We start from the raw sequence: 70,755 nt of genomic DNA on the forward strand, positions 1-70,755 counted from the left end.
AGCAGGTCAAAAGCTAATAGAGTTTTGCCAAGCGAACACGCTGATCATAGCAAACACTCTTTTCCAACAGCACAAGAGGTGACTCTACACATGGACATCACCAGATGGTCAATATCGAAATCAGATTGATTATGTCCTTTGCAGCCAAAGATGGAGAAGCTCCATACAGTCAGTAAAAACAAGACCTGGAGCTGACTGTGGCTCAGATCATGAGCTCCTTCTTGCAAAATTTCGTCTTAAATTGAAGAACGTCGGGAAAACCACTAAACCGTTCAGGTATGACCTAAATCATATCCCTGATGAATATACAGTGAAGGTGAGGAATAGATTTCAGGGATTAGACCTGATAGACAGAGTGCCTGAGGAACTATGGACGGAGGTCCGTAACATTGTTCAGGAGGCAGCAACGAAATCCATCCCAAAGAAAAAGAAATGCAAGAAAGCAAAGTGGCTGTCTGATGAGGCTTTACAAGTAGCTGAGGAAAGAAGGGAAGCGAAAAGCAAGGGAGAAAGGGGAAGATATACCCAACTGAATGCAGAGTTCCAGAGAATAGCAAGGAGAGACAAGAAGGCCTTCTTAAGTGAACAATGCAAAGAAATCGAGGAAAACAACAGAATGGGAAAGACTAGAGATCTCTTCAAGAAAATTGGAGATCTCAAGGGAACGTTTTGTGCAAAGATGGGCATGATAAAGGACAAAGAAGGCAGGGACCTAACAGAAGCAGATGAGATTAAGAAGAGGTGGCAAGAATACACAGAAGAACTATACAGGAAAGATCTGAATGTCCCTGATAGCCATGATAGTGCGGTCACTGAACTTGAGCCGGACATCCTAGAGAGTGAAGTCAAGTGGGCCTATGGAAGCATTAGTAACAACAAAGCTAGCGGAGATGACAGTATTCCAGCCGAACTATTTAAAATCCTAAAAGATGATGCTGTTAAAGTGCTGCATTCAATATGTCAACAAATCTGGAACACTCAACAGTGGCCACAAGACTGGAAAAGGTCAGTTTACATTCCAATTCCAAAGAAGGGCAACGCCAAAGAGTGTTCAAACTACCGCACCATTGCGCTCATTTCACATGCCAGCAAGGTGATGCTCAAAATCCTACAAGCTAGGCTTCAGCAGTATGCGAACCGAGAACTACCGGAAGTACAAGCTGGGTTTCGAAGAGGCAGAGGAACTAGAGATCAAATCGCCAACATTCGCTGCATCATGGAGAAAGCAAGAGAATTCCAGAAAAACGTCTATTTCTGCTTCATTGACTACGCTAAAGCCTTTGATTGTGTGGATCACAACAAACTGTGGCAAATTCTTAAAGTGATGGGAGTACCAGACCACCTTACCTGTCTCCTGAGAAACCTGTACGAGGGTCAAGAAGCAACAGTAAGAACCAGACATGGAACAACCAAGTGGTTCAAAATTGGGAAAGGAGTATGACAAGGCTGCATATTGTCACCCTGCTTATTTAACTTATATGCAGAGTACATCATGAGAAATGCCGGGTTGGATGAATCAGAGGTCGGAATTAAGATTGCTGGGGGAATGATCAACAACCTCCGATATGCAGACAATACCACCCTAATGGCAGAAAGCGAAGAGGATCTCAAGAGCCTCTTGTTGAGGGTGAAAGAGGAGAGTGCAAAAGCTGGTTTGAAACTCAACATTAAAAAAACGAAGATCATGGCATCTGGCCCCATCACTTCCTGGCATATAGAAGGGGAAGAAATGGAAGCAGTGACAGATTTTACTTTCTTGGGCTCCAAGATCACCGCAGATGGTGACTGTAGCCATGAAATTAAAAGACGCTTGCTCCTTGGGAGGAAAGCTATGGCCAACCTAGACAGCATAGTAAGAAGCAGAGACATCACCTTGCCGACAAAGGTCCGTCTAATCAAAGCTATGGTTTTCCCAGTAGTAATGTATGGATGTGAGAGCTGGACTATAAGGAAGGCTGAGCGCCGAAGAATTGATGCTTTCGAACTGTGGTGCTGGAGAAGACTCCTACGACTGCCCTGGACTGCAAGGAGGTCAAATCAGTCCATCCTAAAGGAAATCAACCCTGAGTGCTCATTGGAAGGACAGATAATGAAGGTGAAGCTCCAATATTTTGGCCACCTAATGCGAAGAGAAAACTCCCTGGAAAAGACCCTGATGCTGGGAAAGACTGAAGGCAAAAGAAGGGGACGGCAGAGGATGAGATGGCTAGATAGCATCACGGATGCAATGAATATGAACTTGAGCACGCTCCGGGAGAGAGCGCAGGACAGGAAGGCCTGGCGTGCTATGGTCCATGGGGTCACGAAGAGTCGGACACGACTGAACGACTGAACAACAACAACAACAACAACTGAATTGTAATATTGGCAATGGTATAATCTTTTAAGTAGAGTGATACTTGAAGTTTATGCATAATATGTAACTTTCCCCTTTTTTCTTTTCTCTTAATACTTTTTCTTGTTTCCTTTATTTTCCTGTTCTTTCATCTTTTGCCTTCTCTTTCCTTTTCTATATTTCCTTTTTTGCTTTTCTGGTTGTTGCTGCGTCCTCAAGAATACTGTAATGTTGGAAACTGTAGATGGTGATTATGTTGTTGGTATTCTTTATTTCATTTATAAAGATAAAAAGTAGAATAAAAATTAAGTTAAAAAAATTCTAGTGAACCAGTCACAGGTATAAACTTAAAGAGATTATAAGATTCCATATTACATTGTAAGCATGCATACCCCCTTGTTTTGTGTTTTTTCTCTATGTACATTCAATTCACAGTTGTGATCTAAATCTAATAGGACCTTACAATCAGCACTGAGGACATTCTGTCGATATAGAGAAAATGTGTTTATAAGCAAAAATCATAGAAAATAAAATAAAATTGAATTCATTTATTTCAGAACAGTATACAAGGGGTGGGTGGGATCCGGCTCTGGAAATGTCTGCCAGTTCCAGAGGCATAGCCTTGTTAGTCTGTTACAAAAACAACAAAGACTCTTGTGCTCCCTTAAAGACTAACACATTTATTACGACACAAGTTTTTGTGGGCTGGAGTCCAGCTCACATCATCACATGACACGTTTGATGCTTTTAAACATAAAGTGAACAATGTGGTCAAAAACAATGGCCTAACCGCTCCACTATGGCCTAACCGCTCCACTATTTGCTCTCTGTAATGAGAGAGTAGTTATATACGAAGAGTATTAATGGGAAAGAGAAGTGTATGTGGGTGTGGGGCACCGTAACAAGTTAGCTTGTTCCTCTTTCGATATATTTAGCAACCATGAAAAACAGGCACATACTGCTTTGTTTTCCTTTCTTGTTCTGCATTTGCTGCTTGAAAGTAACTAGAAGGTAGGTTGCAGAACTCATCCTGTGAAACCTTCAGTGATTCCACACTCTCTTCAAACCATGTTCAGAAATTATGAAAGGGGAAAAGGATCTGTTTGTCTTACAAAGCTATTTTTACAAGATATAAAGGTTGTGTCTGATTACTCAGAACTGGGGTTAATCATTAAACGAAATATTGAATAGGACAAAGCCTTAACCAGACTGGGCTTCTTTCCAGCATTTATTATCCAAATTTTCTGATGCCTATCCATTCCTAGGAGTGGTTTTATGAAGCTTAGAATGAGGGAAGTGGGCCGGTTGTGTGTTCACAGTCCTGGGGAAATGTAAAATGGAGTGAGCCAAGCTGTATTTTCTAGTGACCAAAAAGCCAATGTTAAGTTTTAGCCAATACTTCTAAAAATCCCCCAGGCTTCAGAAAACATAGAGGTTTCTATACTAGGCGTTAGTATGGTTCAGCAAGTCTCAGTATTCTGCCTTATCAGCATTTGATGCTTTACCAGACCTGGGTTGTGTCGCTGAGACTTTGCACTCAATAATATATTACATAATAGCAGTGTGTTGTCTTATGATGGCTTCAATTTGCCACTTTCACTAAGTGTACCTTGGGCATATTTTGAAACTCTAGGACAAGATAAGTTTCTCACATCCATTTGTTATTTCAGATGATTTTACACTGTGCGTTTTATTAGTCTCTTCTCCCTACCGCAAACAGCTATACTATTTCCATCTGTTAATTTATGTAAGATTTATGCATCTCTTTTTGCCCTCTTTTATCTTGTTTGAACCCCAATCTAATCTACACACAGAAGTCTATGAAATATGTTCTCTAACTAATTGTGTACCTATAAGTTGTAACCCAGGCCTCCTTGTACAGCTACAAGCAAAAAATCTCAACTGAATTGCCCACACATGTATCCTTAAGATAAAACTAGACCCACCTAAATGGAATGCTTAATCCAGAACTAATTTGTACGCCTTAGTTTCTTCTACGATCACCGTATATACTGTATTCTATACTGTCCAACAGCTGATGCTATCTGGGCATTTCACAATTAACAATTAAAACCATAAAATATTACATAAGATACATTATAAAAGTTTAAAACTACAGTATATAATAAAAGTAAAAACCAAGATAATACCTACCATCAATGCAAAGATTTAAAATACAGTGACAGATTTAAAGCAACAGAGCTAAAGGACTAAAATGCCTGGGAAAATAAAAAGGTATTCACCTGGCACTGGAAAGACCACAACGAAGGTGCCCGGTGAGCCTCTCTGGTAAGCTCATTCCACAACTTGGGTGCCACAGAAGAAAAGGCCCTCCTCTGAGTAGCCACCCACCTCACTTCCTTTGGCAGGGGCTCTCGGAGGACTGCCAAGGATAATCCTAGGGACTGGGCAGGCACATATAGGAAGAGACGATCCTTCAAATAACCTGGCCCCAAGGTGTTCAGGGCTTCGAATGTTAATAGCAGCATTTTGGATCGGGCCCAGAAATGGACTGGCAGCTAGTGCAGATGGAAAAATACTGGAAAAAGTATAATATGATCATGTTGGCCAGCCCCAGTTAACAGGCCAGTCCCAGTTAACAGTCTCACTGCCCTGTTTTGGACCAGCTGAAGTTTCTGGACCACTTTCAAAGGCAGCACCACATATAATGCATTGCAATAATCCAGACGATAGGTTATTGGAGCATATATAACTGTAGCTAGCCCATCTCTATGCAGATAAGGACATAGTTGGTACTATCAGCCTGAGCTGATAAAAGGTGCTCCATGATGCCGAGTCCACCTGTGCCTCGAGTGACAGTTCTGGATCCAAGAGCAGCCCCAAACTACAAACCTGATCCTTGAGGGGGGAGCGCAACCCCTCCAAAACAGCTTGAACATCATCTAACCAGGCAGAACATCTAACCACCCACTAACAGTACCTCCATCTTGTCTGGACTGAGTCTGTTTATTGGCCCTCATTCATTTCATTACTGTGCCCAGGCACTGATTCAGAACAGCCACTACCTCACCTGGATTTGATGAAAAGGATAGAGCCGGTGTCATCCACATATGGATGACATCTCAGCCCACACCTCTAGATAACTTCCCCCAGCAGATTCATGTAGATATTGAACAGCTTGGGGAATAGAATAGAGCCCTGTGGAACCCCATAGCATAGCTGCCAAGGCATAGATCAATAATCCCTCAGCACCATCTTCTGGAATCAGCCATCCAAGTAGGATCGGAACCACTGCAGCGCAGTTCCGACTCCCAGTCAGCCAACTTATCCAGAAGGATACCATGGTTGATGGTATCAAAAGGCACTGAGAGGTCCAAGAGAATTAAAGGGGTCGTACTCCCCCTGTCCCTCTCTTGGCAAAGGTCATCCCACAAGACAACTGAGGCAGTTTCCATTCCAAAACCAGGCTTGATGGTGAAGTCTAATGTTTACTGTACTTTCACATAAATCAGGGATGGGGAACTTGTGCCTGGATGTTGGACCACAACTTCCATCATCCCTCACCATTGGTGGTTTCAGTTATTACTCATAGGAGCGTCAGCTGGAGGACCTCAAATTCCACACCACTGACTTACATGCTCAACAGATTTACTCTGATGAATTGCCCATTGATTTCAGTGGGACTTTCATCCATGTCATCCTTGTCCCATGTGGCTTGTAGTGCCCTTGGATATATTCTGCTGCAGCATACAACCAGATGTGTGAAAAATATCCTAGGAAAGGGAATGCCTCTGTCAGTTCCAGCCTAAACGGATAGGAAGCCAGCCATTTGGCTTGCAATGCACAGCCAATCCTTAGTATCTTTAGTTAAAAGGGTGAGGTAGCAGGCGATATGAAAGATCCGTCTTCAGATCCTAGAAATGTTCCTGTCGGAGTAGACTGTACTGCTCAATACAACCATGGTCTGACTCAATATAAGGCAGCTTCATATGTTCACAGGTCCCAGGCTCAGCTGGAGCAAGAGTATGGGAACATTGTGCTGACACCAGTGTGCTCTCCTCCTCCGCGTTGACTGCAGTTTGCTTTGTAGACAATGTACACTGCAAGGCCAGGTGACAAACCTTTTTTGGTTAGACCAGCCACCCTCAATCTGGTGCCCTCCAGATGTTTTGGACTAGAACTCCCATCATTCCTGATCATTGGCTATGCTGGCTTGGGCTGATGGGAGTTGAAGTCCAAAACATCTGGGGGGCATCAGGCTGGGAAAGACTGGGTTTGACTGTGGAAGAATTTACCTCCTCACCTCCATTACACATATATTTTGTTCTTCATATTTTTGAGATCTGGGTTTAAGTCCCATCACTGCCACTGTGTAGCCTTGAGCAAGTTAGTATCTTTAACCTCAGTTCCCAATATCCAAAACAATTATCTACTTTATAGGGCAAATACACTCAAGACTGTAAAGCACTTTAAATATCCAATATGCTCTATAACTCTGTATTTGCCAGTTCTTTTCTGTTCCTCTCCCAAATGTGCCAGAGAGAAAATGCTGGCTTCTGCAAGGGGGGCAAAGTGTATGAGACATACTTGTCATGGGACCTAGATGAGTTGATGTGAAAAAAAAAAAAGATGGTGAGAACCCTTGACTGGTGGCTTGGGACAAGATGGCAAGAATGGGAAAGAAAAATGCTGTAGTGGCCTGCATGGTCTTGTCTGGTCCACTCACTGGTTCTTCCTGCCCAGCTGCAATGGGGTTAGAACAATCCAACCTGACATAACCAAGAAGAGGAAGCCAGGGAGGCTTCCTTTCTCTCCTCCATCACCTCCTTATCATCATCTCTTCATTCAGCTGCCTGGCTTGAAGAACCTTGAAGATCACAGTGGCAGCAGCCTAATGAGGCCTCTAGGGCTGCATCATCTTGATCTATATGAAACTGGTCTAGACACACTAAACTAGTTTCTCTAGGTGTCCAGCAAGCTCTTCAAGTTAACAATGGACAAAGAGGACAATTGGCAGTGATACTACACAGTGGTTAGTAAAGGGGATGGTGGGCTGTAACAGGCACGAGAAATGTCATGGATATATTATTACATTATAAGTGCAGGAGAAAGACAATGAATAAAAGGTGACTGCACCAACTTATGGTCACTAACATGAAAAAGTTTATTTTTTTATGAGTGCAAATAATTAAAAACAAAACCCCTACCACTGTGTACACTGTACACATTTGAATGACACTTACAAGAATGAAGTTTTATACAATATACATTTTAGGATCGCAAGTGTACTGATGGGAGGAAGGAGAAAGGCAAATGAATCAACTCTGTAACTGTTTTTGCTTGTGGGACTGGAGTTCCCAAACTCCAGAACATAGTTGCACTGGCAATAAAGCATTTGAATTAGGGGCCATACTATTTCAATACATAGCAGATCAAAAGCGAAGTGGGGAGAATAGTCAAAAGAGAAACTATTGGATGAATTTTTGTATTGGCTTGACAGAACTCCTCACTCTTCAGTTGCCATCTTCATCAAATACTCCTTGTCTATTTTGAAGAGTCTCCATCCTTCCTCAGATGACAGGTCAGAAGCTCCCCGTCTCTTGTAGAACCTGATGGAAGGTTCATTCCATTCTGCCACTAAGAAGTGCATACTGCTGCAACGACACCTGACAGCCATCTAAGGAAAGTGCACAGGAAATGAAGAATGGAGGTGATATTTTTGTGTCCTGGGACATGGCATTGGTTATTATTTTGTAAGTGATCTAGGCAGGCAATTCCCAGATTCAGCAGCCGTAATGTTGCTTCACTGAATCCCTACTTGAACTATCCTCTGTGCTGCCCAGTTGCATTCTTCTAGGAATCTCTCAAGAATTAAAGATTCCAAGACAGTTTCAAAAAACATTTCCAGTGTGCTTCTTGACCTCTTTGTAACCCCCAAAGTGAAGGCCATTTAAATGATAACATCAGTAGACAACTGGGGAAAAATTACCACAGCAGAACACAAACTATCTGAAAGGCCTGGTGGACAACACAAAGTATGAATAGTCACAAATTCCAATACACTGGTGCACTATAGCTATAGAACATTTCAATGAAATAAGTTGCATGGTACTCAGGACTGAGTCACATTAATTTGGGGCATGTGACTTATTGCTTATATGGCGTTTGAAAGGACGTTTCCTTGGCAAGTGGGTAATCTCAACACTCCATCATCAGAACTATGATTCATTGTGCTACCATAATGAACTCCGCTGTGGGCTGCTTTGTGAGCATGTTGCTTATGTCACACAATCAAAGGCAGTACCAGAAATCCAAGGCACAAAGAGAGATATTGTAAGTACAGCATAATGAGAGATATCCCAATAGCTTCAGGAAATGGGCTAGTGTGCACAAACAGCCCACCCTGGCTTAAGCCACAGTAAGCTGTGGCATGTGCCACCTGCCAATTTGAATATTCAAGCCACAGCTGCAGCTTGTTGTATTGTCTGAACTCAGGGACCGAGGGTTATGTGAGGGTTAAACAACCCTTGCATGACCCAACAACAGGCCATCTGTTAGGCAAGGGTTCTTCAGCCCTCTCATAACCCACTGTCTGTGTTAAGTGTGACTTTGGTTAATTGGCCATTTAGAAAATAGAACTTGCTGTCTGACAGAAAACCAGAATCAGCTACTTACCTTACTCAGATTCTTTAGAATTTCTGAACCAATGCCCAAGCCTAAAAAAAGAAAAAAAGAGCAATTTTATTAGTGATGCTTTTAGAAGACTTGCATATGACATAGTTCTAAGATATTCTTTAAATCCGAAATCAGATTGATTATGTCCTTTGCAGCCAAAGATGGAGAAGCTCCATACAGTCAGTAAAAACAAGACCTGGAGCTGACTGTGGCTCAGATCATGAGCTCCTTCTTGCAAAATTTCGTCTTAAATTGAAGAACGTCGGGAAAACCACTAAACCGTTCAGGTATGACCTAAATCATATCCCTGATGAATATACAGTGGAGGTGAGGAATAGATTTCAGGGATTAGACCTGATAGACAGAGTGCCTGAGGAACTATGGACGGAGGTCCGTAACACTGTTCAGGAGGCAGCAACGAAATCCATCCCAAAGAAAAAGAAATGCAAGAAAGCCAAGTGGCTGTCTGATGAGGCTTTACAAGTAGCTGAGGAAAGAAGGGAAGCGAAAAGCAAGGGAGAAAGGGGAAGATATACCCAACTGAACGCAGAGTTCCAGAGAATAGCAAGGAGAGACAAGAAGGCCTTCTTAAGTGAACAATGCAAAGAAATCGAGGAAAACAACAGAATGGGAAAGACTAGAGATCTCTTCAAGAAAATTGGAGATCTCAAGGGAACGTTTTGTGCAAAGACGGGCATGATAAAGGACAAAGAAGGCAGGGACCTAACAGAAGCAGATGAGATTAAGAAGAGGTGGCAAGAATACACAGAAGAACTATACAGGAAAGAGCTGAATGTCCCTGATAGCCATGATAGTGCGGTCATTGAACTTGAGCCGGACATCCTAGAGAGTGAAGTCAAGTGGGCCTTAGGAAGCATTAGTAACAACAAAGCTAGCGGAGATGACAGTATTCCAGCCGAACTATTTAAAATCCTAAAAGATGATGCTGTTAAAGTGCTGCATTCAATATGTCAACAAATCTGGAACACTCAACAGTGGCCACAAGACTGGAAAAGGTCAGTTTACATTCCAATTCCAAAGAAGGGCAACGCCAAAGAGTGTTCAAACTACCGCACCATTGCGCTCATTTCACATGCCAGCAAGGTGATGCTCAAAATCCTACAAGCTAGGCTTCAGCAGTATGCGAACCGAGAACTACCGGAAGTACAAGCTGGGTTTCGAAGAGGCAGAGGAACTAGAGATCAAATCGCCAACATTCGCTGCATCATGGAGAAAGCAAGAGAATTCCAGAAAAACGTCTATTTCTGCTTCATTGACTACGCTAAAGCCTTTGATTGTGTGGATCACAACAAACTGTGGCAAATTCTTAAAGTGATGGGAGTACCAGACCACCTTACCTGTCTCCTGAGAAACCTGTACGAGGGTCAAGAAGCAACAGTAAGAAACAGACATGGAACAACCGATTGGTTCAAAATTGGGAAAAGAGTACGACAAGGCTGCATATTGTCACCCTGCTTATTTAACTTATATGCAGAGTACATCATGAGAAATGCCGGGTTGGATGAATCAGAGGTCGGAATTAAGATTGCTGGGAGAATTATCAACAACCTCCGATATGCAGACGATACCACCCTAATGGCAGAAAGCGAAGAGGATCTCAAGAGCCTCTTGTTGAGGGTGAAAGAGGAGAGTGCAAAAGCTGGTTTGAAACTCAACATTAAAAAAACGAAGATCATGGCATCTGGCCCCATCACTTCCTGGCATATAGAAGGGGAAGAAATGGAAGCAGTGACAGATTTTACTTTCTTGGGCTCCAAGATCACCGCAGACGGTGACTGTAGCCATGAAATTAAAAGACGCTTGCTCCTTGGGAGGAAAGCTATGGCCAACCTAGACAGCATAGTAAGAAGCAGAGACATCACCTTGCCGACAAAGGTCTGTCTAATCAAAGCTATGGTTTTCCCAGTAGTAATGTATGGCTGTGAGAGCTGGACTATAAGGAAGGCTGAGCGCCGAAGAATTGATGCTTTCGAACTGTGGTGCTGGAGAAGACTCTTACGAGACCCCTGGACTGCAAGGAGGTCAAATCAGTCCATCCTAAATCAACCCTGAGTGCTCATTGGAAGGACAGATACTGAAGCTGAAGCTCCAATATTTTGGCCACCTAATGCGAAGAGAAAACTCCCTGGAAAAGACCCTGATGCTGGGAAAGACTGAAGGCAAAAGGAGAAGGGGACGGCAGAGGATGAGATGGCTAGATAGCATCACGGATGCAATGAATATGAACTTGAGCATGCTCCGGGAGAGAGCGCAGGACAGGAAGGCCTGGCGTGCTATGGTCCATGGGGTCACGAAGAGTCGGACACGACTGAACAACAACAACAAATTCTTTAAATGGTACCTCTGAACTCATTCATCACAAAAAAGTCTTCAAGATACAGCAGTTTTCCAATCCATGGGTCATATGTAAAGTAATACATGGCAAAGCCCACAATACCATATCCTGTAACAAAAAAAACTATATTTAGTTTACACACACAGAAAGCATATCTTTTAAAAGAAACATGTTAGTATAGTTCACGTCTTACATGCATATGTCAAAGCAGACATTCTGAACATGCAAAATTAAACTGTTAATGTTGCAACAGGTAAAGTTGGGTTATAATTCAATCTGTGCCATAAGGAACAGCAGTCCAGGTAGAGAAGGGAATCCTATCAAGTAAAGACTGTCTTAGAATGCTCAAAGCCAGCATAACATTTACTGGGCCTAGTTACCTGAATGTTGCTCCTGCACATGTCCAGGTGCTGAACTGCAACATATGGCAAGCTGATTATATTGTCATTACACAACAATTACAGCTTGCTGCTAGAGATACTCTTTGCATACCCTATTGATACCACCACTTTGAAATACAATTCAGACGTCTACAATTTTACACGGCAGATCAGAACAGTCTGGCAATTATCTCTACAACAAACTCCCAAAGCAAAAGCCCCTGAAGTTTGTTTTCCAAGTTTGTGTCCATTTGCTCACAATGCAACCACTCTTTAAAAGAGACTACAGCATTGTGTCATCTGCGACAGTCAAGGTTAAAACAGCAGCTATATTCTTCGATCTGGACACAAGTTATTAGCAATTGCATTCAAGTGCTTTCTTTTATTGTTAATACTTGCACTTGTAATGGGAAGAACTGCTCACTGCAGCTTGGTAATCCTTTTCCAAGTACATCCCCATCAATATTAAAACAATATTTAGAACTCCAATCTGATTTTATGTTCATACAATGCTTTAGATATGTTCCTAGGAACAGAATTACATATAGGATTTCTGATCTACCGAGTGTTTCGCATATGCTTTGTTCTTTTTCTTTCTGAGGTAAATGTTTGGGAATAGTATTTGTCCCTGGAGACCTTACCTCATATATCATGATCATCTACTTTATTGTGTAACGGATCTTTTAGTTACCTCCCCGCCCATCCATGTACACGGAAGGGCCATGTACATGGCGAAGCTAGAGACTGTAACCTGAAGATTGGGGACAAATTAAAGAAAACATGTGATTCAATAGGATTACATTGTGATAAGTTAGGGTCAAACAAGAATAACCATGTAACGAAGTGGAATTACAGTATTATTTTTTTTACTATTATACCTGGTTCTCCAAGGTCTTCAGGATAACTGAACAATTCAGAAAAAAGACACCAGGCTGGATTCAGAGTTTGCTCCCACCAGCAGGAGCACTGCCTGAGCAGAGTGCTCAGTACAGTCCAGCCAGCAGGAAAGGTGGGGGAGGTGATTTTTGCAGATTCCACCTTCCCCCCTGCAGCCCCCACACTGTTCCAGAGGGTCTCCCCAACCTTCCAGATCAGATTTTGGGGTGCACAGGAGGCTTCAGGGGTAGGGGGAATTGAAAAAAAATTACCTCCTTCCCAGTCCTCCAGTGGAAATACTCTGCTGCATCAAAACCCTTCCGCAGACGGAAGGATCCCTTCCATTCATAGAAGGCAAAGTCTGGATCCAAGCTACTATTTTCATATTTCAATAAGGTTAAACATTTACCCATAGCATGAGGTATAGCTAGAACCTTATGTATAATCGCAGCATTATTAAGTGTTGTTGTTTATATCCTGTTTTTTTCTAAAAGAAAGAAAGAAAATAAAAACAGTTCAAGTTTCACCTTCAGGTGTCCAATGTTCTTTTGGTACTTCTGCAACGAGGCAGTGGTAGAAAGGGTGTTCGCCAAAGCCATCCTCAAGTAGATCTACAGGATGACAGTAAATGGTTTATCTAAACATCATTTTCCCATCCCCTGGTTGAATTGTCACAAAATTGTCCCGACAGGCTAGCATACATTACCTTTTTCAGTCAGTACTACTTGATCCTCCATATCTTCATATTTAGCAAGCTCCTGCCCAAAACAAAGTACATTATGTTTGATAGCTTTATTGGACCAATGTCTATTGGTATATTTTTATTTCTTGTTCCATGGGCATACAAAAAGAGTAAATCTATTTATTTTTATCTTCAAAGTTATGTCTCTCCCCACCCCCCAGAGAAAACCATGTCTGCTGCTCATCTGAGAAACGTGAAAATTCAGAAAGGTACTACAGATGGTCTACATAGCAGGGAACTGCCTAAAGACTGCAATCCTATGCAGCAGAGCTAGGGAACCAGTGCCTCTCCAGATGTTCTTGGACTTGAATTCCCATCAGCCAGCCAGGCCAGTGGTGAGGAATGATAAGAACTGTACTTCAACAACATCTGGAGGGGCACAGGTTCCTTACCCTTGCTTTAACACTTGCCTAGACTAAGCCCCACTGAAAACACTAGGCTTACTTCCAAGTAAAGATTCATGGAATTGAGTTGCATGGGACCATTTGACATGCTTCGGGTATTTAAAATGTCTGAAAGAGAAGTATGAATAATTAATCAAATTAATTTATATTAAACAAATTTAAATTTGGGCTATAGATTAGAAAAAGCTTCCTAAATGAAAGAGCTGTTCTTCAGTGTTTGCATCTACCTTGGGTTCAACACAGGCTTAGTAATACTTAAGAGTAGTCCCATTATTTTCAGCGGGTGTATTCTAAGTATGACCAAGTCTAGATCCAACCCCTTAAAGATAGGGCATCCAGTCTTACAACACAGAGTTAGACCAGACCACACGAACTGCTGAATCACTTTCCGCTCCAATTCTTTTTTCTTTTTCACACCAGTCACTTTGTACGGAGGGTGGAGACTGTTGCACAAGCAGGGAGGGGATGTTTTGCTAGCTCAGGAGAGCAAAGGTGTTTGTGCCCAGAAGGAAGAGAGGCTGTTTCTGTGTGGAACAAACAATCCATATCCAAAGTCGTTCTAACCTTTGTGCCTTAAACTGTATGTGCTATGACAAGCATTTCAGTACAAGCAGATGGGGGGGGGGGGGGAGAGAAGAGAAAGGGAATTATCTGGGGGGGAAAGCACACAGATCTCTTAAGCTTCCAGAATAAGTGACATGGAGTGGAATCCTGGCCATGTTTATTGAGAAGTTTCACTCCATTCAAGGGGACTTTCTCCCATGTTTTGGAGGACTGTATAGTTTTGCAATCTAAGTTTATATATTGACAGTGTGTGTGTCGTAAGGGCTGCCCACTCTAATTACATACGGGCAGACATCTGCAATGCTGCATTACACAAACTGCTTAAAACCAGGTGCAGGCTTATGTAAGCCAAAGCAAGAGAACAATGTTGTCTGGTCTCTTGTTTTTAGTACATCTGTGCTACTTTTTTTTTTTTTTGGTCATGACCTTTAAGTCAGACGGCATCTGGAGGCAGTTGATCACGAACACCACTTTTGCTGTCTCACCAAGTCAGTCCTTCTGGTGGTAGAGATAAGCTTGAAATCCTCCTCACACCCGCAGGTTCCACCACCCTCCCTTTTCAGGACAGCTCTGTTCACGTAACAGTGTGTGTGTGTATATTACACACACCATGTGCATCTATATACATACTACACACACCATATGTATCTCTCTCTCTCTCTATATATATATATATATATATATTACACACACCATATGTACCTATATCTATAAACTATATAAGTATTTTTTTTAAAAAATACTCAAAATAAAAGGAGGCAAACGGGAGTGTCTTGTTTTTAACTTTATTAAATCACGGCGTGTCCCCCCTTCTTTCCAGTACTGGGGGCTGCGTGTAATGGCCGGGCAAGCCCGCCCAGGGCAAGATACCTTTATGAGGCGCAGGAGGTCGGCGCAGTCCTCGGGCCGCGCAGCACGGATATGGAACGAGGCCATTTTCGGCGTCGTTTTCCTTTGCGTCCCCCGCCTCGCGTGAGTCCCCGATAGTTGAAGAGCAGGAGGAGGAGTTTCTTCATTCGCGTCCCGGGCGCGGCGTCGGCACAGGCAGAGTCAGGCTGGCAGCATCCCCAGCGACACGGAGACCAGCGGAGCGAGAAGAGCGCGGCCCCAACCGTTTCTGCCTGGCGCGCTCCGGCGGCAGCCCGTATTTATAGGCCAGCGGGGCCGCGCCTTTCCGTCCTGCCAGCCAATCGGCCTCTCTCACCCCCCTCCCAGCTCCTCCTCGTCCACCTCTTACGTCATTTTTCTAGAAAACAAGTGACTCATCAAGGCCCGAGCCAAAAAGGCGGGAGTGAGCTGTGCCGAGGCGGCCACCTGGTGGGGCGAGCAGGCGGGCCCGAGGAAACTCCTAAGCCAGAAGCAGGCACGCTTCACTTGCGAGATCTACTTGGCTTATTTGACTACCCCGAGCTCCACCAACCGGAGCCGGGTACAAAACAGCGGCTCAGGCAGGAGGGCGCATGGCAGGAATGAAGGAACACAGTGCCTCTGAGCAGATCAGTAACAGAACCAAGCTCACACATCCTTTCACACACAAAACCCATTGCTGCTTCTCCCCTGCCCCAAACGTTCTTTTTCAGCAACCTGATTTAGGGAAGGAGAGGGGCAGAGCTTTTTAGTTTTGTTAGACAACTGGGAGTCAGAGACCCTTGCAGATGTACTGGAAATCATCCAGAGATCTACCAAAAGATCCTGATCTTCCTTCCACCCACCCACCTCTGCCCTAAATAATCCATACCTTACTGACTGTGCTGTACCCAGCCAATCCCCCCACCCTCCAAAAGGCAACATCACTCCCTATCCCATTTAGAAGTATGATCACAGCCGGGGACTAAGCTGCACATGACATATTCCAACTTTTACTTCATAGAAACATAAGAGTTGGAAAGGAGCTGCTGGTCATCTAGTCCAGCCCTTGCTTAATGCAGGATCTGCAGCGCTGGATATTTCACAACCGCCATTGGGGAGCTGCTAATTTGATGGGGAAGTGGTGCTGCGGAAGCAGGGATTTAACCGTTTACTTCCCCCTCCCCCTGTACACACACCAGTTCTCCAATCAAAATTGCTCTGCAGAGGCTGCTATTAGCCCTGCTCGAAAATTGAGACATAATACAGTAGCTTTGGGAGGCAATTTCATAGGAACATAATAAGCTGCCTTATGCTGACTCAGACTATTGGTCCATCTAGCTCTGTACTGTCCATAGTGAATGGCAGTGTCTCTCCAGAGTTTCAAACAGGTATTTCCCAGTTCTATCTGGAGATGCCAGGTACTGAATATGAAACCTCCTGAATGCAAAGCATTCAGAACTATTATCTGAACTATTATCCTTCACAACAAATCAAATGGCATGGGGGGGGAAATACAGTTAAGTACCCCTGTCCCCCAGTACCAGTGTCCCAATCTGCCCCCGCCTGCTGCTTTCTAGTTTAAAAAAAGGCATCATATCTAGTTCCAGAAGTTCTCCATTACATTTAGTTTGGTCCTTTAGCACCAAGAATGACAGCTATCATGCATGATTCTGCAATGCTATCCTTTATCTCCATTCGGAATTATTACACCTTTTGTAGGTCCATTAACTAATCCAAAATAACTGTAACATAACTGTTTATGCATTTCAGTATGATTTTCTAATCACCAATACCAAGATACTTGAACCTGTTTCTTCTATGTTTGTTAGTCACAGCAGCACTATGATAGGAGAAATCATACTTAGCAAAAATTCACTTCTATGAAGCTGTTAAACACCAGCTGGTCCAGAATCATGCGGATTTCTTTGGTCAGACTTTTGTCTGAAGGAACGGATAGAGAGGAGTGAGTTTCTTAATTCACTTCTTAATACATCTACAAGCGGCTTGGCTGTTTAGTTTTTAAACAGATACTAAGTATGGAGGGGCTTCTAATACTTTTTCTAAATCTATAAACAAATACATCGGATGGAAATTATGACCAGTGACTCATCTACCATCTGGATCATGTTAGGCTTCTCTCTCATGTTATTGGTGGTTAGTCTTTCCCATTAGAAAACCTGCAGAGTCTGAATGAATTGTTGTTTTTTCCATTCAGATAAAGTAACAAAGTTTATTATGGATCGGGCCACATTTCTCCTAACTCTGAAAAGAATTCAGACACAAATATGAGCAACATGTTACAGCTTCTAGAACTCAATATGCATTCTAATTATTCAGATACACCAGGAGTAGGAAACTTGTGGCCCTCCAGATGTTTTTGCCTACAACTCCCATCAGCCCTTGCCAGCATAGCCAATGGTGAGGACTGATGGGAGTTGTAGGCCAAAACATCTGGAGGGCCACAAGCTGCCCATCCCTGAAATCCATCAGTGCCATTTCACTGAGAACTACCATTTCCTAAGGTAACCATTTCTTGTTCTGTGATATTTATCCCTAAATTTAGCAAAAAAAAAAAATCAGATTCTGTTTATTTTAATTAATGGTTTCACCCCCTAAAACAAAAACAACAAATATTGAACACAAACACCTTGGCCCTGAGGACTGAGACTATTCTTAGCGGGCAGGGCTGACCCAAGCCATTTTCCTGCCTGAAGGGGAGCAGCCAGTGGCACCCCTGCCCCCCAAGCCAGCCAAATTATTTGGCACCTGAGGCAGAAAAGCCCACAAGAACCTTTCCCTTCCCTGGCAGTAAAAATACAACAACAATAAATTAGATAATTAACATTTTGCTGCCCTTTCATGACATTCAAAATTACCTTCCTAAAGTGGCTGTCTCACTCTACCTACTGGCAGGGCCAGCCCTGGGACATTGGTCTGATTTGGGACTCAAGGGTCAGAATTCAGAATCCTCAGAATTAATCTGGATTTCAGATAAATTTATTCTGGACAATTACATTGAACATAATTCAGAACAGACAGAGGAGCGGGCTAGGGTCTGAATGAGACGAAGGGCTCCTTCATATTATACTAAAATAATGGGGATAAAAGAGGAAACATAAAGCTGATTCAAATTGGAGCTAAACAGGTCTTTCATGGCCTGCACTACCTCAGAATGGACATAGTAGATTTCTTACTTTAAATTCCAGTAATTCTGCTTGAAAGTGCTCCCATAGAAAACTAACAGATTCCAAGCCAGTTTGTACCATCACCATGGGTTAAACAAGCCATGGTGGCTTGTTTAAGCTGCAACATGTGCCATCTGCCTAATCTCCCACCCGGGCAAGGCTTGTTGTGTCATCTGAACCTGGCCAGCATGGCTTGTTGGAGGAGGAAACAACCCTGAAATAATCCATGGACTGTTTTTGGGTTATCAAAGACAAAGCTGGCCTAGAAGCCTTTTTTCTTGTTGTATAAGCAGGCCTTGTGTCAGGTTTGAGGGGGTTCTCAGGATGGTGCCCTCTGCCCCCCCAGCCACCTCCATGGCAATCTGTCTCCGTGGTGGTCCATCTCCCCCAACAAGGACACTGGGTCTTAGCAAGCAGTGGTAGGAAGAGGCCACTGCAAAGCCACCCACCCCAGTGCTTCTTTCAGCAATGGGAGTTCTTTAAATAGAAAACATCATGGCTGCTTTCTTTTCAAGGACCTGGTGCTAAATGGAGAAGCCCTGAGCCAGTTTACTCTGCAGCAGCTGCCATCTTCCCCCTCACCCCAAATGCTTCTGGCCCCCAAAGAGAGAGACACACACAAGCACATATTTGAGAAAGTAGCTAGGTGGAATACACATCTCCTGTGCTAAAAGGAATTCTTTCTGAATACAATGGCAGTCAATCATATGCATAGCTCCAGGGATTTTACCCCTGCTCTTTGAATTCTTGCCTGCTGCAGCCACTTTGCTTTTAAAAAAAGCTAGGAGCTTTGTGAGGAGAGAACTGAGTTGCAACAAAAGTGGAGTCATGGTACTTAGGAGACATTGTCAGTCTTCAGCTCCATTTGGGCATTTGAGAAAAAAATATTATAGGCCACATAAGGGCAAGATGTTAGTTTGATCTGATAGGAACAGAACAGACTAAAATTATTTCATTCAGAATATTTATAAAGTTCTCAAAGCAATTTATGGAGTTAAAAAGCAGCTTACAAACATGTTTCAATAAAGCTATGTACAGTCTCAGCAGAGGTGGGCTGTCAAAGGAAGGGACAGACTCACTCACCTTACACTGATTGTCTAAGCGGGTTCTGGCTGGCTTGAAAGGCAGCATTTATCTCCCTGCACCAGACAACATTCAAGAACTGAGTTTAGGTTTGTTTGTTGTTTTTTACATCTCTAACCTTCAAAAGCCATATGCCCTTTGTGAGGTAATGGCTTTCAGAGCTAATATTCAATTAATTGGATCTACAGAGGATGAAAGTAGCTACACATGGGGTAGATTTCAGGCCATTTAAGAGCAATACCCTGCAGCTAAACTACTTAGGGTAAAATCCTAAGCATGTTTAGACAGAAAAAAGGCCCACAACTCCCAGTATGCCCCAGCCATGCTGAGAATTGTAGGCCTTTTATTTCTGTCTAAACATGGATAGGATTGTGCCTTAGATTTTGATCTAAGTTCATAGATGCAAGAAAGATCTGTTCTGTGAACTCTGTTCTATCCTGTTCACAGAAGGGAAGTTAGGACTCAAGCCACTGTTAAGGAAGGGGAAGACCATTGTTATGGAGGAAGTGAGTAATCATGTGCAAATAGTAAATAGAAAAAAATGGTTGACAAGGAAGAAGTTACTGCTGGAGGCTGCAATACCCTGAGACTATGCCCCATTTAACTTAATGGGACTTATTTCTGCATAGGCATATATAGAACTGAGCTGTAAATGTTTTAACTGGTGGTACAGAATACTCCACTGTGTTGCCCTTTTCATTATTTATTGCTGCTGTTACTATTAAGTAGAAACATCAGAATCCTGGACACCTGATATATTCTTGCATACTCTTACTTTCAGGTTTATAGCACTAAAATTAGAACTTTGTAAGAGAAATCCAGAAAAGCTGCAGAAAGAAAATAGGAATAATGAGTCAGGAACTCAAATATGGTTCCGGCCCAGCCTATCTTAAGGAGTGCCTCCAGCAACACCAGACAGGCTGCTTAACAAGATCAGCCTCAGATGGCCGTCTCTCTGTCCCATCAGCCAGGACAGCTAGGCTGGTGAGGACGAGGGAGAGGGCCTTCTCTGTGGTGGCCCCCACTCTGTGGAACTCCCTCCCTAGGGAACTCCGCTATGCCCCCTCTTTAATGAGCTTCTGCCGTGCATTAAAAATGTGGTTGTTCAGGCAGGCATTTGGGGTGGGTTAGGGTATTTTTTATGATGTTTTTAATTTAGAATCCTATTGTTTTAACGGTTTTGTTGTACATCGCCCAGAGTGGCTGGGTGACCAGCCAGATGGGCGATTAATAAATTAAATACATAAATAAAATATAAATGGCTGTAAGGGAAATTTGTTAGTTGCACTGTATCCTCAATGTGGTTAGTAGATAGTGTTGAAAGTAGACCTGAGTTTAAATCCAGACTGCCAGGCCCCTGGCAAGGCACTGCGTGTCTGCTATTTCCCATTCTGTAAAATGGACACGGACAGGTCTTAGGTTGATGATGTGCAGTGACCAGACAATAGAAAGCTTTAAGGACAATTTGCATATATGAAGTGCCACATGAAGGATTAATTGATTATAGCTGTGTTATTATCTTTATTTTTTTGTTCATATATCCTTAAGGGTGCACTCCTGTGCACATCTCCTTGGGAATAAACCCTTTTTAACTCAGTGAGAACTGATGTGTAAACATTTATAGGATTACAGTATCAGATGTGTATTCTGTGAAGGGAGATACGATCAGTATGTTTTCTACCTAATGTCTGGGTGGGGAACCTGTGGTCTTCATAATGCTGCTTGACTCCATTCAGCCCCAGTCAGCATGGCAAACGGTCAGATTATAGGAATTGTAGTCCAGCATCTGGAGGACCATCCCTGACTTGGTGCATCTCAGACTGCAATGTCCTACTTTAAGAACATAGGAAGAGCCATGCTGAATCAGACCAAGGGTCCATCTAGTCCAGCATTCTGTTCACACAGTGGCCAACCAGCTGCCCACGGGAAACCCACAAGCAGGACATGAGTGCAACAGCACTCTCCTTCCCATGTTCCCCAGCAATTGGTGTACATAGGCATACTGCTTCCGATACTGGAGGTAGCCACTGATAGCCTTATACTCTATGAATTTGTACAATCTCCTTTTAAAGCCATCCAAATTGGTGGCCATCACTACATTTTGTGGATGTGGATTCCATAGTTTAACTATGCACTGTGTGAAGTACTTCCTTTTATCTGTCCTGAATCTCCCAGCTTCAATCAGCTTCAGGAGATGCCCTTGGGTTCTAATATTATGAGAGGAGAAAAATGTCTCCCTATCCACATTTTCCACACCATTCATAATTTTGTACACCTCTGTATCACCACTTTCACTAACCTTGGAGTGACTTACCTTTCAAATACCAAATTTCACTTGCCTGGAATAAGCCTCATTGAACTCAATGGGAATTACTTCTGAGTATGCTGGGAGTGGTGGGTGTGTTTTTTTTTCTGTCTAAACATACATAGGATTGCACCTTCAGAGTCTCTGCCCTTCTCCTTGCTCCCGTTCTCAAAGATCATACTTTCTCAGTATGTGTGTCCTCCGTGATTATGGCAAAGGCAATGTTTAATATAAACACATCTTGTACTCTAGTGCTTTGTGAAAAGGTCCTTTCAAATCTAGCAAAAAACCCAACAGTTTTGTTTTTATGGATTAAATATTTTCCCAACACTACCGGTTACCAGTTTTGGATTAAAATGTTGCCAAGTACCTAATAATAAAAAAAGATAACAGTGATTTAATTATAAAGCCGCTAATCCTTCCTAAGCGGTCGGTCAACAGGGTAAAGGAACTATGGAAAGAGACAAGGGCAATTGATCCAGAGAAAGCAAAATGTGTTTCTCTTTTTGTAATGAATGAAATGTATTCTGTGGTAATCCAGAATAATCATCACACATTCTCACAATAATTAATGAGGGCAAGAATCCTGACTTCAGCTCCTACACAAGTGTTCGACGGGTAGGAAAAATCCACTCTTGCTAACAGGGTGGTTAAGGACGCAGTCTGCGTGTTAGCATGCTGGGTGGGGAATGCTGGGAGTTGTAGGACTTTTTTCTGTCTAAACATGCATAGGATTGTGCCCCAGGGGTCTATATTCTAGCAGATCGATGTTAAGTAATCTTGAGTGTGACTGCAGTCCTAAACACGCTTACCTGCGAGTAAACCCCATTGCGGGTCGTGAGAGGAGACGTGCATAGCATCGCGCTCTAAACAGCCAAACCTACGTTGACGGGAGGGGGGTATTTTTCTCTTCCCTTTCCCCGCCCCAGCCCCGGAATTCGCAGAAGCACGAAAGAGCCAAGGCTGGTACTATGCGGGGATAAAGTCACCGAGAGAGGCTCCTTTATATTAAATGGAGGAGCCCGAGCTCCAGGCGCGGAGATAAGCATTGGGAGCAACTACTCTGTGAAAGAGGGGTGTATTTACATGGGCAAATACAGCAAGCCCTTCTGAGGCGTATTTACAGTCTAGGCCAGCCTAGCCGGCAGGGCCGAATTACTGTCCCAGGCGTGGCTCCTCGCAGGCCGCCGCCCGTTACAAGCAGCAAGATTGCAACGGCAGTGGAGGAGAGCTCCGGGCAGCTGCGAGAGCAATTTCCCAGGTGCCGGAGGAAGGCGTTCTGCAGCCTCTGCAAGCAGCATAATGTTGTCCCGCAGGTAAGGCGATTCCCGGCCGGCTTGCCGCGTTTCTCCCGAGTCTGCCTCTGCAAGAAGCCAGCTGGGCGCAGGGAAGAGAGTTACACGCGGAGAGGGGTGCAGGCTTCCTGGCCCAAGCGCCAGTGCAGAGCCTGCAGGAGCAGAGACGAACGTGGATCTCTGTGATCGAAAGGCTGGCAGAGCAGATCATTTTCTGAGTGCAAGGCCCGCCCCTCTCCTCTCCTCTCCTCTCCTCTCCTCGCCCGGGAGCCCCGCGTGCTGTGGGGAGAACCTTGGCAGAATGAGAGGCTGTCATCGGAGCCAAGCATTTGCAGCTGTGTCTTAGTTTGGCCTTCCTTTCTCTGGTGACATCTTCTCTGGAATCCCGCAGGGCTAGCTAGGCTTGTTACAACAGAAATAACAAAAATGCCCCGGGGTACCGTGTACTGCAAACCTAAAGCATGTTTACCCAGAAGTAAGGTCCTCCGATTTCAGTGGACAGAAATTCCCGTGACAGTGTGAAAAGGCTTGCGGGTATGAAAGATTAATCACTGGAGAAAAACTTGGTGAGTTTAGGATTGTGCTGGTCTTAAAGTTCCACCCCCTACCTAATAAATGGTTCTGTATGTATTAATGCAATGTTTTGTGAGCAATTATACTACATTACACTAAATGGGGATACTTAGTTGGAATGGATTTATTACATTTATATCTTGCTTGTTTTCCTCTTACAAGGAACCCAAGGCAGCTTACATGATCCTCCTCCTATCCATTTTTATTCTCACAACAGCCCTGTGAGGTAGGTTAGGCTGAGAGTCAGTGACTGGCCCAGAGTCACCCAAGCAGCTTCATGGCCAAGTGGAGACTAGAACCCAGTTCTCCTGAGTCCCAGTACAACATTCTACCCACTACACCACACTGGCTCTCAGGTGTGTTTATTTAGGAGTAAACATGTTTAGGAGCAGGCAGTGGAAGCAGCTGACTGGCTGCAAACAAGACTTTGCTTATTGCTGTGTAGACATCACATAGTAATATCCCTGTGTATTTTAAAAGTCACTTAGGGTGCAATCCTATGCATGTTTAGACAGAAGAAAGCCCTACAACTCCCGGCATTCCCCAGCCAGGAATGCTGGGAGTTGTAGGGCTTTCTTCTGTCTAAATGTGCATAGGATTGTGCCCTTAGGCAGTTGATTCTCTGATCTGTGCTCTTAATACAGTATCAGGAGATGGACAGAGCAGTCCTCTACTCCGAGGATAGGCATTGTATGTGCCAGATGTTTTATTTATTTGCTTGTTTCTATACCGCCCTGAAGTTTTACATTACAGCTCCCATAAATCCCAGCCAGCATGGCCAATGGTCAGGGATTATATAGTTCAAAACATCTGGAGGGCATTAGGTTGCCTACCTATACTCTGATTATACCAGGGTGGGTTAGAATGGCCACTGTACCATATGTGTATTCACCCTTGGAGAGGAGGGGAAAATATACAGCTAAAATAGCAGACATGTCCCCAGTGGAAACTCTGCCAATGGTCACTAGTCAGAGACTGCCAGCAACAGCACCCACATGCTGCTCTCACATGGAAGGAGCTAATAAACTCAAGCACATACACACCGGCATCAGCACACACGTACACAGTGATGTCCCAGTGGTACAGTCAGCCACCAGACATCCCTACAGACAGGGGGTTAAGTCCCCTTGTACTAGCTGGAAGCACAGTTTTATGAGCCCAACGCACACAAAGCGGAGGAAAGAGAGCCCCCACAGCACAGCAGCCGCATAGCTCTCTGGGCAGGATGCCTACTTCTGGGGCAAGGGTTCAAGACGCATCCAGAGTGGGAAAGATTCTGCAAGGCACTGCTCCCTGCTGTTGGAGTGAAAGAGTGTTGGAGTGATACCAGACGCAGTGATCACATACAGAAAAGGGGGTGGGAGGGAGACACGGGACACAGTCATAGCAGTTACACTTTGAAGCATGGTTGTTCGGTTCCTGAGTATGTGGAGCACTCCATCTTGGCAAACAGAATGGAGTTTGGTGCTAGTGTCCGAATTCCCAAGGTGAGGTACTTCTGATGGTTCTAGGAAGAGAAGTGGTAGCAATGCGCTTTGATTCCTAGAAGTATTTTGGAGATAAGCTCTGTGTGCAAAGTGTCCCCTGTGTGTGCAAAGTGTGCTTCCCCCATGGTTCTCATCATCGGAGTTCCTCTTTGTGAGCTCCAAGTATGCATGCCATGAGGCCAGGGAGGCAAGGGCCATGCAGTGTGCCATATCCTCTGAGTTGTCTCCCCCTGTGTGGGGTTGATATACTGATGTAGCTATGCTGTGGGGGTTGATATGCTGACTTACACCACAGCCTATGCTCTGTCATGGTAATGCTGGCGGGGAAGTCGCTGAAGCAGGAGTGGCTTTAAAATAATTCCCCTTTCCCGCTGAAGTCAGCTGGGTGGAAATTCACAGGTTACAGTGTTGACAGGGCTGACAGTGGCTGTGTGGATTGACAGAGTGGGCCACTTGAGGCCTTCCAGATTTTTTGGCCTATAACTCCTGTCATCTTTCACCATTGGCTATTGTGGCTAGGGCTGTTGTGAATTATAGGCAAAAACATACGGAAGGCCACAAGATGCCCACCCCTGCAGTATAGGATACAGCATAAATGCACTGCTCCCCTGTGCTGCCTAAGTTCCTCCCACAACAACGGCCCTTTCAAGCATTCCACCAGTGTATCTGTCATGGTGGCGCCATGTCTAGTGTTCTGCCAGCATAGTAGGGTTTCCTCTGCATATTCCTCCGCCCCTGAATGGGAGGATCTCTAGTACATGACTATGTCCTTTGATATCATATTGTTGACAGTGTTCAATTCTCCTTTTGTTGCAGATGGTTTTCATTAAGCAAGACCTGTTCTACCCTAACTAGAACACTGACTTCATCCACCGGTGGCTCCCAGGCTGCTGAGCACATGGAAGAAGGTAATGTAACCAAGCTGGAGATGGTCTGATCATATGATCAGAAAGGGTAATCTTTAAAGGAATCAAATGTCAACTGTAAAGGGGTAACATAGGAGTAAAAGCTGTATAGAAGCATTCACCGACATGGTGAACATATGTTAGACTGCAGTTTTATTTTGTTTATTTTATTTTATTTATTAAATTTCTTAATCACCCATCTGGCCGGTCACCCGGCCACTCTGGGCGATGTACAGTAGTACAATTCAAAACAGTAAAATTACACATTAAACATTATTTAAAAATACCCTAACCCACCCAAAATGCCTACCTGAATAACCAAGTTTTCAGTGCATGGCAGAAGCTCATTAAAGAGGGGCATGGCAGAGTTCCCTAGGGAGGGAGTTCCACAGAGTGGGGGCCACCACAGAGAAGGCCCTCTCCCTCATCCTCACCAGCCTAGCTGTCCTGGCTGATGGGACAGAGAGAAGGCTATCCGAGGCTGATCTTGTTAAGTGGCCTGTCTGGTGTTGCTGGAGGCGCTCCTTGAGATTGGCTGGGCCAGAACCGTATAGGGTTTTAAAGGTCAAAACCAACACCTTGAATTTGGCCTGGAAAACAAGTGGTAGCCAGTGCAACTCCTTCAGCACCAGAGTGATGTAATCACGCTGGTGGCTGCCATTAATAAGGTGAGCTACCATGTTCTGCACCAGTTGCAGCTTCCGAACCATCTTCAAGGGTAACCCCACATAGAGCTCATTACAGTAGTCTAGACGAGATGAGACCAGGGCATGTACTACCGATGGGAGCAGATGGTCAGGAAGGTAGGGGCGCAGCCTCCGTATCAGATGGAGTTGATACAATGCTGTCCAGCTCACGGCTGACACCTGAGCCTCCATGGACAGCTGGGAGTCTAAAATGACCCCCAGGCTACGGACCTGGTCTTTCAAGGGTAGCCGTACCCCATTCAACACCAGGTCAACATCCTCCAACCTCCTCTTGTCTCCCACCAGAAGTACCTCAGTCTTGTTAGGGTTCAGCTTCAGCTTATTCCTCCCCATCCAGCCACTCACTGTCTCCAGACATTTAGACAGGGATTCTACAGCCAACCCTGGTGAAGCTTTGAACGAGAGGTAGAGCTGCGTGTCATCCGCATATTGATGACACCATACCCCAAACCTCCTGATGATAGCCCCCTGCGGCTTCACGTAGATGTTAAATAGCATCGGGGAGAAGATGGAACCCTGTGGCACCCCACATGTGAGCGGCCACGGATCCGACACCTCCTCTCCCAGTGCTACCCTGTGGTACCTGCCAGAGAGGAAGGACTGGAACCACCGTAATACGGGATCTCCAATGCCCAACCCCTCCAGGCTGTCCAGGAGGATACCGTGGTCAACAGTATCAAAAGCGGCTGAGAGGTCGAGGAGAACAAGGAAGGAGCATTCACCCCTATCCATAGCCCTCCTCATATCATCCACCAAAGCAACCAAGGCTGTTTCTGCCCCATGCCCAGTTTCCATCATTCCCAGCCAGTATCTGGAGGGTATGTGCTGCATTGGCTTAGCAGTAGTTCGTTGTATCCATTGTTAGTCCTACTTAGAGTAAACCCATTGCAATGAATAAGACTTAAATTAGACTAACATTGGATACAACTCTCTATCTCAGTCCATAGCATAGTCTGTACAATTGTGAGGAAGAGGAAAACATCCTTTCTTTCTTTGTAAACTTGTTCTGATAGCTGTTGAGAAGTAATGTATGGCTATTTCTTGCTGGGTATACAAAGACTGCTTCCAGCAGGGATAGCGAGAAAAGGTCACATAAATGTGGAGATGTGGAGTTGAGAGTGAAGGTAAAGAAAGTCAACACAGCTATTCAGAATCGTGCAGTGCTGTGTATGCCTAGAAAATAAATGGCAGAATATATTGACTCTGGCATGGAAATAAATTATCAGCACAGCAGAATGTGTTAATGTAGACTTGTGCATACCCTTCTGTGTTTTGTGATTGAGTACAGAATGATGAGGAGAACAATACAAATAAGTTTTTCTTTTTACAATTATGCTGATAATCTAAATGGTTTTTTTCTACTTCACAGGGCATTTACCCATTCATGTGAATAATGGTCTGTTGTGGTAACCTGTAGGCATTTTAATATGACTATATATCTGATGCTATCTTGCTTCTATCTGTCTTTGTTGGAGGGTTAATGAAAATTCACGTTAATATTTTCTGCTGGCTATTCCAAGTCATTGTTGATGGCACAAAATGGATTCACACTGCTGAGCAAATCAAGCATGTCTTATTAATCAAAATAGCAGCTATGTATGCTTGCAGCTTGTTCTGTTTTTTTAGGTTTACAAGAAGTTAGAAGACTAGTACACAGAGATTTATGTATACATTAATGCTGAATGTAGAAGCCTGCAGCCAAAGTATTGCTACTTAAGCTGCAATTCAGTGTCCTCTTGGCTGCCTGACCCATAGTTGCCAGCCCTCCGAAGCTCGCTTGCGCCCAGTTCCTTCCTGCTGACATTCACAGTCTCTCCTTTACAGAGCAACATAAGCAAAAGACAGGTCCCTCCTGACAGGTATGACAGATTGAAATACCTTGCAATACCTATTAGTCTGACCATCCACCAACAGTCTTACCAGTCCCTCCTATTTCTAGGCCCATGTGAGGTTTTGCCTTGGTCCTTTTTTTGGGGGTGGGGGTGTTCACTTATTCAGCTCTTATTAACTGTTTCCTATCTCAGTTCTGTTCTTTTCCTCAAGACTCCATCTTTTTCACCCACTCTCAGTCAGGCAACCTGGTGCCTTCCACATCTTTTGGACTATAGCTCCCATAGTCCCTGACCATTGGCCATGCTGACTGGGGCTGATGAGAGTTGTAGTAAAAAATATATCTGGAGGGCGTCAGGTTGGAGACAGCTATATTAGACCTCAACAAATGGTTTCAAGTGCACCTTTGATGTTTCCTTTTCTCTTTTTTCCTCACACCATTGTGCACCACTGCATACAAAATCAAGCCCACTACTGCTCTAGTCCGGTGATACGCAGAGCTGTGTAGGTTTACCTAATTGATAAACGAATCAAGGACATTGCTGGTTCTGTGAGTTGAACAAGATTGGCCTCGGTGGATCAAAATCCATTTTAGAAATGGCACACTTGGCATACATCAGATTGAACTTGTGGTCCAGGTGAGCCCATGCCTCAGCAATGGGTGTGGTGCTGCTTGGCATGCAGATGGCCTGCTTACTTTGGCCAGGTCACCTCCAGGGATCATGGTAGGGGGCTGCTATCTCATACCAATCTTGAAACCAGTGGGGCCCCTGTCCACAAATTGGATGATACACTTGGTCTTGATGGTGGCAATAGCAGCATTGACATCTTTGGGAACAATGTCACCATGGTTGTCCATTGGTACGGTGGGGAAGGGATGGAGGAAGGCGAGTTCTCTGAGGGTTGGGAGGACGTGGCTGCCCTAGAGAAGGATTATGAAGACGTGGGTGTGGATTCTGTTGAAGGAGAGGGTGAAGAAGAAGGAGATGAATATTAAACCTGCTTCCCTGTATTTCTGCTGCATGGCTCATCTCTGTGGTTTTTTCAGCGTAACACTCTTAGCTTGCTTGTTGACTGGGGCAGTGTTGCTATGAAGGAGTGCGGCAGTCTTCTTTAAGAAGTCTTGCCATTCCACTATGCGATCATGTCAATTTTCCATGTCTTTTAAACATGTCATGTCTGTGAAATAAAAGGTCAAAAAAAGAAGAAAGAAATGATTCGGCTTGTTTAATTCTTCCAAACTCATCCAGATTACATGTACCCTTTTTATTGATTTGAGGTGTGCTTTGGGGGGATGTCAGATAAATCTGCTCTGAGCTCTAGTAATTCACAGCTACATTAGCTCTGGGTTGGGATGCACATCCCAACTCGTGTCAGAAGACTTAACGCAATTTGTTCACAATGGTAGTGCACATTCAGAGGTGTAGCGGCACCCATTTTGACGCTGGGCACAGAAGCCTGCTTCTGTGCATGGATTTCCCTTGCAGTATCAGGGGAAGCGAATACAGACATATTAATGTGGACGGAGTGACTTGACTCGAACATTCATTTTGGAATGAGCAAGTTGTCTTGCTGGGCCAGATTTGTCTTTCAAGAAACAAAACAAGAAACAACCCACAAGGTCCAGCTATTTTTGTCATTGTTAGAACATTTTTAGTTAACTAAAAGGTATATGCTTGGTATTAAAAAATAATAATCATGTTATAAAAATGGAAGGCATGTCTTTTATTGCATTTTCCATACTTATAACGGCATAGCTACTAGAGCAGGAATGAACCTGACCAACTGTTGCTTTTCAGACACTTCTCTTTGCATGACTTTGTTTGAACTGCTGCGTCTTGAGATTGCTGTAGTACCCTTTGGTCACAGTTACCGCCATCAGATATTTCTGACTGATCTCTGCTTTGTTTCAGTGCGAAGCAGATTACGAGAGATAGTGGGAGCATCTACCAATTGGAGGTATAGCGCATACAAAAGTTTCTTTAATTAATTAATTTATTTATTTGCAGCATTTATAAGGCTCTTAGAGTAAATTACAAAGATAAGCAGTATGACAGTCCCTGCCCTCAGGCTTCCGATCTAAATTTAAGACATGACACACAAGGAATAAAGGGGGGAGGATGGATGGATGGATGGATGGATGGATAGATAGATAGATAGATAGATAGACTTTAAAATTGTTTTAAAAGCCTATTTGGCAATACGGTGATGATGATGACAATTAATTCCTCTTCCTCTCCTGCTCATAGGACAGTTGGTTGGAATGGCCTTTCTGAGGGGAGGGGAGGCCCAGTTACATTTCTGCGTGAAGCAGTTGTGTGTATGCAGGGCCAGTACTACTGTGATGTGGACTGATGCACTCGCATCAGGTGGCAGAGTGGGAGGAGTGGCAAAGTCCTACAGTGTGCTGGGAGTTGTAGGAAGTTTTCTGTCTAAGCATACATAGGATTGCGCCCTTAAGTGCTTATCTTAATTGTCGTAATACTTCTTTCAAGTAAAGGCCAACCCTTTAAGAAAGCATTATATCCCCAAATTGCAAAAATGACTTGAAGTGGCGTTGTGTTCATGGTTGAACTAAGATTTGAACTGGTGACTTCCAGCTCAAAGCTCATGATTTTAACCGTTATGCTGCATCAGCTCTATGCTAGTCAATAGTTGTGCTTGAACGTCACTTTAAGCCATGGAGGCTTAATAAGCTACTGTGAGTAGCTTTTTTGAAATAGTCCACAATGCCTTCCCACACAACCGGGCTAATAAGCTACTGTGAGTAGTTTATTAAGCTACTGTGAGTAGTTTATTAAGCTACTGTGTGTAATCTGAGTCATCCCCCTGTCCCCCTGAAGTCTTCCCGCCTGAGCAGTGGCCCTGTTTCATCTATTGACAACATCGCAGTGGCCTGTTTTAACCTTTCACAATATCCCAATGAGAGGGGAGAGCTGTGGGGTGAAGTACAGGGGCTTAATTGTTAATTCAGCGTTTCCAGCATCACCCAAACAAGGGGTGGCAGCTCTAAAGTGTTGGAAGTTTTCAGGATAAGGACCAAACTTCATACACAGCCTTGCTGCAGACCATGGGTTAGCAGAATGGCTTATATGGGGCAAATAAGCCATCGTGGATTAAAAAATTCTCAACATATCACATGATAACCAACGAGGCATTAAATAAGCCATGGTGGCTTATTTAACCCACTGTGGGTTATAGTGTTGTCCAAATCCAATCAGTGTGCACTGCATTTCGCAACCTCTGTCCTATTTATTTCCCCTCCCCCCATTTTGGAATAATTTGTTTTGGTTTCTCCCCCCCCCCCTCCCAGAGACCACGTGCAAGCAATGGATGAAAGAAAAAGCTTACATACACTCCTTGCTAAAACCCAAGCTGACCTGCCCTCTAGGAAAATGAGTGACAGCTATATAGAAGTTATCCTGCCTTTAGGAAGTCAGCCTGAAATAAGAGAGAAATATCTGAATGTGCACAACTCTGTCAGGTAAAAAAAATGCCTTTTTTTAAACAAAAAGAAAGTAACACCTGCCTCTTATGGGCCTTACCAGTCATGAGGTTTTACTCATTCTGTAATGTTTTAACTTCAATAGATTTGGCCGAATTCTTGAAGATCTTGACAGCTTAGGAGGTATGTAATTGCCTTCCAGTTTCATTTATGTAGTGATCTGATCATCTGGGTAATTGGAGTTCTTTTCATCTAGTAACTGGAACATGGATTTTTATTGAATACATACTTATTCCTTTTTTCTTGTATCTGCTTTGTGTGGTTTTTATCTTGTAAGCTTCCTTGAGAAGGTTCTACCCTCAAAGGTGGCCTAAAAATAATTTTAAATAAATATAAATAGATAGATACATAAAAGTCCTTCACCATCTTTAACCCACAACATTTTGTGAAGGTGGAATGGAAAGTTGAGATACGTGTCTTGTCCCAAGGTTGCAGAATGAATTTTTGGCTGAGCAGGGATTTGAACTCCATCCTACAGGCTTATATCTAACATTTTCCCCACTAGACCATTGAGGTGGAGTTATAACCGGCATTGTCTGTTACTAATGATAGCTCTTTATATCCAGACGAAAAGTGGTCATGATCTGCCTCTAAGCAGAATGATAGGTAAGGGAACACTTATATCGTACTAGTCTATAGTTCCATCCTGCTACAGTTTCCCTTTTCTCCCACTTCTGCCTGAGAACAGACAACATGTCAGTTGGCTTGGATGGGGACAGCAGTGGTGAAAGCTGCTGTGTTAATCTTTCAGGAGTCCTTTTAATCTGTTGGTAATATTGTTGTAATTTCCTGCTGAGTACATTTTGCTTGTAGAAATGGGAATTGTGTATTGTGTGTGCTTTCTGCTGCCCCAGTAGCAGTTTAACCTGTGTCACAGGTAGGAGGAAATGTGGCAGAACTGCAAGTATTTTTTGGAACAGAACTGGTTGTAATCCTGAATACACATGAAATTTACCTCAGGTTGGTTGCTGACATCATGCGGTAAACATGACATCTGAAAATACCTAAGGATGGCTTCAGACATTACACAGAGTTGGGGTGTGGGAGAACTCTGACTTCCTCTTTCTGCACTTCCTGTGTGATGCCCAAATTGGGTACTTGAACTTTTTCCCCCAACGGAGAGATGTGTGAACTCCCATATGGATTCTGCTTGTGAATTGCACCAGGCAGGAGACATACACATTCCTGCTTAAGATATTCCGTGGGCAACATAGGAAGTAGAAATATGTGCAGGAGGTCTGCAAATATTGCTGGCTTTGGTTAGGAGCCAAGGTGAAATTTGTGGTTTCTAGGACCCTGCCCTACCTCAGAAACAAGTCCCGTTGTGTTCAGTGGAGCTTACGTCCCAGGGAAATGTGCATAGGATTGCAGCCTTAGTCCCTGACTTTTGGTAGGGCAGCTGGGGCTTATTTTGGCACTGGTGCTCTGAGCATCCTGGCCACCCAGCCCACAAACAGCCAGACCTAACCTTTCCCTCTGAAGCTGGAGGGAAAGGCTGGGGCCCATTTTGGTTGCAGGCAGCTGAGATGCTCTGAGTGCCTTAGCTGCCTGCTGTCAAAATGGCCAGCCCAACATTCTTGTCAAGTTTGGAGCAGGAGAGTGGGTAGGGATCTTCTCTGTTGTTACTCAAAGCCCTCCAATGCAGTGTCTCTTTATTATTTTTCTACAGTTCTGATTTGTTATACTCACACAAAACAAGAAGGCACTCGGAGATCCCCTTTATCCATCGTTACAGCGCTGGTGGATAAAATTGGTACAGTGTTGTTTTATTTATTAATATTTGAATACTATATTGGGAGTGTACACTGTGTTGGGTAACAGTAGAAGAACTGGACTCTATTTTGCCCCAAATGCTAGGGCAAAGTGCAGGAAAAAACGCTTGCACTTTCTTTGGGTGCACTTTCTTTGGGCTAAGTGGATGTTATGGTAAATGTACATTTGCTGCCAAAATGACATCTGTGCATCTAGCTCCCCTTCCTCTCACTGTAATATTTACTTAGGGAAACATATTACATGATATTATAGCCATACATTCTCCCCCCGCCCCCCAAAGAAGCAGTCAGTAATGTCAGCAGGAAAGGAAAGCATGCTGAAATACTATTTCACACATTTTCCTAATTAGAAATTGCACCAGAGGAAAGGCAACAAGATCCACTGCTAACATCTAGCTTATGGTAAAATTGGGGGGGGGGGGGCGGAGGAGGTTAGCGGTGACCAGAACTGCTACTACCTTTTATACATTCGTCATTTTTCAGCTGTTGTATAGCTTTTAATAGCTAATCAGTAGAAAGTAACCCTCACAGGGGTAGACAACCTGGTGCCCTCCAGATGTTTTTGGACTACAGCTCCCATCAGCCCCAGCATGCATGGGCAGTGATACGTAGTTGTGGGAACTGTAGTCTAAAAGATCTACAGGTTTCCTACCCCTGGACTAAAGAATCTAGACTTATGCATCTGTACACCAGCCTAAAATCCTGTATTTAAAACGGGGTTTTCTCCTTCCGTTTTAAATGCAGGATCACGATGACTCCCTTTTTCACGTGCTTCCTTTCCCCCCTCCCCTTCCCCCCTCCTTCTCCCCGTATCTGAGTCTTCCATTATCTTTCATTGATCTTGCTCCTCTTCTTGCCGCTTTTACTCTTTTCACGGAGGGAACTCAAGCGGAACGCAACGGGGGAATTTGATAGCTCATTGTCTGTTATCTATTTAAAAACGGAACAAAAGGCATTAGTGCAGGAGATGCCTGGGACGATCACTGCGTCGTGTAGAGAGCCTGCAAACTTCTGTGAAGGAGCAATCTCAGTTGCAGGATAAAAGCTCAGTGTGAAGGAGCCCTTAGCATCTATGTCTGTGTTCTTGTGTGCTTTCAGGGTTATGGAAGCAACACATTCAACCAGATCTTGATATCAAGTTCACTGGAAATGTTTCATGGGTAGGAAGGACATCAATGGAAGTTAAGATGCACATGCTTCAGGTTAGTGACAGCAAATGAACCTCATTTGCCCGGTAGGAGTCTTGGATTTCATTTGACTAACTACAATGCTATAAAGGAAGCAGTATAGTAGCTACAGGATATTGTTAGCTACTGTTTGTACCCTGTGCTAATACTGTATTAATTGGTTGTTCCTAGTTCTTCTCTTCATTTTTGCTGGCTCTATATAGAGTGTGTGTGTGTGTGTTCTTTAACATGGTGTTCAAATGGTTTCATATGTTGGCTGCTGGAGCGGGGGGTCTGAGAGCCAAAGTGTGGAGGGATTATGGGCTGGTGGACTGTGTGTGTGGGAGGCCTAATTAATCCTCCCTTCCTGATGCATGATGGTCCTGATTGCTTACACTACAGTAAATAACAAGCTAACCCTCAGCTACACAATTAGCATGACATATAGTTTGGCTCTGAATGTGCATTTTTGGCTAAAATATGGCTGGTTGTGTTATTATTCCCTTGTTTGATACATTGCTTATACATTTTGTATTGTTCATCAGCTGAACTGGTGTTTTCTTTTCTTTTTTTACAAATATAGAAAATATAAGAGTCATAACATTTGATATACATAGCATTGGATCCAGATTTAGGTGTGTGTGCAACTGGGCTGGTGGAAGCGGACTTCCCCTCCTCCTCCTCCCGTGGCAGCCCCAGCAGCCCCCTGGAAATGCTACATGGAGGGTTGGGAGACCCTGCTGAAGGGGGTGGGTTGTGGTTCTGGGGTCCCCCAAAATTGAGCAGAGGCATCTTCCATGAGTAGAGCCTTTCTGTCCATGGAAAGCAGATCCTTGATCCCAAAAATCTTTACACTATGAATTATTCATATGAAAATCATAGTTATTCATAGCAAACAAAACTTATTATAGCATTTTTGTGTCAGATAATGTTTCCTATTGTTTGTTGTTTGGGATTGTCTTTGCCTTTGCAAAATGCCTTTGCAAAATGCCTTTGCAAAATGCCTTTGCATAATGCCTTTGCATAATGCCTTTGCCATTGTCGTTGCCTCTGCCTAGAGCTGTTATAGGACATTTTTGGTCCAGGATTTCCAAAATGGTAACTCTGGGTGTCTCATTTAAATTCATAAGGGTTTTTTTGGTGTGGGGAATCTCCAGATGTTGTTGGGCTGCAATTCCCATCAGCTTTAGCCAGCATAACCAATAGTGGAAGTTGTTGTCCAACTGGGGTCATCTGGAAGGCCCTAAGTTGCCTGTCAATATGATAAGAAGTAAAATTTCAGCAGGAATTTGTTAATGCAATTATTTATAATTTATTCCTATAAAAGTAATATACATTATATGTGAATATTAAAGCAATGCTTTTAATGAAACCGGCGCCTTCCTTTTTCCATTCTGTTTGTGGTGGGAGTACTTGGAATTTTAAAGCAAGATGAAGACAAAATACCAAGATCTTCACTGAACTCTCAGAGGAAACTGAATAGCTTGCTTAATAGGATTTCCCTCACATTGTTTTTCTTTTAGTTACATGATGGTGTCTTTTGCCCAGTGTTGGATGCAACTTTTGTCATGGTGGCCCGTGACCCAGAAAACAAAAGGTAATGCTTCCAGCAGGCAATTGGAAATAATTGACAAGTGATAAAATATTTTGATGGTGGAAGGGGAAGAAAACATGGTAGAATATTTATATATAAGTAGGGAGAGAACAGAGAGGCTTTGTTCAATTTTTTGAATCCTAGAAATAGGTAGGATTTTAAAAGTACTTTTTTGACTCATCCAGTGACCTCTAGGTGACCAGAACGTATGCAAGGTCCTTGGCCAATTTCAGGTGGAAAAATCCCATAACCCAGAGGTAGGCAATATGGTGCCCCCAAATAGGGCTGTGCACTGCTTCGGTCCAAAGCCCGAATAATGAGGCAAAGCAGGCTGATTCAGAGGTGCCTCGGTGTGACACGAGGCAGATCAGAACAGCACCGAGGCACCCTGAAGTGAAGCGGCTCCAACATGAATTGCCTTGGTGATTTGGAGCTCTTATGATGTGTTCTGAGTAGCCCAGACAGCCTGGTGCAAAATGTATCAACTTGTGAGAGATCTGGGAGGAGGAGAAGAGGAGGAAGGAAGGGGAGAGGAGGAGGAGGAGGGAGGGAGCTTTGGTGAATGGCAACTCTAGTTGCCAAATTAGGGCTGAACGTAACCCAGCAGTCTCCAATCAGTGACAGTGGTGGAGGAGGGGAGGGAATAATGTAGTGGAGAGATCAGCCTGCTTGCTTGCTTTCGTTTCATTGGGTGAGAGGGCATGGTTGTTAGGTGGTTAGGTGGTTGTTTTGTTGTTAGAGACTAGAGGGAGATCCTGTGTGTTTAGCTTTGTGCGTCTTTCTTTATTCCCAGTCCGAATTCAAATATTCTTTCTTTTGTAGATTCTTTTATTTAAAAAACCAAATGTTTCATACTGAGTTTCCTCCCTGTTCTTTGTTTCATCTATCCCCACCCTTCTGTAGTAGGTTTTTACCTTTCATTCTTCTTGTTCGTTCATTTTAAAAACCAGAAAATTTCACTTTAGTTGTTTAGCTTCCCCCGCTTTTCAATTCTCTCTCAACCATTAGTTTGCCTTACTTTGATTCTGTGTGTGTGTGTGTGTGTGTGTGTGTGTGTGCACGCGCGCGCGCGCGCTTCTACTATGTGGACAAGCAAAGAGTGTGTGTTAAAATACTACACAGTCCACATTTCAAAAACAGTGGGCAAAGCACTACAGTCATCAACAGGTATTATTTAAATTATATAATATGCTGTGTGGTAAAGCAAGCAAGGCCAATATGAGGCATCTTTGGGGTGTTGTTGGCAGGGGCAGAAGTGGGTGAGGTGCCGCTGGGACTAGCAGCAGTTGTAGGCAAGCTGGCTCTCCCCAGTCCGGATAGTGCATCCCAGCAGGCGGGCAGCAGGCGCAAACAGAAGGCTGATAGTGCCAGAACCCCTGCAATCTCTCCGTCTCTCAAGAGGCTTAGGCAGGTCACCTTGGAGGAGACGGGGTGGGGGAAGTATGGGTCCACAAGGTGGAGGTCTCCATAGTTCGATTCGATGTGCCCTCCTGACAGGGTTGCTTGCTGTGTCTTGCTGCCTCTGTCAGACAAGACCACTGAGAGCCTGAGGTCATGGCTGTGATTCTGAATGGGAAAGTACTAGGGGAAAGGGGTTGTTTTCACTTCGAAGAAACCTACAGTAGAGATTAGGGATAGTGACCTCCTCCGCTTCAAAACCTAACTTCTCTGATTAGTATCCCTTCTGAGTTTGGTTTGAGTTTCTGAGCGCAGCACATTTTACCTGTGCCTAGCACAAAACTACTGGGCCAAACTGTCTGAAATTTGGCAGTTGGGATCCCCTCCAGGGGGCTGAAAGTTCCCCAAATGTCATGCACTTCTGTGCAACCAGTGAAAAGTTACAGCTCTTCACTTTGAGAGTTTTGTTTAAAAAAAAATCAAATTTCACCTGTGCCTAGCACAAAACCTACTGGGCCAAATTGTGAGATTTGGCAGGTGGACACCCCTCCAGGGGGCTGAGAGTACCCCAATTTCCATGTATGTTTCATGAACACTGAAAAAGTTATGTCTGTTTGTGTTTTCCCATGCAAGTCAATGGGAAAACGTTAAAAATGAGTGATTCGGATGTCCAATCTTGCTTCGGATTTGGATCTGAGTCGAAGTAGATGGGGTCTGAATTGGTCCGAAGCAAAGCAGGGCTGCTTCGGAAGGTACGAATCAGCATCTGAAGCAAAGCGAGGGGTTCGTGTGCAGCCCTACCGCTGCACCCTTTCCTTGGTGCCCACCAAGACACCCTACTCCTCCGAATTTTATTTTAAAATATTTTTTATATTTTCTTACTGGCAGCTGAGGTTGCATCAAAGCAAAGCAAGAGCCCCTAGCTGCTGCCATCTTAATTTCCCACAAATGTTTCTGGGCAGGCACTTGTCCTTTGTGACTAGCTGTGCCCACCCATGGCCGCCATTTTATGGTTGTGCCCAGTTTCTAAAATTTCCAAATTTCCACAGGGTGCCTCACTGCCCCCAGAACCTCCTTTAGAACATAAGAAGAGCCATGCTGTATCAGACCAAAGGTCCATCTAGTCCAGCATTATGTTCACACACTGGCCAACCAGCTGCCCATGGGAAACCCACAAACAGGACATGAGTGTAATGGCACCCTCTCGCCCATGTTCCCCAGCAACTGGTGTCCATAGGCACACTACCTCTGATACTGGAGGTAGCACATAGCCATCAGGACTAGAAGCCAGTGATAGCCTTCTCCTCCAGGAATTTGCTACCCACTGAATTCCCCTCCCTCCAAGTTTAATTTGTTTGTAATTTAAATTATTTTATGATCTGAAAAGCGAAATACCACCTTCCAACTCCCCTCCCCGGCCCCTTCTTTTCCTTCCAGAGAAATGCCTCTGGGCCCATGTGGGCCCTTTCTCCATTCTGGACAAAAAAAGAGGGTGGGATGGCTGGAAGAAAAACAAGGGAGGAAAAAAAAGCTTGCTATCCAGGATGCTGGTGGGGGTGGGGGCAGAGGAGCAGTGGGAGGGGTTAGGGAGGCTTGCAGCATGACCCAAGAAGAAGGAGAATCAGACGGGGATAGGGTGTATGTGTTTGACGGGGGTGACTGGGTAGAATGAGTGACTGGGGTGAATGGATCTTGTGTGCTAGGAGTGTGGGGTGATCCTGAAAGAGAGAGGGAACTGTGGGTTCAAATGAGTGGCTTTGTGTTTTCAGGCTCAGACCTCACTTCTGCCTTGTAGTCAGTGGTTTTTAGGCAAGTTACTTCTTTTTTAGACTCACTGGTTTGCCTTTCTGTGAAATGAATGTATGTTGGAGCAGAAAACCATGTGTTCAAAACAGTGGGTTGGCTGCACCTCAGATTACACTCTTGCCTTGTACTCAGGGTCTGTGGCAAGTTACCTGTCTTCTAGCGTCACCAGTTTGTCTTTCCGTGAAATGGGTTTCTGTTGCAACAAAAAATTGTGAGTTCAGAGGAGTGAGTTTATATTCCAAGGCTCAAACCCCTCCTCTGCCTTGTATTCAAGTTCTTGTGCAAGTTACTTGCCACCTATTTGCCTTTCTGTGAAATGGGTGTTTTGTGACTGGCTACACCTATCACAGAAGTCATCTTGTTAATGGGCATCCCCCATGGCAGCCATTTTGTTATGACACCATTGACACTTTCTCAGAATTCCAAACATGTGGAACATGTGGTAGTCTGTATCAGCTATCCTCTTCAGATCACTATCTTTCAAATTTAAATAGAGTAGCTCTGAGGGATGATAAGCAAATGCTGCTGCCTTAAAACACGTAAGTGGGCATACACATACCTTATTTATTTCAACAGAATTCACATGTGTGGGACTGGAGCCAAAGTGAAAGCGTGCTCACTCATTTTTCCTTCCATAAAGCATATTGTTTTAAATATATATATTTTTGCATTTATCCATAGGCCAGCGTTTGTGAATTCTTTGATTCTTGAAACCCCAGAGGAAGAAAAGATCTTCAAGGAAGGAGAAAGTATGTAATGCATACCTTTTGATTGTGGGGGAATTTCTAGTTGTGGCCATGCCCATGCCTGAAACTAGGAACTGGTGGTGTTTTATAATAGAAAGTGGTCAGAAAGTAACATGACTTAAACATTCCCACCGTTTCTTTCCTTATGTCTCATAAAATTCAGGGTTGGAAAGATGTACTTTGAGGGTTCCCATCAATCTCTGGATTTATACATATTTTAAGATGACATGGAGGTTCAAAATGGTTAATAATTTCAGAATAAGGGATTTATTTTTCCTTGTTGGCTTGTTACAAACCTGTCATCTGTTTATACTTTTTAAACTATACATATCTCAGTATATTGACAGCTCAAGGGGGTAAAGTGGAACAGGGATGCAGAACCAAAGTAGCATGAGTGGTCAGATGACCTGCCCCCCCCCCCAGCCCCCAATGTATGATATCAGTGGGTGTGGCCCACTCAATGTCATTTGCTCCCTAGCTCAAGTACCGGGTGGATCCACCTAAGCAACTATTTCAGAAATTATAATACTTGAAAAAGATACTCATTTTCATTTTGGGTGGCATATTCTGCAAGCCAAATCTCCAGTATAGCCCAATGCATGCTTACAAATTCCTATAACATGCCATTACCAGCTTTGAAATAAAAGGACTTTGGATATTGCTGTTGGCGGTGATTTAAATCCAGTAACTTTTTACTTGTTTTATGATCTGTTTTTCGTTTATTGATTAGTGAACAAGGTCAGAAGAATTGATTCGAGTCAGGCCTCCTTGCTAAAAATGGCTCCTACTGCAGATGAAAGAAACATTGTCCACACCATATTTCTTAATACGCTGGACTCAAGGTAGATGCTAGGATGTTTAATGTTTATAACTACTGCTTAGAGCTGGGTTTTTGAATTTTTCATTTTTTTTCCTGTTATTTGCTATCACTTCCAAGGTGAGATGCTGTTACATGTACCAGGCCTTGATAAGGGAGTGTTTGTGCCAAAGTAATACCAAGTAATAATAGCAAAGGAATTGGCATAGTTCAGAGGTTCTCAAACCTTCCATCCTGTATACCAGTGCTGGGCAGTTTCCGAGGCTTTGGGGGGCAATTTGCTACCCATTGGAACCCACCATGGGCCACCCCCTGGCTGAAATTGCTGCCACTACATTGCTGCCAAAATTTGCTGCGAAAAGCCCCTTTTTCCTTTTAAAACAAGCCAACCGGGGGAGCACACCTGGTTTTAATGCATAATTGCACTCCCAGAAGCTCTGGGGGAGTGCAAATTTGCATTTAAGCAAGGCACGTTTTCTATGGGTGCCTTGTTTTACAGTGAAAATGTAGCTCTTTTTCTGCTCCTCCAAAAGCAAGTGACAATTCAGTGGAGGCCACAGAAAAGGCCACATGCAAGCCTTATGCTGCCCACCCCTGCTGTGTACTAATAGCAAACTCAGTTCTCCGAGTATGTGGAGAATTGATCCTTACATAGACCAAAGGTCACCATCCACGCACAAGAAGAAGGTATTAACAAAGTTGGGGAAACCCAAAGCCTTACAAAGGGCAAAGAAACTTCGGGGGGGGGGGGGAATTGAGGGGCAGCCCAGTGAGGAGTAATCATGCTCAATGGCCATGAAATTTTGACTGATTTGAGAGGTGAACTGCTCCCCACACCAAAACAAAACCTGTGGGAGGGAGGAATGGAATAGAGTGCCTTGGAAAAGGGCATGGCTGGCTGCAACCCTGAACAGGAGCACTCCACCCTGCAAGGTTTTGTTGCAGGTCCCATGTGTACAAACATAAGAGCTTGCTGGATCAGACCAAAGGCCTCTCCAGTCCAGCATCCTGTTTCCCACAGTTGCCAGCGAGATGGTGCTGGGAACCCCAGAAGCAGGAAATGAGGGCCAATAACCCTTTTCAGTGCCTGCTGAAATAGAGGCCTACTGTCTCTGAATCTGGAGGCTGCATATAACCATCATGACTTGTAGCCATTGAGAGACCCACAAATTTGTCCAATCCCCTCTTAAGGCCATCTAAGTCATTGTCACATCTTCTGACAGCAGATTCCATAAGTGGACTCTGCCATCATGAGCCTCCTAAAGATTTGAAAACAACAACATTCAGGGCCCTCCCAAATTGAATCAAGGCAAAAAAAGACAAGACTGTTTGCTTGGGGTCTCTTCTTGGGTTTGTTTGTTTGTTTTTTATATAAAAAGGAATGGCCTGGGCTTATTAGTTCTGAAGTGTGATTTATTATGTTCCTCTGAAGAGAACTAGAAATGTCATGAAAAACAGGAGATTGCCTAGAACTGCCAACAGATGCCGCTCAGACGGTGCTGATTGCACTCACCCTCCTGACTTGAAGGCCAGACATGATGTGACATTAATTGTGTGAATGCAATTGATTTCATGTCTAATTAAGATACATACTAAGTTGATTGTTCAGATGTTATTTCCCCTTCTCGTGCCACATGCAGAAGTGACTGCTCAAACCAAGGGTACTCTCAATGTATGAAACTGCTAGAGAAAGGGGCGTTAGTATCCAGGGTCAGGAGAGATTTGTAAGGTTTATTTTTGTGACACTTGGACTTCTCCTGTTCTCCAAGCAGTACTGGACAACAAACACATTTTTATCCCGTTTCATTCTCATGATGTCCCCTGAGAGAGGAGCGGCTGGGCCAAGATCACCCAGGGGACTTCCACGCTAGAACCACTTAGCACTGCCGAGGCATTGCCTTTCTGCAGTTAGCCAGAAGTGGAATTAAATGTGGTTTCCCTGCAACATTTCTTATTATGCTATATTGTTTATGTTTATTTATTACATTTATATCTCATCTTTTTTTTTCAAGGAGGTCAAGGTGACATACATAGTTCCCCTCCCCTTTTATCCTCACAACAACTCTATGAGATAGGTTAGGCTGAGAGATAGTAGCTGGCTCAAAGTCCCCCAGTGAATTTCATGGCTCATTGGGGATTTGAACTTGGCTCTCCCTGGTCCTACTCTAACCACTACACCACGCTGGCTCTTGATAGTTATCTCACCCACCCACTGGGGCAACTCACAGAAAAACTACTTAAGGGGCAATTACTCACTGATCTTCTAACCAGGAAGCCATAAAACCAGCTTTTTCTGCAAAGCCTTAATAGCACGTTGTCCACACTGGACAAGCTGGAGCTACAGTTGCGTTTTATTAGCAAACAGATAGCCGCAAATCAGGTCTGGAAAAACATGGGAGAGGAATAGAATGCAGCAAGTAAAGGAAGTCCAACTATTCAGAGATGACATCATTTGGATGCTCCATAATGGTGAGTGAACAATGGGTGGTACTTCCAGAGAAAAGGGCCAGTGTGGAAGCACCTCCAGGGAACTTCTTGGCTGAGTGCAGATCTGACCTTGGGCTTCTCCAGTCCAAGGGCAACATTACGCCTCCCTGTTTGGGCATTGGCTACTGCTTGGGGAGAGTTGAGTAAGAGGAGGAAGGAGGAAGCATGTGAGCCTAAGGCTCACTCCCAGTCTCACCATGTGCAGAGGTGGAGGGAGTGACGTCAGCCTTAGGGTTAGATTAGGCCAGGGGTGGGCAACACGCAGCCCACCTGGCCCTTTTTGCGGCCCCCGCTGCCTCCCCTCCTGCTGCCACTGAATTTGCTGTGACAAAAAAATGGAGATGTTACTTGACAACAAGGCTCACGGTGAGCACATGTCTTGTTTGGAAGGAGAAACGTGCTTCCGGGAGTGTGTTTTTGCTTCCAAACAAGGTGTGTGCTCTCAGGAGTGTGCCTTGTTTTCAAACACAATGACCACTTTTTTTGCACCCATGGCAATTTCAGTGACATGGGGGCAGGGATGTGGGTCCCAGGGCTGGGGGCAATGCAGCCCCTTGAGCCCCGGAGTTTGACTTCCCTGGGTTAGGCGAAAGCTTGCTTGGTAGTACTAGGATGATGCTGTGCACTTTACATCTAAGCTCTCTTTTTTTCTGTAGGACAATGAGTTTTCATAGTCGTGTGTTGCCACCCAATTCTGTGTGGATGCAAGATACAGCATTGAAGGGGTTGGAGATCTGCCATCCTCAGGTATTTGCAGAGCTGCAGCGTTGGCAAATGAATAAGTTAGGCTCTTTTTACTCCTGGCAAATAGATGTTTGGTTCTCAATCCAAGCTGATGCTTTCTATGATAGATACTTTGTAATTAAAAATTACAACTTAGATTGATGTAGGGGAGTAGTCTTGATATTTGTTTGTAGCCACACAATTTGTCATGAGTCCTTTTCCGACGTCAGTTTAGTCTTTAATCTTAACTTTTTTAACTTTATACATGCATTATTCTCAAGTATTTCCAGCTGAGGAGGATTCACCAAACATATCATGTGGGCATTACTGGTTGGTGGCTGCTAGCAATGTAATGGTAGAAATGTTGGTATGCCTTCTAAATATCAATTGACATATTTAGGAAATCCTTTTTCTTTTCTTCTTTTTTTTGCCCCCCTTCCCAACTTGGTGTCAGTGTAGATTATGGCCTTGAAGAGGCTTTATCATCTGCGTACAGCAATCTACTGACTAGATTCAGCTCTTATCTGACCTTAGTAAAAGTCATGGCATGTGCTATAGCAAACAGTTTCGCTCTACCAGGGTCTTGAGTTGCTTGGCATAATTTGCAGTCTTGTGCCCGTTCCCTCCTTCTCCCACTGTTGGTAGCAACCAAAAGGCAAAGTGCGGTCATTACCGGAATCTGTAAAATAGCTCTTGCATGCTGGCATGCGCTTTGAGCAATTATGTGTGTGTCACACACGTGCAAGCACACTTTTTATCATTGGCTTGCATTTACCACTTGGTCCCAGACACATTGATCACCAAGTCTGCCTTGTCATTGGAATACTGCTCCTGTATTACCAGCATAATGTAACCTTCAGAGAGCACAACAGGCAGTAGTTATCTTTCATAGCGCAACGTATTTTAGGATTGGGCCATGAATCAAACTTACCTCCTGGTTTTAATTATTGTTTATTTGGGAATAAAATGGGAAGCACTGTATAAATATTTTTAAACAAGCAAACCAATAAATGTTCTTAGGATTCCACCGGAGAGAGCAATCCTATGGCCGCTAGACAGCGGCTAGATGGCCATAGGATACCTTGTTTTCTGGGAACTGTCCTTGGAGACGGTTCTGTTCTCTGCCCTTGCAAGAGGAGCACGGAGTGGCTGAAAAGGGGCGTGGCTGGGGCGTTCCAGGGTGGGGAGGGCAGAAATGCCTGTACGACACATCCAATGTGTCGTACAGCAGCCTCCTTCCCTGCTCAGCCCTCCTGTGGCTAGACAGCCGCAGTCTGCTGTCTAGCCGAAAATGCAGGGCAGGAGGAGCGTGGAGGGAACTATCCCCTCCATGTTTCTCCTGCCCTGCATTGGATAGCCGGTTGCCTCTGAATTCTGGATAGGATTGCACCCTTATAGTACCAGCAAATACACCATAGCTAGAAATTTTTCTTTCTTGACAAAAGGAATCTATATTTAGTGGTTTTACAACTTCCACTGTGAGCCATTTCTTTATTATTCCCACAATCAGTGTTAAGAATATTAATCACACACCCTCACACTCCTCCTCTCTCTCTTACCTGGCTTCTCAGTTAAAAAGCTTCCAAAGGGCTGCAAACGTCTATGAAATTTGGATCGACTAAATTCCACAATTAAACCAATCCTTTTAAAATACAGCATTCTAAAACCATAATTAAAAAAGTAGAAACCAACAAAGACAAATACATTAAAAAGGCATATATGTGGAGGGGTGAAATGTGCAGCACTCATTAAATCAGCAATTGAGTCATAAATAGAGATATGACTCTGGACCAGAGAGGTTGCTGTGAGTATGGCAAGAAGTCCACATGAGTGTTTTTCCTTCTAGCTCTAGAAAATAGCAATAAATAAAGCCATTATTCTGGCCAAGTTCCTTCATGTGCCTACAGGCCATACTCTGGGATTGTAAGTATTGTGCTTTTTGTCATGATTTTTTTTCTAATAGCTAATAATTGCTGCTGATTACTTGTTTTATCGACACTTTATGGAGAACTGAAAATGAAGGTACCCTTTGAGGCAATATTCTGTGTAAATATACAACATTCACAGTTCGTATTTCTGAATATAGGAACGTAACATTTTCAACAGAATCTTTGGGGGATTTCTCATGAGAAAGGCATATGAACTTGGATGGGCTTGTGCCTACAGCTATGGGTAAGTTGTAAGCTGGCAATATGTATAGGTCTCTCGCCCAACAAGTGTCATGGACAGGAAAGGGGGGCTCGCCTGGCTGTCTTCTCAGGCCTCCTCCTTCCTTTGCTGTGGGTGGGAAGAACCTCTCTCTTTCCCTGCCTGCTCACTCTGTACAAAGTGGGCAAGGAGCAGATTGCACAGGGACCCAGGAAGGTTATTTATTTTACAGATCCCTTACAGTGATGCATGCAAAGATATTTGAGCTGATTTTATAACTGGCATATCGAGTGTGCCCTTGGTGGTGAGTGAAAGCTCAAAATGTGTAGGAGAATAAATGAATATCACTATGTTGGACAATAAATAAAGATCTTGCCATCTGTCACCTCTTTTTACTCCTCCCTTCCACAAAACATATAATTTTAAGCCTTTACCTCAATACAATTGTGATGTGATGTCCGGTATGGCAATTTCACTTGCCAAAATGGGTTCTAGATTGGTGTAATGCTAATTTAATGCTATGTCTCAAATGGCAATGGAAGTGGATAATAGCTTCAGATTTGCAAAGTGCACACATAATTACAGATGGAGTGATTCTGCAGTAAATGAGTTTTTACTCTAATTCTCAACTGTTAGCCCTCTAAGAGATAAACCACTGCTGTTGACCATCTTAACACACTTCTTTCCAACTCATTCTGAGTAGGTTATCTGCCTTCCCATGGATACTACCATCCACAGTGCACCAGGCTATGCCACATTCAAGACTGTGGCAGCCAGGGAACATTAAAAATCAATATTATTGTGACAAATAAGCTCTGGTCAACAGCTGTCAAGGGTGTTCCTCTGGTGCATATGTAAGGGCTAGATGCTCCAATAAAAGGTAAGTAGGGAAGTGGGAGTTGAACACTACTTGCAACTTACCTCCTTCTCTCCCTTGCAACTCCCTAAAGCTAGTAGTATTCAACTCCCACTTCCCTTTTGTTGTTGTTTATGAAGTCACGAAGAGTCAGAAGTGACTGACCGAATAAACAACAACAAAAGGGAAGTGGGAGTTGAACACTACTAGCTTTAGGGAGTTGCAAGGGAGAGAAGGTGGTAAGTTGCAAGAACCAGACTGTGAGTTCAGTACACAGGTAGAAACTGTCATTCAGATCTACAATCCTTCATAAAAGCTCCAAAGACCCAGTGCTCCTTGAAAGTACACTTCTTTAGCTGTGGCCACCAACGCTTGTCTAAGCATCCTTCCCGACATCTGTATGTGGGGACATTGCAAGCCTTTTAGGACAGTAGGCTCTTTTGCCTCTGGAGAGATTCTGTAAATTACAGTGACTCTGATCCAGCTTTAGTTGTAAACAGCCACTCTTGGTCAACATATAGTGGCTTTGGATGGGGATGTTTGTTCTTATAGCATCAAAAGATGGGTCCAGCCATTTCAACGGGACCCAAATGAACACTATTATGGATGCAAAGCACATCCAGATGTGCAGGTGCATTGTCAATTTGTGGGTAAGCCTGCTTCCACCTGCTGATTTCCCTTGCTGGATCAGAGTGACTGGCTTAGTATAAAAGAACTATGAAAACTACTGGAATTAGTAGTTCATGTTTGTTCCCAGCTACAGTCCTAGTACAAGAAACTAGTCAAATCATATTTCATGTTGCCAGGTATTCAAGTGTGTGTGCATGTGTATGTGTGTGTCACGTTCTTAGTAGGCATTGGCGTGAAAGTAGGTAAGTACAGCCCCAAACAGGTATGATTTTGGGGCGTGTATGTGAAGATGTTTCAAGTTAAGTTGAGATGGGTATGAAATTCCATATAGTACTTCACATTGTTTCATAATCACACCCGTCTGCAGCCTGACTGCCATTTTAATATGTACTTATTTTCTAGTCACATAGTGTATGTGCTATGAAATCAGCCCCTTATAGGGAATGCTCCGAGGTTGATTTTGGCTCTGTGGAATAATAATGAAAGCTTTTATATGCTGTTGTATGTATGTTATCCCACAATACAAACGTATGAATCTGAGTCCAGGTTGGAGCTTAAGTAAGCCTGAGCAGGATCCATTCAGCCTTCTGCTATACAAGATTGTGTGATTTTGATGCTTTTGGCGTGGTTTCTATCATCTAGGCCTGAAAATCAGTAATGTAGAAGGAGTTTCTGAAATATTCCTCTTTGAACTTCTATGTCATTATTAATTTCTAATTGGAATCTCAGGAGATACCTATGCACAAATTCCAATTTTGCTGTAGTTTCTAATTTTGCATGTAATTTAAAATATTAAAATCCCCACATTCACTTTTTTAAAACTGTGTATTTTTCCCCCTACTCCAGAAACATCAGGCCTTATGTGGTAGCTGTAGATGATATTATGTTTCAAAAACCAGTTGAGATTGGATCATTATTGCTACTTTCTTCCCAGGTAATAAGTTTGTTTTATCAAGCAATTTTTATAGACCATATCATTATAAATCATTTAGATCACTCTGACAGTGAGCAGTGTCACTGACTTCCATTTTCAAATGTAAAATGTCACATCTGCCTTGTTCACATCTGAATTTGCAAACCCAGTAACTTTTTTGCCCTAATGTTTTTAAAGGTATGTTATACTGAAAAAAATTACATCCAGGTTCGGGTGCACAGTGAGGTTTATGATCCAGATGCCAGATTACACCACACAACGAATGTCTTCCATTTCACATTTATGTTGGAAAAGGCGATACCAGATATTGTCCCCAAGACATATGGTGGTGAGTAGCTATTTGGATGCCTCACTGCAACTCTGTGTGTAATGTCGTGTGATGAGTTTTAATATGTTGTAAAAGTAATGGCTTTGTCGGATCATATGCCCAGGAGGCATTCACTCTGGTTGTTTATTTCTCCCCACACCCTTTCTCTCCATCCCCCTCTCCACCTTGGTTCATGTATCTAGCCTAGGGAAGTATAGTTTCAGTATCGTAATGTATGCATACAGTTTTCAGTGCTCTTGTAGTTCAAATTCTATTTGAATGTAGGTCAGTGGTTCATATCCATTCTTAGTATTTTACAATACTGATTTGTCAGCTTCGTCACTCTCTCTCTTTAATACGAACTATCCTAAATGAAAGAAGAAACTACTTAGACGTTTCCAGTGATAATTACAGAGTAGCATTTGCTTTTATCCCAACTCTGCCTGTTCTGAGGAACTTACAGTGTGCAAGCAAAATGTGTGAAAAATGAAGAGACCGGAGCATTTCTAGCTAGCTGACCATGTTATCTTAGGGAGTGTGAAAAGTGTCAGTATATATGCCTTTAGTTTGAGAAGTACTGCTATAGATGCCCTGACTGTTCCGTTTTTCCTTTCTTTCAGAATCCATGTTGTATTTGGATGGCAAGCGGCATTTTGATTCAGCTATGAACGAAAGCAGGGCATAGTATCAGTACAGTACTATAGCAAAATGCTACCTTTGGAAAGGGATTGCCTTGGAAGCTTCAGGCACACTGCTTATCAGAGGGAAGTGGAAGAGCATTTCTACTCTAAAAGCAGTATCATGAATGCAGAAAACAGTATCATGAATGCAGAAAACAGTATCATGAATGCATAAATACTCCAAAGTGCAGGTTCCTATCCAAATATTGTTTATTGCTATTTATACAAATAGTTTTAGGTGATGTGGGTATTTACTATATTTTGTGTATTCCTTTTTTATGTAAAATAATTAATATAGTATAATGACCATCAAAAGCCATTGACAAAGTGAACAAAGCTAATTCTGTAAAGCTGGGGGTGAAGGAAATCAGGTACAATGTATTATGGAATCCTGTCTTGAAATTTTCTTGTTTTCTTCCATATACCATTTGAACTCATGTATGTTTGCCCTTGAACATTTACTATCACTGACTTCTGGATGCTTAAACCAACTTAAGTTCATGTCCCCAACAAAAATCGATTAATCAGTTGCATGATGTGGAGGTCACATCAGGCCCATTAAGACCTTTACCCTACCCACATAATCCTATATAGCATCTTGCCCATGGGGGTTGTCATTCTGAGCGAAAAGAAGATAAAAGCGCTTCTAGAGGTTAAGGCCTTGGTGACCCTGATGGCACATATTTGTACAAATCCATTATCTTGTGGTGGGACTGAACCTCTGTTCATCATGTAGTAGAGCCTTGTATAAGTGGCTCCATAGCTTTAAAAAATAAAAGGCATTTAAGTTCTTGGCTACTCCCCAGGCCAAATCCCAAACCATGCAAGTCAGAAAATGAGGCAGTTTTCACAAGAAACTACAGCCAGGTCCGACTGCCACAGGTTGCTTCTTGCAACTTTCTCGAATTAAGAATGTTTCATGAATTCAGTCTGATACACTCCCACCAGATATTGAAATGTTTTACTAAATAATGTGTATGTTTTAATTAAAAAAGTATTGTGTTACTGAAACAATATACTTGTTCTTGTAAGTTACACCAGCTTACAGGAGTATCTTATAAACTGGTTCCTGTCCATTTGTTAGTACTGTTTCACATAGATATTTGGTTTAGACGGTGGTTTTCACATTGTCTTCTAATGAAAGCTAATCGGGGGGTTCAGTGAGAAAATTGGTAATGGCAGACAAACTTCCCTGAAAAACAGCTTTATCCCACCACTTCTGATCTCCCCGGCAGTGTGAAGTTGCAGGTGAATCTAGGCTCAGTTCATGAGACTCAGCAGTAAGATGCAACAGGGAGAAAGCATCTTTTAAGAGATAGAACACACATGTGTTGCATGTGTAAGATTCCAAGGCTAAATCTCTAGCAGCTCCAGTTTAAAATGTCTCAAAAACCTTTGCCTGAGAACCTGGTCAGCTTCTGCAATGCCCAGAGCCTTCCTCAGCAGACAAATCAACACAGAAACAATTCCTTGAAGGCTGACAGCTCAAAAACCATTGAATTATAAAAATAGATTCCGGTGTGATAGCTGTCCCCTTTCCTTACATACAGCAGGAAAGAACTTGTTGTGTTTGTGAGGGAGAAATAGATAATCTGACCAAGCAACCAAATGTAGTTGCCAATCAATGTCCCAAGCTTTTCTAACATTTAATCTGCTGACTGTATCCTGTGTTCCTGTCACCAACTGAAGTGAAGTGGAAAACTGTTAGCTGTTAACAGCTTAAGCAAAGGTTTAAGTTGTGACAACTAAGACTTAGGCGTGTAGGTCAGATATGGACTGGTCTCCCTTTACTTCAGTTTCTGAGCAACACTGCATCAGCACTGATCTGAGTCCCTAGGAAGCATCACAGCGTGCCACCAGTAGTGCTGCTGCATCCTTCCACTTTCTACCCCTCCTCTCCAAAGTCACTTTGCACTGTGCTGTCATATGGGGGAGGCTTGTGGCTACAAATGTTTGAGAAGTATGCTCTACACAGTGCAGCATCAGGAGGGGAGGTTTTTCAGTGCATTTCTATGAGGAGTCCCTCTGCATCCTGTCCATATGCAGAAGGGCCCTATGAGGCTGCATCTGCAAAGGGTCATTCAGTTAGATCTAAATGAAATCCAAGCAAAATCCAAGACTGAGGTAACTTTTGAAAAAAAAAAATCTGCTTTCTTAGTTTTATCAGAAGTTGCCCTAGTAATTGTAGAAAGACTCATTAACGCATTTCTAAATAATAAATGGGTTAGTCAGTAGGCCTTGTGACTTGGCGAGTAGGCTGCATTCAGCTTTGTCTTAAAGCTACTGATCACTCAGTGCCTTCATAACTTCAAGGTTAGTTTACTGAAGCATAGTTGATATTGGACATCCTTGAGGATCATTTGGATCCATCTCTTGACTGGGGTGGGTCATAGAGAGCATATTTAAACCAATGCTTTTGCTTTGGCCTGGCTCACTACTGTCTGATGGGTACAATTAATGATGCTAGTTTTGATCTTTAAAAGTGTAAGCCGTTTGGGACCTATGTAATTTAGTGATCATATTCTTCCTTATTCTGCAATTTGCTTAAGATCAGTGGAAAATACCCCCTTGATTGCACTACCTGTTCACTGTATATCTGTACCACAAGGGAACCAAATAAGCCTGCCCCCCACAACTGGAACTCTTTTCCATGTATCAGTTCTCATTTACTATAAGCCACCCTGAGAACTTTTGTTAGTGAGCACTATATAAATACCATAAAATAAGTAAAGTTCATTAGACCCGAGTTGGGCAGACTTTAGGCTGGTGGTATCTGTTGTTGTTAAGTCGTGTCCGACTCTTTGTGAGCCCATGGACCATAGCATGCCAGGCCTTCCTGTTCCCCGCTCTACTCCTGGAGTGTGCTCAAGTCCATATTCGTTGCATCAGTGATGCTATCTAGCCATCTCATCCTCTGCCGTCCCCGTCTCCTTTTGCCTTCAGTCTTTCCCAGCATCAGGGTCTTTTCCAGGGAGTTTTCTCTTTGCATTAGGTGGCCAAAATATTTGAGCTTCAGCATCTGTCCTTCCAATGAGCACTCAGGGTTGATTTCCTTTAGGATGGGCTGATTTGACCTCCTTGCAGTCCAGGGGACTCGTAAGAGTCTTCTCCAGCACCACAGTTCGAAAGCATCAATTCTTCGGCGCTCAGCCTTCCTTATAGTCCAGCTCTCACAGCCATACGTTACTACTGGGAAAACCATAGCTCTGAGGTTCACCAGCTGAAGCTAGGTGCAGAGTAGTGGTTCAGGAAGGTGAACAGAAAAGTTGAGGAACAAGGTACCTCTGAGCACATGCTCAGCCAAGGGATTTGTTTTCAGTACCAGAGCCTGAGCTCTGACAAATTCTTTCACACACAAATCTACTCTTTTCCTCCAAACTTTCTTGACTTCAGTAGCCTAATTTAGGAGGGGGAAAGGGCTTTGTTTTTGCTACTCTTAAACCATTGGGAGTCAGAAATCCTTGATCTCCAAAACCGGTAGAACCCAATCTATTCTCTGCCCATTCCTACACCAGGACAGTGAACATGACTATTTTCCAGAACCTGTTCAAGAGTTTTATTTGGGATGGCGTTTTAATAGCTGGGATCAGAACACTGGACTTGCTATGAAGTTTTCACAGATGGAACTGGGCATAGGTTTCTGGTTCTACTGTAAATAGGTAGATTAGGATCAGTTATTTGGGGGTTTATTGCAAGAGGCTACTTATTCCTTCAGGTATTCTTGTCCACTCTGTGGTATTCTTTACCAGTGCCCCACAGCTAGACTTTGTTGGGCTTTTATCTGGGCAATATCCCCTACTTTTATTAGGCATTACCAAATCAACACTTCAGTTCCTTTGGGATACAACTGTAGTGGGGAAAATGCAGGCCAGCCTATCAAGATTGACTGGATCACTACTATTGAATATTCTATCACTTTCTGGCTAGGACAGGATGGAACATTAGGCTGTGAAAGTTTCTCTTTCAGAAATGGAACATTTCCAGATCCACCCTGGCTGGAACCAGTTGTTTCTCCTTATGATGGGTCCCTTGGGTCCCACTGACTCTAATTATTTACAATCGTGGGGATAAGCACTTTGTTTTTCTTTTCATGAAAGTTTCTTTCTGTACACTAGTTGCATCTTGAAGTTTTATTAGTTGGGGTACTTTTCCTATGGCTGCGAGAGCTGGACCATAAGGAAGGCTGAGCGAAGGAAGATAGATGCTTTTGAACTGTGGTGCTGGAGGAAAATTCTGAGTGCCTTGGACTGCAAGAAGATCAAACCAGTCCATCCTCCAGGAAATAAAGCCAGACTGCTCACTTGAGGGAAGGATATTAAAGGCAAAACTGAAGTACTTTGGCCACATAATAAGACAGGATACCCTGGAGAAGATGCTGATGCTAGGGAAAGTGGAAGGCAAAAGGAGGAGGGGCCGACCAAGGGCAAGATGGATGGATGATATTCTGGAGGTGACGGACTCGACCTTGGGGGAGTTGGGGGTGGCGACAGCCGACAGGAAGCTCTGGCGTGGGCTGGTCCATGAAGTCACGAAGAGTCCGAAGCAACTGACCGAATAAACAACAAAACTTTTCCTGAGCTGTAGCACTTCCAAGACTGAGAAGCCAACTCCCCCTGGTGGAAGTTTGAAGCATAGTCATGCCTCTACGTCTATAGGAGTCGCATATCACTCTATCTGAGAATAGGCAACAATAGAAAATATATAAATCTGACATTGTAATTTAGTGTTTGGTATTTGATTTATTGACTTTTGATTGTTAGCCAACCTGAATAATCAAACTAATCAGGCTAGAATTCAAGGAACCAGCAAGCACTGACTGGTCCACCAGAAACTGGCTGGTAATTTACTAGTGCACCCTTATCTACTTTCTGCCCATACCTTTCTTAAAATCCTTATTTCTGTTTGCTGCCACTCATGGATTTCAAAACTGATCAAAGAATACTTGAAAGTCTGAATTGTTGAATCTGATCACACAATACAGGCTGAATAATTTCCTGAAACTTAAAATTGACTGTTTCTTCTATTAAGATTGAAAATTATTTCTGCTCAAGTAAAAATTACAAGCTTTGGGGAATTAATGGTAAATTCTATTGACAGTATTTCTAGAAAGCAAAGAAGTGTGAAAAACAATGTTAGACACAGTGGAATGTGTCAGACGTTGCGCAACCTGCACATGTGCCACTAAGTGTCATGGGGAATAGCAATTTGTAATAGATTGTTTTCTTAAATATTTTGTCCTTGATACCAAAGTGAACTTAGGAACACATTGAAGGCTATTAAATTTTGACAAAGACTACAGTCATTTGCGCATTTACTAAATTCTATTGAACTCAGTGGTGCTTGCTTCAGAATAAACATGCATACAGTTGGGTTATATGTCTTGTTGGATTCAACTCCTTGTGGGGTTAAGGTGTCAGATCTCATGAGGCATCTAATTCAGTAAAAAATTACTTTACCTGCTAATATTTTGACTGTGCTTCACCACCTCACTGCCATCATTTTACTTAGGGCGCAAACACCCCCCCCACACACACACTAAATGTCTGTAGGCTTCTACTACAAATCAACACACATGCAATTATCAAAATCAAAACTTTATTGGCAGCTTCTTAGTTGTGAGTTTATGTGTTTAGAAGAAAGCAGTCAGTTCACTTTACCAAAATACTTCAATTTTCCTGCAGGATCTGGAATTATCTGTGTAAGGAAAAAAGTGTCACCATCAAAACCCAAACAGATCTGATGTTTCCTATATATATGCGAAAGTGAAATAAGGCCTGCATTGATTAAAGGATGTATATTAGCCACATCCACCCTGTAATGATGTCCTTACATTAACATCTGTGCCCAAGTATACTTACAGCTCTTCTCTTGACCACCACATTCTCATAGCATCTTCAGGTTTGATCTAAACACATGTAGAAGGCATGGCTACATATGTTAATGTACTTTTGGTGTGTGCGTATGAGTGCTTTATCCCACCTTTCTTTCAAAAACGGGGGGGGGGGGGGGAGACAACGTGACCTTAGACAGCTAACAGAATTCATGAACTAGTTTTATAACTAGTTGAATTCTATACATTTACCTAGTCCTACTTAAGCATAACTGCAATTAGCCACAGATATACTCAATTAAGATAATCAAACAGTGCATTAAAAAACTCTGTGACTGTACATCACTTCTGTTCCTGTTAAGAACTGCTCTTGTAATATAAGGAGGCATTACAACAATATCATTTTAGGTTGGAGGAAATGGGAGAAATTGGCTAAAGCAAACTGCAGCTGTTTAAAGTTGTCTTAGTCACAGCTGCCTGAAAAAATACTACAAAGTACAATTTCACCAGAAAAAGTGGTGGGGATCTAAAGCGGCACATACATGTGTACAAAGCATGCTCGCAATGCATGGAGGACAGCTTTCTTCCCCTTCTGGCTGTAGACCCTTTCAAACCACATCAAATGCCTTTCTGAGGTAGGACATGGTACTACACAGGAAGAGGGGAGGGTGTAAAAAGCAATGGGCTGTATGCATAATATCACACATGGCTGCTTGGGTTCTGGCCAAAACAAATATGTTCAATTTTAGGCTATACTTCATGTGCTGTAACACTAAAAACAGCACATACTTGAAGGAAAAGGGACTGAACTTCAAGACCACAGAAAATCAATTGTTCTAAGAGCAGTATATAGACAAATTAAGATAGACAATTAATAGACAAATTAAGAATCATACATTAATTTGTGATTAAGAAAGTTGCTACTGGAATCAGAGCAAGAATGCCCTGTATGAACATAACATAGGTTTGGTTCAAATGTCACTATAACTGGAAGCACCCTGTGAGCCTTTGTGTTTTGCACCTCCATCCACACCCAAGACAGCCAATGTGGTGTAGTGGCTGGACTGTTGGACTGGGAGCTGGGAGATCTGGGTTCTAGTCCCCACTCGGCCATGGAAGCTCACTGGGTGACTTTGGGCCAGTCACAGACTCTCAACCCAACCTACCTCACAGGGTGGTTGTTGTGAGGATAAAACGGAGAGGAGGATTATGTACGCCGCCTTGGGTTTCTTAAAGAGGATAAATGGCGGGATATAAATGTAATAAATAAACAAACCAACAGACAGACATAGTTTCCTGCTTAGTAGTAACTATGGTTACACCAATTCGCATATTGTGGTAAACCACCATATTGTTAACCAAGAAAGGGGAAGTGATCCTAATGGGAAAAGAGCAGCAGAGCAGTCAATGAAGTACTCCTAGTAACCAAACAACAGTTTGGCAATCAAATGCTATGTCTCTTGCTCCCTATGACTTTTTTTCTGGGGATACAAAAGGTGAATGTGGGTATGTCACTTCCACCCTGGTGAGGCTCAAAATCCTGCCTCCTGTTTCTTAACCCCATGCCCTACACAGTGAGCCACTGGAGGCAGTTGCTGTCTGTGTGTGTCGATGGCTCTCCCTGTTGCATGTCCTGGCCCTTGGCTGCTGGTCAAGTCTTTCCTACCTGGGTGGGTCTTGTCTCAGTAAGGCTGTGCGTGCTCTCTGCAGGCTTCCTGCCCATGCAGCTATGTGGGTGCTGTGTTGTGTGGACTCTCCTTCCTCTTTGTGCTCCAAAACAGCAGTTATGAGTAATACAAGAGGATTCAAAGCCCTGCCTTTAGGGATGCCTATGGACTGGTAATAGTGGGGAGATCACACAATGGTTGTATGATCATACAAGGGCATGTTTTGGGGGGCATATCCTTGCCATTGTGAATTCATTGGCTGCCTCTGTTTATGGGTAATAAGAGGGCATCATTGCTGGCATAGTCCTGACTGGTGATCACTGGCAGCATTTCCAGGGACTCTGTGAGCCTATCTGTTGTTTTTGCACCACTTTTGTATTTTCTACTTTGCGTTTTTCCTCCTTTGGGCTGAGCATACACTGGATATGGTGGCTGTTCTACCAGTGTAACAGCAGCCTCCCCCAACACCCCTGGCATAATGTGAATATAGAATTGTTTCCCCCCTCACCACTGATTTCACTGGTACCTAGGTGTACCTAACATTCTATAGGTTGTGACCAAAGTCAGAAGAGGGAAAGACTGGAATCATCTGTGTCTTTCAGTAACATGGAACTGTGCTATGGTATGTAGGAGTGTCTTGATGTTTGGATGCATTGTTCTTTTGTGTCGTGTCCACAGTCCCACATGTGAAAAACTACATTATGCATGCCCATTCATTCCATTCTTGGTTGCACTGATCAGGTTAGCGGCCAAAAAGCTGATCGATAACCTTGATTTTCATGTTTATTCTCAAAGTCACTATGCTGTAGAAATAAATGGCAAGTAATACTGCAGAATGTTTATAAACTACTCATTTAATGATATTTTAACTGAATGTGCTCAGTGATAAGCAAAGATGTGATATTCATGTATTTACTGATACAAGTTACCAGGAGAACAAAAATGCTGGTACCCTTTTTTTTTTGTTCCTTCCTACTGAAATGATGTAGAGTTCCAGGGCAAAATATTAATAGTGTTTTTTTTTCACAACCTATACTGCCAGCTCTTTGTGGAACAGTAATGTAATATGCAAGCTTTTTTTGGAATATTCTTAATTTTTTCCTCCAAAGTGAAAATCTGATTTGAAAATCAAACTGAAATTATCAAAATGAAATCGTAGAAACTAAGACATGCTAGAAAAGCAGGGAGAAATAGAGACATGGTGAAGAAGTAAAAGGAAAGGTCTAGCCATAAATTTCTGTCCTGAATAACTGAACAAATTAGTTGTTACTGCAAACTGTATACACTGTCTTCCTAGTATTAAAGTTAAACACTTGCATGTGGTAGAAGAATTAGTGTTGCATCTTGCCAGAGTACTTGAGAAAATGAGTAGATGTTGGCAATTAGAAGAAGTTCAGGGCTGACTCAGGCCCAAAATGCCACTACTTCAAACTGCGGGGCAGGGTGATGAGAAAAACATGAAGCATGTAATATGTCACAGAGGTCCTGTGGCAACTTTCATTTTCATGCAGGGCAGCCACCTAGTTTGCAAATGGCATTCAAATTGCTTTCACCTTGCTTGTGAACTGCTGGTGACATTCCCCACAAAACATAAGAGAACATGTTTCAAATAGAGAGTGCAATAATAGGCATTTTTCAAACTGTAATATAAACCTCAACTTACTGTTTCACTGCCTGGTTTCCAACCAGCAGGGCAAACTGAGAAGGCAATAAAAAGAAATGTTAACCTGGTAGTAAGAAAACCTACGTTCCTATTCTTGTTTTGTAGATTAGCCCTACTGCAGCCAAATATCTATTGCCAAGATAAGAAAAGCATCAGTTTTCTGCAAGCGTAAATGTATATATGATGGGGTGATTGAAAAGTTCTTATCCTAAATCAGGGGTGGTCATCCTTTTTGGACCTGAAGGCCGCATGCAGTGCCCCGTGGTAAGTTAGGGACCATACATGAATATATGCATGCACACGCATACACCCTTCCCTCCACCCACCCACATCTCAATGTACAAGAATAGGGACGTTCAAACCTCTCCTCCCTGCCTGCTGAAATCAGGGAAGGGATCATTGGAGGAAGAGTTTAAAGCTTCCCTCCCTTAAGCAATCCTGGTCCAGACAGCTGTTTCCTCACTGCTATTAGCATGCGGCCCATGGGTTGTCTGCAATAATTGGTCTTAGACATAGGCTGAGAACGTTTCAGCTACCCCTCGTAGTTTTATAACCAGTGCCAGGATCCAGGTATTTCTGCAGCACTGAAGCCTGCTTTAATTTAATGTTTTGATCAAACTTGTTTAAGATCCGTCAGTCACTTGACTAAATATGAAACAGTCCCAGTTTTACTTGCTTTCTAGAAAAATCATGTTTTCTGAACAGGCAATTGAATATTTAACCAAATTCTAATCTGCAGGTTCACGTTCAAAGTCTGCTTATGCACATTTGATCACATGCCTTAACTCCTAAGCCAGTCTAGCTCAGTGGTTCCAGTGCAACTTGCTTCTATATCCATGCTGAAGAAACAGAATATGTGTTGTAGTGAGAGTAAAATTCATGCAAGCAGAAAGTGCTCTTCAAAAATCTGCCCAATACAATAAATTTAAAAGCACCCTCTTAAATTACTCAAATCAAAATCCAGTGTTTGCTGTAGAGATTCAGAGTATTTCCTCAATTGAAAGCAGCAAGCAATAGCAAAATACATACAGGGTAGTCAGTGGAAAAATTGTATCCATAGGACTTTGCACACTTTCATTTGCTTTTAGTTATAATAGTCACAAGCAGCAAAAGTAATACACCAGCAACTTAATCTGTTGGGAATCAGTTAATGTAAATCAGTGGGACCACAGCAAGGTCAAAGTCCTGGTGGTAAATTAAGCTTTACAGACTTACACAAGCTGCTGATCTAGTGATGAAAATAATCTTGAGAGATGTGGATGGCTAGCCCAAATTTGGCATAAGCTAATGTGTGTTTGATCACCAATTGGCAATGTCTTTCCACTTATAATGGCAGAGTTTTGTGGTTCAGTTCTGGCTGTTGCAAATCTAGTAAATTGTTTTGCCTAGTTCTTTACTATCCTATGTTTTTGGGATTTACATTGGAACAAAGGAAGTGAAGAAGGGGGAGTATTCACTGCTACCACTCATTTCTGTAGTGGTTTCTGCATATCATACACAGGAAGAAGACAATGCAATTTCAGGGCTGCTGGATCTTGGAACAGTGAAATTTTGAAGTAAAAATTACAATGAACTAGATTCCAGGCCTACCACAGTTACATGTGGTAATAATTCTCACTGTCAAAATATTTAAGAGTGGAAATACCTTCTCCATGTTTGTCAGTGTACTGGAACGCTTGTACTAGACGAAGAGTTTCATCCACGGATCTGCCGACTGGAAGATCATTCATTGTTATTTGTCGAAGAATTTTCTTGTCATCAATAATGAACAGGCCTCTGAGTGAACATGAAAAAATTTAAGAGATAGAAACAATAAATATCCATCAGCTTGCTCTTTGCATACCTAGATTATTGTATTAACTATTTCATTTGCTAACCCAACATTTAAGGACTGTGCTCTTTTCACACCCAGCTTCTGTCTAAAGAATTGCTGTTGCAAAATTTGTGATTTTGATATTACAACCTTTTTTCAAACAAGCTCTTGTGTGGTGGATATAACAGAACTTTGATACAGCTTCATTCAGGAGAAACACGGCAACAATGCTTAACTACGTCACATTCGCAGCAACAGGAGAAAATGGAACAGTTGACATTATACCTAAGAACAGTTAACATTATACCTAAGAACATTATACCTAAGAGCATGTCCTTGGTCCTCTAGATAAACCCCATAATCCTTTGAAATCTGGTGTGTCAAATCTGAAAGAAGTGGTATCTTCACTGGTCCGAGTCCTCCTTGTTTTCGTTGTGTATTAATCCTATTGCAATAAAGATCACCAAATACTTCAGTGAGAATTATTTCATACTTAGATACTTTGTATCAATAATTTAATAATCAACAGAATTGTTTTTAAGCATATTTTACTACCGCTGTGGATTCAGTTCTATCAGATTAAGAAAAAAAAACACAACGAAAGATCAAGCTGCCACGTGCGATTCTCATGTTGACCCAAATGGTTTTACAAGTAATAAATGTTCTTTTAGCGACCAATATATCATTTAAGTAAGATCCTCAGATTCATTATGAATTTATTAAAAAGGGGTTACAAATGCAAATACTGTAAAGCATTACTTTTATTCTAATACTTTTGTTCTGATACATAGCTCCGCATACTAGGTAGTGAATTTCACAGGTGTGATCCGGTAGTCCTTTGGATCTTCCTCACCTTCTCCTGTGAGCACTGCTCCACAAGCAGGAATTTCCTGCCAACAAGCTCCTCGACCCATTTACAGGCCTCCTGTGAGCTGTGCTCATGCAGTAGCTGTGGGTACGTAATGGCACGCATACAGGTCCAACTGGATTGAGCCCAAAGTTTTCTAAAAAGATTTCTACTTTGCACATAAAATCAAACCACCAGCCACCAATAATATGTATAAACAAAAGGAGGAGAAAAAAGGACATACCATGCTAAATGAGTGAACTGCGAGTCTACCGAGCAAGCTACGACTTCAGCATCTATTGATCTGAATTCTTCAATTCTGTCACTAAAGGCAATTATCTCCGTTGGACACACAAATGTGCTAAAGTTTTGAAAAAGAGATTACATTCTAAATTTCTGAGAGTTAAAATAGCTCCTTGTTACATCACTAATGCAGAGTTTAACTGTTTTCTGTACATCTTTTCTTCATCGAAGTTTTCTGCAATGTATAAAAACAAGTTTTGTTCCACTGCATTTTCTTCTCCTTTATATTATATTAGAGAAAATAACATCCTACTCTAAAATTTTTGGAAGCTGCAATGCTTGTGTAATATCCTTCAACTGCCAGCGTATTTGTGACCTTGTTGGTATAGCTGCTGAAAAAGGTCATCCTGAATACTTATTTGGAGACATGGCAAGTACTTGGAGAATACCATTAGATACAAAGTTTGATTTACATTCTGCAAGCAGCAGTCAGGATCTACATCATTTTGTACACTAGGAGATTATCATATTTCATTTCAGGAATCTATGAACTATACTCTGCCCTTGTTGCACTGTGAAAACTGAAACGACTTGGCTAACTTGGATCTTTGTAACGGTGTTCAAGGCTTGCAAATAGGAAGAAGTTTCAGGAGGGAGCTGCTCACAGATGATGTTGTGGTTTCTGCAAATTTGGGACATGGTAGTGATTTCTGTATACTTAAGGGAACTCCCCAGGCATGCAGAAATATATTATTTTTTGTAAGTTTAAAGAAACAAAACTGTACAGTCTGATGAAGACTGAGCATGCCCAGTGGTCTCTAGGAACGACAGAACAGTAAGGATGTCATTTGGAAAAAAATGGAAAAGGAGGGAGGGAATTTGCCTGCTTGAGCCTGGGAGACAGAGTGGCCACAGAGCTTGCCGCAACAACTGGGTGGTGCTTGGAGGGGAGTCCACACTTCGATCTCTCCCTCTGAGTTTGTAGCTTTGCCTATGGCCTCAGAGGGGGACATCCTCAGCATCCTGTGGTCCATCAGACACTATCTAGGATCCATACGATTGTTCTTTAAGGGCACAATCCTATCAGTTGTGCTTTCAGTGAATGGAAGCCCCTGAACCCAGAGGCTTCCAATCAGCCAATGCAGAGTGGGAGGAGTGGTGGAGAGAATCTTCACCTCCCCATCCTCCTGCCCTGCATATTTTGCTAGATGGGCTTTTTAGCCCATCTAGCAACAGTGTTTCAGAGGGAGAGGGAAGGAGGCAGGCATAGGCTCAGGATAACTTGTTTCCTGGCCTTTCTGCTCTCCTCTCTTCCTTGCCCACTGGAACACCCCCTTTCCCCCGCTCTCTCAGGTTGATTTTCCGACCCCAGAGGGCAGCTGGTGTGGTTCTTTCTGAACCAGCAGCAAAGGGTCTGCGAGAGGGGGGGGTTGGATCTTCGACTTCTCCTTCTGAGGTCAGAGCGCTGTATCTGACCTCAGAGGGGGGAATCTCCAGTATCCTATGGCCCCTCAGACAATGCTCCCTACAAGTCTTAGTGCTGACTGAAAGTGTTTCCAGCTGAAAGTGTTTTCAATTGATTTAGAATATTGAATTGACATTATTCTTTCCAATCTTGCTTTCCCAGGTTCAGAAGCAAATATATGTTTGTGCTACAAAGGATTTAATATATAATCCATGGGACTTCTGCCCCCCACCTTTAATATTTTTAACATGCAAAAAATAAAAGCCTTTACTCCTTTCACCTAAGGAGTGAAACTTTTGTCTAAAATTAGCAATTAATACCTGCTACAATTCCTTTGATCAACAAGCATCATAGGTGAAAATATTTATGTATTGCAAGGATGTTGCTTACAAGTCAAGAGGATAAAAGAAGAAAACAACATATTTTCCTTCATAGTCTGACAATTTCAGCTCTTTAAATTCTCCATTTATGACTGCTGTTCCTTCCCAATCAGGTGCTGGTTTAGAAACTAAAAAAATAAAAAAGGATAAGTTTTTAAGTGCATGCTCAAAATCCAGGTACACACAAGATTTTTTTTTTTATCAAGCAAAATGAATTAGAGAATAATACTTCCATTGTAGCAGATTGAAAAAAAATGTATATATTTCATTTTAAAGAAGCAATCCTGGAAGAACTCAAGTGGTGGAAAATGTATTTCAACTGCACTTATGACTTGCTGCAACAACATACAAGGTCTTGGGAATTGGTGTACTAACCAAGATATACCAGTGTACTACCACACATATAACTTCATTGCTGGTGATGTGCGCAGATACGTAAGCTCAAATGTTTAGGATCTGGATGTGAAGTTTTATTGTTAGGAAATTCATTGGATAAGCATTGCTCTATAAAACATTATTTAAATGGTATAAAATATGCAAAGTTCATCTTATTTTACTTATGATTGTTGAGCCAAATATATTTCGGTTTACAAAAAGTAACACTGCAGAAGTCTAGATTTGGAAACATACCTGCTGTAAGCCTATTTAGCACACTATAGGCAATATGTATAAGACAAAGGTTAGAAATGAATGGAATATGTTGGAATTGAGTTGTGTGCTAAGAAATGGTGGCTAAATGGTTAGCAAACTACATCAGTGCTGAAGGTTGTGGACGTGAAATTCTGCAAAACGTTTGTTTACTCATGCTCCATAAGGGGAGTGTATCTTCAGTGACACCTCTGCGAAGTAGTAATCTAGACCAGTTATCAGTGCTTAATGTCACTGAAATTAAATACAATTGAAAGCATATGACTGTGGTTGAACTGCAACCCAAGTTTGAAATAAAGACTAGAGCAGTTTAATGATTAAACAAAGTGCAATCCTACACATGTCTACTTAGAAGTAACTCCCATTGATTTCAGTAGAGCATCCACATGAGTATAGGATCGCTGCTTTAAAAGACCAATAGTTGAAACATGTTTTTACGAAACACCCTCTCACTGAATCAATCTATGCGTTCTATTTACAGTGGCAGATTTATATGAACTCTTAAATTACTTGCTAAGGATTTTGTAATGGCTAGTGGAATCTAGAAACTGGTTTACAGTGACAATCTAAAGCCTTTGGCTATGATCTGGTGATATATGCTCCCAAGAAAGGATGGTGCATGCAGTCAGAACTTTGCTAATTCTGACAGCTAAACTACTGAATTAGCCCATCTTCTTTGTATCATAGCCTCTACAAGCTGTCTGTAAAAACTAAAAGTCTGCCAGTATGATTCAATCCTGCAGTTTCCCAAATAAGAGACACGAGAAACTTCTAGAAATAAAGCATATTGGTTCATTGTACTAATACAGTAGTACAAAATATCTTTCTGCGCTTTCACAATGCTTTAGACTGACATCTTTTTGGCTTCAACAAGCGTCTTCCTTGTAGTCATCTAAACAGTCTGATTCTCCTACCTCTCTGCACTTTAAACCAATAGACTTTGTCTGACGTGTCCTTTACCAAAAGTTCTTATCAACTGTGTATAGGCAAAGGAAAGCAAATATTTGGAAAAGGGAGGTGCTACTGCTGTTTATTTTAACCCATTTCTATTCTGCTATTGGGGAGAGTGCGGGGAGAGAATACTTTTAAAGGGTGTGAATTTCTTTTTAGGAAATAGCACTTTATTGGCTACACGTTGGCAGCTTAAGAAGACACAAGAAAGACGTGTGTGCCAACTTCAACAGATTTATTGTAGCATAAGCTTATGGCAGAATAAATCTGTCGTTTAAAGCTCCACAGGCCGCTTTCTTTTTTTGTAGTAGACATACACGGTGTCACCCAGTGGAATCAGGGCAAGTTGTCGCGAAATGCTGTTCTTCCCTCCTCCTCCTCCGCCTTGTCTCCAGCCACGGCCCTCTGCGCAGATCAACGTCTACATGTCTCCTTCCAACCTTCCCACCCCCGTGAATTCTCTTTCCCAAGAAGAGGGGCGAAAAAACTGAAGCGGGAAAAGCGTTAGGTTATGTGAGGGGGTTGGTGGTTATTACGACTATTCTTATCGGTACATGGCCGCTGCGGGACGAGGAGCCCCGTCAGCAAAGCGCCGGAGGGCGGGAGAAGCCAGGGCTGAGGTTCCCCGCTTACCGCCCGGGCTTTTCCCTCCCCGCCACGGATGAAGCGAGGCAGGAAGGTCGCTGCGGCAGCTTCTTCCCTCCCTCCCCCGCCCGTCCCGGCCCTCCTCTTCGCCCTCCCGCACGGCTCGGCGGGCCTGTCAGGCACCTACTCTTGGCCTTGCTGAGGTGCAGCGAGTGGTCCTTGACGGGCACCCGCGATGCCTCGCCTGGGTACACCTCGCCCCCGGCGTAGTAATGGCATTTCTCGTCGCCCGAGCCCTGCGCTGCCTCGGCGGTCCCCGCCTCTTCGGTCATCGTCGCCGCCAGCACCAGCAGCACCAGCGAGCCAACGGCCAACGGCCCAGACGCCGGCGCCAACCGCCAGCGGCGCCTCCCGCTCCTCCTCGGCCTCCCCGCCGCCGGGCATTCGCTCGCTGGCGCGCGGGGCAGCCCTTCTCCCGCCATGGCTGGCTGAGCAGCCGCGCGTCTCCTTGGCCCCAGCTCGGGAAGGAAGGGAACTGCGGCGAGGAGGCCGGCAGGAAGAGGAGGAGGAGGCAGCCACTTGGGCCGGGGCTGCTGCTGGGGGCGGGACCCGACCACCATCCCGCTCTCGAAGACACAGTGGCGCCCGCCCTTTTCCTCTCAGCGCGCCGCGCTTCGCTGGCGGCCCACGCTGAGGCGCCGCTGCGAGTGTCCCGACGGGCGCTGTACCTTCCACCCGGCAATGTTTGCCACGGCCTTGTGTGGCAAGACCGACGGTTATAAAGAATCCCCCCCACCCCAAATTAAAAATGCTGTAAAGGATAACAGAAGAACCCCCCCCCCCTTTAAGGGGCGTACGCGTTGGTGCAAGAGTGATGACGCCGTGCCAAGACAGAGGGGCAGCTAGGGCTCGACCTTGGGGCAAAGGACCACCCAGAGAGTGCAGGTGATGAGGGCATCAGAGCAGCAGGAGCAAACAATGTTGTCCCTGTATTCATGGTGGTGCGGTGGTTTAATTGAGCTTAAAATGCAGACTGCACATGCTCAGATGGTTATCATCATCGTCGACACACAGTCTACCATATCAGGAATGTAGAAGCAATTGTAAAGCATGGAATGGCACATGGGTTGTGGGGAGAAGAAAAATGTTAGTTGTGGATTTAAAGTAATACATGGCCATCTAAAGCCCCCCCCCCAACCATGAAGTCCAGGGTCTAAAATGTACCTGCACCACTGTACACACACACACACGTGCGCACTCAGATCAGATTTGCTGTGTTCCTTCGAAAGGAAGTTTAAAAACCTCATGCCTAAACTTTCTGTGGGAAGAGATGCAGATGTCTAGTCTATGTTGAACTGATTATCATCTGCTCAGAGCTTAATAGAATGGGATGGCCTACCAAGGAAGTGCAGGAATATACTAACATGACATAATTGCTCTTACTTGTATTTCAATAAAGAATGAGCAATAAAAGATCCCATTTCTTATTAGCTGGGTATCTCATTTCTTTAAATGACACCTCAGTCAGGTAGTGTATCTAATCTGTTTCATTTAAGAAAGGAAGGTGTTTTATGTCATTGTTTACTGTTTATTAATAATAAAAAGCAGAACGGGACCAGGGACATAATATGCTAAACCATTAATAGGGACATGTCTCTCATTTTTCCAGTTTACTGGAATAACTGGGCAGAGCTGAATGCAGTCAAAGAACAGACACCTTCTGTGTCTACTGTCCCTACCAGGAGGCTGTATTGAGGGAGATGAGAGAGGGAAGCAGGGCCATTGTACCAGCCTTGCTGAAATAATTCCCCCCCGCTTTCCCCCCGGCTTTCCCTCCCTATGCCTTTTTCCTTCTGTGTCTTATCTTTTAGATTATAAGCCTGTTCATAGGGAATAGCTTTTATTATTTGTAAGCTGCTCTGGGAATCTCTAGCTGAAAAGTGGGATAAAAATATTGTAAATAATAAATAAATAAATACCTCCATGCTGTTTAGCCATGGAGAGAGCAATCCTATGGCCCTTGGGAGAGCGTCCCAGGGACCATAGGATTGCTTGGAAAACCCGTCTGAGGTCAGAGACAGCACACTGACCTCAGAAGGAGGAGTTGGAGATCTGACCCCAGACCCTGCCCCCTCGCAGCCAGCATGGAGAGAACCGTGGCAGCTGCCTCTCCAAGGTCGGAAAACCAACCTCGGAGGGGGAAGAAAAGGGACATTCTGGTGGGCATGGAGGGGAGGAGACCAGAGAGGCCAGGATACAATTTATTTTGAGCCTCCTCTAGGCTCTTTCCCTCTGCCCCCCCCCCACTAAGTGCCCTCATTAGATGGGCTGAAAAGCGATTTTCTAGCGAAAATCACCAAACATGGAGGACGGGGAGGCGAAGATAGCCTCTGCTCCTCCTCCTGCCCTGCCACCTTCAGCCTGGCAGGGCATAGGAATCTTGGAAGCCTTTGAGTTTGGAGGCTTCCGAGCAGTGAGGGCACAATCAATAGAAATGTGTCCTTAGTTGTTTACTAGTTCCTTATTCACAGAGCGCACTCAGGAGATTAAATAAACAACTAAAGTGCGTGTGCCCCTTTATCCCATAATAATTGTCTCCAATTATTTTTGTACAGTTCTCTTTAATGAGTAATGACTCCAGATAATGATTCTAAATGAGCTGTGGATGTGTACCATAAACTAAACACTTCTTAGAGGTGCAGGTATATGCTTTGGGGTGCCCCAAAGCTTAATTTGGTGTGCGCATCCTCAGTTCCTTGTTGTATTATACGCATTCTATTATTCGAGTGGGTAAATGCTCTATTCTAGACAGTGTCTTTTGTCCAAACAAAGCTTTGGGTAGATGCTATTGTATACCATATCATAGAGGAAACTCTCCTAGAGATGTGGGTGTATGAGTGGTGGCCCAAAGCTTATGTTGGTGCGCACACCTCCAGATCCTTATTTATTTCTACACATTTTGGCTATTGGCATGGGTACATGTAGGAAAGTGGATTTACAATTTCATTACAAGTTGCTTGCATTTTTGTATCACTTATAAACATATGCTTTCTATCTGTAGCTCATTTTCAGTTCTCCACTCACCATTTTTTCCCACTGAGCTGTATGTTGTTGAGAATGGCTTTTTTTCACATTTTAAAGTCTTTTCCATTCTCCATATATGGAAGTGAGGGGAATCCTTGTCAGTTTTACAGAGACAGATGTCCTTCACCACCACTCTTCTTTGCTTTCTGGTGAAACTGACAAGGTTGGGGGAAAAACCTTATCAGTTTCACTGATGCTGAGAAAGCCAGTGCCAGTGCAAACTGTCCTACTGCCTGAGACTGGGGCTTCACCCTGCTTCATGGGAGGGCTTGCCCTGGAGAAGATGTCACTTGTCCATCCCATTTCCCTGTTGTCATTGCTATAGTTACTCTAAGGAGGACATGAGAAGGATCTTTCCCCTCTTCAACTACACTTAGATGCACACAATAATGCACACTTTAATACATTAATAATATTAGCAAGGCATTGGTGAACTTGCAATGGCTTTTCCCTGACTTCATCAGTTTCATTGATGAATGGAAAGGGGTGTGTGTATGTGTGTGTGTGAGGGAGAGACTGTGAAGTAAGTGGCAATAGGGCAGGTTAGAAGGATACCTGGAGGATTGCATCTGAGTCTATGCACATGTACTGTTGTCCTTAGAATACAAGGATGAAATATAAAATGACTGATATCTTGATCCTAATTATGTTTATTTAGAAGTGAGTTTCATTAGCTTCAGTACAACTTGTTTTCAAGTAAGTACTTCATTGGTGTTCCAGATGGACAGCTCTTAGTGCTACCAATAAAAAAAAAACATTGTGCAGTTATTAGTGCTACCAATAAAAAAAAAAAACATTGTGCAGTTATTCTGGCTTCTCTTCCTTAATGGATTTCCCATGGTAAGAAAAAATATTGAAGCATTGATGGGAAAATTGGGAGGGTTACAAAGGGAAGCCAATGTCATCTGGACCCCTGTAAAATACTATGAATGAGGCAAGGTAATTGCACAGTAAAAACCTCATCTGGAAGCACTCAAGGTTGCAGTCTTAGGCTGCCTTTACATTAAAGGAAAAACCTGCAGTCCTCCTGTTGTGGAGCCTTTCCGGGTTTACCGCAGGCTCCCAGACTGCGACCACATGATTGCTGAGAGGGGAAGTTTTTAATTTTCAAGGTTCCATAGAACTCAATGAAACAGCACCATCTAGTGGCTGTTTTAATGGCACAAGAATCAGACTTAATTTGATATGTCATTACTTCCAGATCTTTTAAAAATGGAATAACCAGGAATACCTATGGATGTGCCTGGAGGTTGATGACATCATGAAAAGGACCCGCAAACTTTTGTAAGTGAGCAATCTCAATAGCAGGATAAAAGCTCTGTGTGAAGAAGCTCTCTGAATAGCTAGAATGACCTGAATATGGTTATAGAGGTTTTGCTCCCCCTTTTCCAAAACAAAAAGATAACATTTTCAATATATGATGTATGAAGTATGGAAAATATTATGGAGAACTTAATATTTGGGCTGTATCACTATACCTGCTGCTATTCCTTGGGGG

The 70,755-nt window shown here is 43.2% G+C and overlaps 3 protein-coding genes across 12 annotated transcripts; 1 reads left to right on the top strand and 2 right to left on the bottom strand.

Moving 5' to 3' along the window:
- Positions 1–7,436: 7,436 nt before the first annotated feature.
- SAT1 (spermidine/spermine N1-acetyltransferase 1) lies at positions 7,437–15,416 on the bottom strand. 2 transcript variants are annotated; one of them, XM_084844031.1, is made up of 7 exons: positions 15,164–15,416; positions 13,770–13,837; positions 13,290–13,341; positions 13,111–13,194; positions 11,334–11,435; positions 8,972–9,012; positions 7,437–7,973 (listed from the first exon to the last, which is right to left on the bottom strand). In XM_084844031.1, exons 2-7 carry the CDS (start codon positions 13,815–13,817, stop codon positions 7,803–7,805), a joined length of 498 nt encoding a protein of 165 aa, XP_084700157.1. In that variant the 5' UTR covers positions 13,818–13,837; positions 15,164–15,416; the 3' UTR covers positions 7,437–7,802. The 2 variants fall into 2 exon arrangements, with proteins under 2 accessions (XP_084700157.1, XP_084700156.1); XM_084844030.1 differs by lacking the exon at positions 13,770–13,837.
- Positions 15,417–22,642: 7,226 nt separating this feature from the next.
- Positions 22,643–50,698, top strand: ACOT9 (acyl-CoA thioesterase 9). 8 transcript variants are annotated; one of them, XR_014789157.1, is made up of 17 exons: positions 22,643–23,031; positions 25,887–25,978; positions 28,052–28,078; positions 30,426–30,471; positions 31,826–31,996; positions 32,103–32,140; positions 33,687–33,770; positions 34,888–34,991; positions 36,479–36,552; positions 40,435–40,502; positions 41,230–41,341; positions 44,460–44,550; positions 46,613–46,698; positions 46,907–46,978; positions 49,007–49,094; positions 49,272–49,422; positions 50,022–50,698. XR_014789157.1 is itself a non-coding variant. In XM_084844024.1 (16 exons), exons 5-16 carry the CDS (start codon positions 31,842–31,844, stop codon positions 50,084–50,086), a joined length of 1,116 nt encoding a protein of 371 aa, XP_084700150.1. In that variant the 5' UTR covers positions 22,643–23,031; positions 25,887–25,978; positions 28,052–28,095; positions 30,426–30,471; positions 31,826–31,841; the 3' UTR covers positions 50,087–50,698. The 8 variants fall into 8 exon arrangements, 6 of the variants coding, with proteins under 6 accessions (XP_084700150.1, XP_084700148.1, XP_084700149.1 ...); XM_084844024.1 differs by lacking the exon at positions 46,907–46,978 and having other exon boundaries at positions 28,052–28,095; XM_084844022.1 differs by lacking the exon at positions 46,907–46,978.
- Positions 50,699–54,803: 4,105 nt separating this feature from the next.
- On the bottom strand, positions 54,804–66,681 carry PRDX4 (peroxiredoxin 4). 2 transcript variants are annotated; one of them, XM_084844029.1, is made up of 8 exons: positions 66,361–66,681; positions 64,000–64,117; positions 62,146–62,262; positions 61,377–61,499; positions 60,887–61,017; positions 59,242–59,276; positions 55,940–55,986; positions 54,804–55,775 (listed from the first exon to the last, which is right to left on the bottom strand). In XM_084844029.1, the coding sequence occupies exons 1-8, from the start codon at positions 66,653–66,655 to the stop codon at positions 55,772–55,774; spliced, it is 870 nt and encodes a 289-aa protein (XP_084700155.1). In that variant the 5' UTR covers positions 66,656–66,681; the 3' UTR covers positions 54,804–55,771. The 2 variants fall into 2 exon arrangements, with proteins under 2 accessions (XP_084700155.1, XP_084700154.1); XM_084844028.1 differs by lacking the exon at positions 55,940–55,986.
- Positions 66,682–70,755: the final 4,074 nt, after the last annotated feature.

This window comes from Heloderma suspectum, chromosome 3, assembly GCF_057233095.1.
Source record: "Heloderma suspectum isolate Gila_16-S chromosome 3, 16-S_ref, whole genome shotgun sequence".
In the NCBI taxonomy this organism is placed as follows: Eukaryota; Metazoa; Chordata; class Lepidosauria; order Squamata; family Helodermatidae; genus Heloderma; species Heloderma suspectum.

Coding starts and splice junctions, on each gene's coding strand:
- SAT1 (XM_084844030.1), bottom strand. CDS start 15,229: ATGGCCTCGTTCCATATCCGTGCTGCGCGGCCCGAGGACTGCGCCGAC. Junction 11,436..13,110: donor AGAACATTGGACACCTGAAG/GTGAAACTTGAA, acceptor TTTTTGTTACAG/GATATGGTATTGTGGGCTTT. Junction 9,013..11,333: donor TGTGATGAATGAGTTCAGAG/GTACCATTTAAA, acceptor TTCTTTTTTTAG/GCTTGGGCATTGGTTCAGAA.
- ACOT9 (XM_084844021.1), top strand. CDS start 30,284: ATGAACCTGACCAACTGTTGCTTTTCAGACACTTCTCTTTGCATGACT. Junction 34,992..36,478: donor TTAAGATGCACATGCTTCAG/GTTAGTGACAGC, acceptor TTTTTCTTTTAG/TTACATGATGGTGTCTTTTG. Junction 40,503..41,229: donor GATCTTCAAGGAAGGAGAAA/GTATGTAATGCA, acceptor TTTATTGATTAG/TGAACAAGGTCAGAAGAATT.
- PRDX4 (XM_084844028.1), bottom strand. CDS start 66,655: ATGGCGGGAGAAGGGCTGCCCCGCGCGCCAGCGAGCGAATGCCCGGCG. Junction 61,500..62,145: donor CAGTTCACTCATTTAGCATG/GTATGTCCTTTT, acceptor TTATTGCAATAG/GATTAATACACAACGAAAAC. Junction 55,776..59,241: donor GGAAACCAGGCAGTGAAACA/GTAAGTTGAGGT, acceptor TTCCTTACACAG/ATAATTCCAGATCCTGCAGG.